General features: G+C 42.0%; 3 protein-coding genes across 4 annotated transcripts in view; 2 read left to right on the top strand and 1 right to left on the bottom strand.

Moving 5' to 3' along the window:
- The first annotated feature begins 26166 nt into the window (after positions 1-26166).
- Positions 26167-40751, top strand: Nepro (nucleolus and neural progenitor protein). 2 transcript variants are annotated; one of them, XM_021209734.2, is made up of 9 exons: positions 26167-26291; positions 28753-28907; positions 30945-31024; positions 31288-31419; positions 31828-31905; positions 33341-33705; positions 34055-34116; positions 36438-36694; positions 37637-40751. In XM_021209734.2, exons 1-9 carry the CDS (start codon positions 26186-26188, stop codon positions 38097-38099), a joined length of 1698 nt encoding a protein of 565 aa, XP_021065393.1. In that variant the 5' UTR covers positions 26167-26185; the 3' UTR covers positions 38100-40751. The 2 variants fall into 2 exon arrangements, with proteins under 2 accessions (XP_021065393.1, XP_029400317.1); XM_029544457.1 differs by lacking the exons at positions 26167-26291; positions 30945-31024; positions 31288-31419; positions 31828-31905 and adding an exon at positions 26837-27017.
- On the bottom strand, positions 40721-50461 carry Gtpbp8 (GTP binding protein 8 (putative)). Its single transcript, XM_021209565.1, has 6 exons — positions 50103-50461; positions 49496-49594; positions 47754-47884; positions 46542-46641; positions 43941-44059; positions 40721-41203 (listed from the first exon to the last, which is right to left on the bottom strand). Exons 1-6 carry the CDS (start codon positions 50439-50441, stop codon positions 41134-41136), a joined length of 858 nt encoding a protein of 285 aa, XP_021065224.1. The 5' UTR covers positions 50442-50461; the 3' UTR covers positions 40721-41133.
- Positions 50462-71057: 20596 nt separating this feature from the next.
- Cd200r1 (CD200 receptor 1) overlaps positions 71058-71611 on the top strand; it is a 25319-nt gene continuing 24765 nt past the window's right edge. The window contains exon 1 of the mRNA XM_021209029.2: positions 71058-71219. Coding sequence (XP_021064688.1) covers positions 71156-71219 — 64 coding nt within the window. The 5' untranslated portion in view covers positions 71058-71155. The remainder of the gene's footprint in view (positions 71220-71611) is intronic.

Genomic DNA, 71611 nt, shown 5'->3' on the forward strand with positions numbered 1-71611 from the left:
GAAATCCATCTGTTAATCCTGAACTTTGAAAGCTGTTTTATTGATTTGTATTTATTTGTAACATTATATGGTGGTTACTTGCAAAATACTAGTTCACTGAGTTGTGCAGATATCTGAATTCCTGACTTCTTTCATCGTTAACAACGATGAATTTCATTCAAGGTTAAAAGTCACATTTGCTAGTATCAGAAATTATTACGATGTCACAGCTTATGATAGTGGATACCTTTTTTCCAAATCTCATTTTCAGTCTGTTTTTCCAGAGGACACAGGTTCAATTTCCAGGACCCACATGGAAGCCCAACCATCTGTCTCTCCAGTTCCAGGGGTTCCTACGCCCTCTTCTGGCCTCTGAGGGGATCGGGCACGCACATGGAGATGGAGAGCTGGGCGGGCTTATACAGGTACAGCATCCAGAGAGTGACTCTGGCATCTCCATCTTCCATCCTGTTCCATCGCCTTCAGGACACATTCTTGTATATTTTCAAAGCTATCTGTTTATAAAAATGGGCACATTTGCGAGATCCTTTTTATAGGCATGCATCAACTCTGTTTGCTAGTCTCTGATCCAACAGCAATCTCAGCCATGTGATGGTTTTAAAATCAACCAAGAAACATTTTTTGAGAATGAAAGTGAACATGCAATTACACAACCGAAGAGCAAGTCATGAAGCAGGACTGGAGAACAAGAATGCATACTTTCCCTATCTGTGACCTCTTCTTTCCAATCCTGAAGGAATGTAGGAAATCTTTCTAACCCACGGGGGTTAGGGCTGTTTCCTCATTAAATGGGCTCTCAATGCAGAATAATACAGAGAAACATCTGCACGCCTGCCAAGGTCACATCTTCCTCTATCAGTCCATAAGATTGCATTATAAATCATCGAGGTGGCTAATCTTCATTATTAGGTGGCTAGATTTAGAATCATCCAGCAAACCTTGTTTGGATATATCTCTTGGGTTGGAGGCGTCTCTGAGTTTAACTGGGGAAGGAAGAGTTCCTTGACTGTGGGTGGTAGAATCCCATGGACTAGGGCTCTCATTGAGTAAAAGGGAAGAGGGAGGAATCCAGCTGAATATGAGTACTTACCTCTGCTTTGATTCTTGGCTATAGATGCACCGTGCTCACCTGCTTCCTGTTCCCCCCGCCATGCCTTGCTACCATAAAGGACTTTATCCCATAAAATCATGAGCCAAAACCAAACCAAAACAAAACAGAAAAAAAAACTGATTTTTTAAAAAGTTGCTTCCACCAGATATTTTGTTGCAGCAACAAGAAAAGTAACTAATGCAGTCACACTAAAAGTAAAACCCTATGCCTGAAGTCAGGCTGGAGGACACATTGAAATTCTGCTATCAAATACATTTTTTTTTTTTTGAGCAATTCCTTAATCTTGTGAGGTTTCAGTTTCTTAAAGTGGGGAAGCAAGAGGGAATTCAGGTTCAGTCAATACTATACTGATTTTAAAACTAAAATTTTGGGCTGTGCATAGTAACATACCCCTTTGATCCCAGCACTCGGGAGGTAGAGGCAGGAGGATCTCTGAGTTCGAGGCCAGCCTGGTCTACGTAGCTGACTCCAGGACAGTCAGGACTGCACAAAGAGAGACCTGGTCTCACAAAACCACCTAGCAGAGCCATGAAGCTTGCATGTCATGAAGAAGGAGCTGCTGTCCAGGAGTGGAGTGAGTGGTTACAGGCTAGTTGTATAGGAAATGTTTTCAGTATTGATTTCTTCTAGGTCTCTATGATTCCTGTCATTTTTTTTCTGAGTATGGGAAAAGTGCCATCTGGACATATCTATTCATGATGAACTGGGCCATGAAATCTGTTTTATCACTAGTAGACACAAAGTAAGATCTTGAGACTTGACCTGGAGTGATACAGCCCTCTCTCCCTCTGACTAGTCCCTCCAAAATGTCCCTTTCAAGGAAATGCCTGCCATTCTGTTGCCAAGGGAAGGCCTTGCTGACCAGGTGGACTTGCGAGTCCCCTGCGACTCCTGTAGCAATCGTAGCTGCAGTCAGACAGGCAATGGGACAACGAACTATACATTCCAGCCTTGCCTCTGGGGACCAGCATGGAGTTGCTCTCTCACCACGGCTTTATTTACTTTGGCTTAATGAGAATCTCTCATCTTAAAACATAATGTGAGTTTAATGTTGATGACAAGGGTTGGGTGGCCGGTATGAAACCGAGTCATCGAGTCCCTGAGAAGACACAGCTGGTGAAGCCTCAGCACAAACTTCTTTTCTCAGCGTGAGAGGTGCAACCCTGTCATGGAGGGAACGGCTCCAGAGGGGCCTGTTTGGTCTCAGGGACTCATTCCAACTCTGACACCTCCGACGAGGCTGCCCCCTCTTATACGAGGACGAATAAAACGACTCTCACAGAGGCCGGGGCTCAGGATGACATCAACATTTTTTCCATCTGGAAGGAATTGAAATCACCAGTTAATTTCTTTGGTAGTCTCCTGGGGAGGAAAGGTTGTGAGTGAAATATCGGAGCTTGGAACTCAATTTAGGACAAATAGCACTTTCCCCTCAACGCATGCTGGATGGGAGAGGGGGATTAATCAGCTTCAATTCTTCCCTGCTTCCTGTCTCTGTAATCACCCTGGAGGAATGGCCAGGATCAAGAAAAACACAGCATGTGCCACAGTGTAGGGGAAATGGGCGAGACACTGGGCGAGTCACACTGGCGGTATAACTTTGGAACCATCTTATGTTTTGGAAGTAAAGGGTGGTGTTGCCTAATCTTCCAGACCTTTCCATCTCCGAAAACCAAACTTCTGTGTCAGGACTTCTCATTTCCTTTGCCTCTTCCGAGAAAGTGAACAGGGAGATGGGGTGGCCCCAGCTAGTGAGAAGGGGCATGACGACCCCAGAGAGCTAGATGAGGCACAAATGGCAGTTTTTCTTCTCTTTCCTCCCGTCCTTATTGCAGCCTTCACATGACACCAAGTGGCTTTGCTTGCTTCCAGAGTCTGGCCTTGAGCCAATGTGTTGTCCCTCTGTCTGTCCTGCCTTCCTCCTCCTCCTCCTCTGCCTCTGTCTCCTCCTTCTCTTCCTCCTCTTCCTCCTTCTCCTCCCCCTTCTTTCTCCTTCCTTCCTTCCTTCCTTCCTTCCTTCCTTCCTTCCTTCCTTCCTTCCTTCCTTCCTTCCTTCTTCCTTCCTTTCCTCCTCCNTCCTCCTCCTCCTCCTCCTCCTCCTCCTCTTTCAAAAACAGGATTTCTCTCTGTAGCCCTGGTTGTCCTGAAATTCGCCCTGTAGACCAGGCTGGCCTCAAACTCACAGAGATCCCTGTTACTGCCTTCAGAGTGTTGGGATTAGACGTGTGCACCACCACCGCAGCCGACCCCTTGTCCTGTCTTACATTACTCATTACATTCCTTCTAATCTAACCATCTCTTCCTTGAGAAGTGTTTCTGAATGCTGGAAGTAAGATGTTGCTGAACTAGGGATCTGAAAAAAAAAAAAAAGTCCCAGTTTGTCATGTTTAGCTACCCTTCATGACTTCCACACCCCTTACACACTGTCGATAGCTGACAACAGTTTACCAGTTTGCTTGAGAATTTCCTGAATATTTATTTAACAGTTTGCTTTTGTGAACCAGTGTGGGCTGATTGTAGCACACTGCTGTCTGGGCATCATTTATAAGTGGGAATTACATCTCCTACTCTTTTCTTGAGACCATGGTGACCATACAATGCAGGGCTACAGTGGCTATCCAAGCCTAAGTGGAGTCCTTTTTTTTTGTTTCTTATTCCTTGACTAGTATAATCTTCTGTGCTTTCATAAGCTTTATTAATTAATGCAATTCTAACAATACATTGTCAACACAATCTGAGTTGTGGAACTTAAAGGTTGGCAAATCTCAAAGGCCACTGACAAACTAACTATTAGATCTTTCGTGGAGCTTTTCCAGAACTTCAGTGACTTACAGAGCCCACCTCTGCCAGGCTCCTTCTTGACCCAGTTCTCAGAGTTTAACTTTTAGCCTTCCATTATTGTATAAGTTTGCTTTGCAGGGCTAGGCCAGTTATGGCTCTGGAACAAAGTACTCCTTTTCCAGGCAGAGAGATGTTTTCATCTGGAGCCAGCCTTAACTTTTCTTCTGGCTTTAATGTAAGCATGAACATAGGAAAATGACCAGCACAAATAAAGTCTTAAGGTTCTCTCCAAGCAACAGAGAGAGCCAGGAAAGGCAATAACAGAATTCAATCATCCCCTCTCCTTTCCTATTAGCTTGATTTTCATTTTGCTTCCAGAATAAATATTTCACAGGTTTCCTTATTCATGTGGAGCTGGAGGAAATATAATAACTTTGGCTCAGGTGGATGAATGTGGCTCTACCTGCCAGGTCTGGTGTGTGGACTTCAGTGTTGGATTTATGATTCTTACCTAGCCATGTGGTAAAGACTAAATAAAGACAGTCATGGGGTTACTAAGTAAGGGTCCAAGAGCAGATTATTGACCAAGGGTGGATTGAGACCAAACTGAATCTGCTGGGTCTGCTAATCCCCAGAATGTGGTTCTTTCTCCCAAATGGAAAAATTACAAGAATACCATCAGATTTGGAGGGACGCCTTCAATAAAGTGGTAAAGTAGTTGTGTTCTTCATAGACTAGGAGCCTAATAAAGCTGGCTGTAGGTTAGGCTGGGGAGCAGGAACTCACATACACACTTCAAAGGGGCACACGGGACTGTTGAAAAGGCACAGCCAGGGCCAGCCTGATGCAAAATTATGCAATTTCTCTGTGTAGTGAGTGTTTGTGTCCTCTTTGAGTTTGTATGCTGAGATTTTAAGCCCTGATTCGATGGTATATGAAGTGAAGTCTTTGGAAAGCAACGAGGTTGTAAGTGTGCGTTCCTATGTCCAAGACTAATACCCTTAGGAGAAAAAAGACTCCAGAACGTTTTTCTCTCTAGTCATGTCCCCTTCCCTCTTCTCCCTCTCTGGTCTCTGTCACACGAGGAAGCAACATGAGGACAATTTCACACATGCTTTGATGGCAAGACACAGGGAGATGGGGTTAGAAGCTTCTACTTGTTTCTACTTGCTCTTATAGTCCTGGAAGACGCCACTCAGCCTTCTGAGAGAGAAATATCTACCTAAGCCATGGTCCCTGTGTGCAACAAAACCACCTGGCCAGGTAAGGTGTGCTCACTGGGACAAATAGTGGCAAGACTATTTGGGGGACCAACTGTTTTCTGATTGGATTTGACACCTGATCCATAGTAAGCAATCTGCTATTGTAAATCTGATTATGTAATAGGCCCAAGTGGGGAAACTACTCCTGTTGTATTGCTAAATGGTCATGATGTTGACTTGTCAAGTTGTCTTCAAAATATTTATATTTATGCTCATATTCTAGTGGTGCTATTAACTTCAGATGGGGAAACTTCCTTTTTCCACTTTAACCCATCAAAGTCCCGAGAATTAGTGACTGTTGAATGCTCAGCCCTGAATGAGGCACCTATCTCATCCTCTCTAAGGCTCAAGAGTCATTGTAGAAAAGGGAGTAGAAAGAATTGGTGGGAGGAATGGAGTGCTGTGGAACACTGTCTTCCACGACAGTGGTTATCTAATTCTGTAGCTGTGACTACTTGTACTACATCTGCACAAAGACTGGGGATTTGTGTGGTCTTGTCTGTTCCTAAGTGTTTATAGGCAGTTGATGGCTGCCGGGGAAGGGAGAGACATCATCAGTGGTGTAGCCCCTGGTACACTGATCATGTTCCTGTAATAACCTCCTACTCAAGTTTCTGTAAACTCTGTAGGTCACGAACATACACATATACACACACACATACACACACATGCATACACATATGCACACACATACACACACATATACACACATATGCACACACATACACACGCATGCATACACATATGCACACACACACATACACACACATACACCCATACACATACATATACACATACATACACACACATTCACACACATACACACACACACATGCACACACACATACACACATGGACATGAAAGTAGAAGGGGAAATACATGTATGAAAATGTCATGATAAAACCCACTATTATGCATAATCAGTATAGAAAATAAAAACTTAATATACAAAAAAAGATGATTTTCTAAAAACCAGGAATCTAGTCCTCAGCAGACACTGGATCCACCAGCACCATGCTCTGGGATTTCCAGTATTCAAAACTGTGAAAACTAAAGGCATGTTCTCTAAACATCCTTAATATACAGTAATTAACCAATACATTTATTTTTTTTTTTCTGAAGAATACGACTCTCTACCATTTCCAGGAGTCTTCCAACCTGAAATAACAACAACAAAAGATGCTTCAAGAGAACATTATATAGTGAGTTCGATGGTTTGGAACTCAGGCTTACCTGTAGATAGCATCTAGTTTAGCCATGTGTAAATTTACCTGCATACATAGAGCTACTTGGGAAAAGTTTCCAACTATAGGTCCTTTCCTTTCCCTCTCGTGCACGGGAGCAAGGCTGTGTGGAGCCTGAAATGCTGCCCTGATGATGGATGAGAGGCAGGAGCATGGGGAAGATACAGGAGTGTAGAGAGAATCTCTTGTGTACTATGTGGAAGCACACCTGCCAGTAAAAGGCTGTTGGCTGTTAGCAAAGGGCAGGAAGTAGAAGGTGGGAGTTCCGGTAGAGACATTGGAACTGTGGGAGATTTGCCACCTGGACTCTCAGGAGATGACAAATGAAACTGAGGAGAGGTAACTAGCCATGTGGCACACATAGAATAAATGGGTGATATAAGTTACTAACTAGTTGGGGAACAAGCCCAAGCTTATGACCTAGACATTTATTCATAAATAATTAAGTCTCAGAGTCACTAGTTGGGAACTTGGGCACAAGTAAGAAAATCCCAAGGTTATACATGGGTATCAAGGCGGAGAAGCAACTAGAGGTTGGGTGTAGAGGAATTTTAATCCACCTCCAAAGCCCTTCTAGGTCAATACGATCCAGTCAGAATGTAGACATGCCCTGGATAACAGTATGATCTGGCTGGCATACAGACACACCCTTAGTACACACTTTAAATTCCTAACAATGAAGGTAAGGTTAGTTTGTAGAAGGAAGCAGCCATGTTTGAAATTGATGTCTAATTGAGGGGCAGACAACGTGAAAAAGAAAGATTAGACAGAATGAGTCAGAGACAGATATGCCCAACTCACACAAGAACAACACTGGGAAAAGAGGCAACTAAAGAGGAGAGGGGGGAGGGGGAGAGGGAGAGGGAGAGGGAGAGGGAGAGGGAGAGGGAGAGGTGATGTGTGGTGTGTGGAATGTGGCATGTGATATGTATATATGGCAGAAGATTAGATTGTAATGAGACTAGAGGCTTCCAGGCCTAGATCTAGTTATAGTTAGAACAGAGAAGGAACTGCGCTGGGCTCAGCCTAAGCACAGAACTCACTATAGATCGATACAACACTAAACATGTTCAGTCCCCAGATGTTAGTTTTTTAATTTGTCCTTCATTAAAGGAGCCGGAGTTCCCTCATTACTCTCTGCAGGGTAAGGGTGGGGAAAGAACAAGCCGAGTCTGAACTATTTTGTGATAGAAAATAAGGAAGACTTCAAAGAATAACAGGTCCACCTTCAAAGAAAATACAACTCAGTCAGAGGAGCTCCCACTGGTCAAATTTAGGGCCAAAAACAATCATCAAAATAATGAAAATACCAGAGGAAAGTTCAGGAGATGCTTATGATAGTCCCACACAAATCACTGATGAAGCGTTTATTGGAATTCCTACAGTTAAGCAATGTATGACTGTACGGAGAGATTTATCTTTGTAAATTAAAAGTTTCAACATTTATTTTGTGTATGTGTTGAGGGCAGTAGAACACGCGCCACAGCACTCCTCCAGGTTCAGGGGACAGCTCCTGAGAGTCGGTTCTCTCCTTCCACCATCTGGCTCCTGGAGGTCAGGCTTAGCAGCAAGCACCTTTAGCCGTTGAACCTTCTCTCAGGCACGGAGATACTTGTTATTAACACAGATGCATTGTTTCCAATCGAAGGGATGCCTGTACTTAAACCAGCCCTTTGAGACAGTGGCATACAGTGCTTTGTGATAAGGAATCTGAAAGACAGCAGTGACAGCCGTCTGGAACTTTGCTTATTGACTGGAGTTTGTTCACTTTCACAGATAATCCCTACACAAAGACTGGTGAGGTGGGTCAACAGGTAAACACACGTGTGGTCAAGCATGGCAGCCATAAGAATCACATGGTAGAAGGGAAAAATGGACCCTTGTGAGTTGTCCTCGGTCTTCCACAGCGCTCTCTCTCTCTCTCTCTCTCTCACACACACACACACACACACACACACATACACACACACACACACACTATTAGATAAATAAAATGATCAGTGGAAGTTTTATCCCCCTTCTGTATAAAGCTGAGAACAGGTGACATAGTTCGCAGGAGCTATTGCTAATTTCTCACTTTTCAGTTAATTTCAGCTATTTTGTTAATGTGCTTCTTTCCAGTCCACTCCTAATGCTGAACCAACAGAGTCTAGAAAGGTGCAGATCATGTCTGCCTTCAGCTGTAATTTCTTCAAACTTCTCTCCCAGAGCCCAAGAAGCTGTTGATTTTAACTTCCCCTCACTTTTCCCAGCGTGGCTTTTATTGTCACAGGTGGTAACACAGTCTGGGTTAGTTATTTAACTCATACCCCACCCCACCCCCAATCTCATTTCTACTTCCTCTATTCACCGAAGTCTTTGCTGTCTACAACTGTCCTGCCTGCCTGCATGCCGCCTTGCTTCCTGCCATGATGATAATGGACTAAACCTTGGAAACTGCAAGCCAGCCCCAATGAAATGTTTCCTTTATAAGAGTTGCTGTGGTCATGGCGTCTCTTCACAGCAATGGAAGCCCTAACTAAGACAGCCAGGGAGGGCTGAAGATGCAGCTTAGTTGGTAAGAGTCCTTGCCTGAAGTCCTCTAACATGGACAAAGCCAGTGCCATCCATGGCAATGTATTAACTTTGAAGTGAACCTGGACTACATGAGACCCTGACTTTAAAACAAAACAAACTCTTGACCCATTTGCAGTCATCTTAGGCCACTCCCTTCTGAACCCCTTGCCTCAGTTTCTTTGTCTGTTGAGCAGGAGTAACTCTCCCCATCCCTAGGGAGTTGAGAAGGAAGAGCAGACATTCAGAGAACAGAGTGTGGGGGGAGGTTATTAAACTGGACCCCTGGTGTTGCTGCTTTTATTTGTTTATGGTAAGTTCACTGAATTTCACCTGAAACAGGACTTCACAGAGCTGTGGTTTTTTTTTTTTTTTTTTGGCAAGACTATGCTAGAAAGACAAATTCAAAACAGACATTCTTTTAAACAAAAGTCATATGGATTCTTTTACAATAAGTGCATTTGCAGGGTGCTGCCTGCTGGACTGCACACTCTCTGGTTTAGGAAATCAGTGCAGACCCAATATAAAATTGTCTTTGGGCCTGTTACTTTTCCCCCTCACCCCTGGCCTCCCACTCTTTCTGTAGCTCAGGACAGTTGCCGGCTCTGGAGGAAGCCATTTGTGTCTCAGGATAGATGCCTGGCTGTCTTGCTCTCATCTGCACTCACCTCTTGGCCTGTGTGTGCTGCTCTTCTGTTTCATGTTGACAGAGGAGAGACCCGGGCTCTCTACCGGACCCTCTGCTCCAGTGAATGGCCCCATAAGCTGAAACCAGCTTCCACCAACAGGGAAATACCATTCACTCATGAGTTTATTCTTTCATTCATTCACTAACCATTTGAGCAGCTAAAAGCATATTAGGCATGGAGCCAGATGCTGGGAATTTGGAGAAACTCAGGAACAGTGGGAGAATCGGCAGTCAGAAAGAATGTCAACCATTTTAAATGTTATAAAGGTGTGTGTGTGTAGGAGGTGATGGGGAATGATTCCTGTGGTTTTTGCTTGGAGAGTCAGAGAAAGGGATATTTGAGTCTGGTGTGGAAAGATGACTGGGTATATTTTGTTTGGTTTTGTTTCTTTGTTTTTGGAGGGTTGGGGGGGGGGGCGGGCAGGAGGGACAAGTCACCTGAAGGGAATCCTGGAGTCTCACTGTTATTCCCAGGTTCTTTAAATCATCCCTGATCAGTTCCCTGAGATATTTGCTTCAGGATCAGCTTGGTGGAGAGACAGATTGACCAACACTGTGGCTTTGGCACACACAGAGAAACAAATCCTAACCTCTTGTTCAAGGGTGTGATCACCTTTAGACGTGAGGCACCCCATCTTCGTTTTGTTATACCGTTCCTCACACCTGTCTCTTTCTCCTCTTTTCTCATAGAGGAAGATGCCTGTACTCCTGCTAAAAGCAGCCCTTCCTCAGGGAGCCCCAGCCCACCTCACCTTCTAGAAGCTTCCCTTATTACGGTTTCTGTCCCATAGCTTCAAGCTCTTCGGCTTTCCAACTCCTTTCCTTGTGTCAACAAACAACTTTCAGTCTTGCACAAATTCAAAACAAACAGAAGCCTCCCATCCCCGCCCTCCCCTGAATCTATGAAGGTGCCCACAGCTTCCTACTCACACACCGAGGAAACCCCTCTGTTGCAGCCTTTGTAGTCTCCTTGATCCTTAACTTCTGATCTCCTAATACATTTGCTTCCAGCATCTCAACTCCCCAAAGAGCCTCCAGATCAACAAGCCCATGGCCCATCTCCAGCTTTCATCCCCATCCATGTCATTGAAATCCTCAAAGGTCACCATTCTTGTTTTCCACAGTGCTGTGGGCCCAGCTCCTCCTGCAGCATCAGCTCCTATTCTGTTCAAGTTGACACTACCCCCAAGATCACCCTGTACTGTCCCTTGACCTAAGCTCTAGACCCTCAACCCTTGGTTCTGAAGCTGAAGAGCTTCTCTGAGCACTGCATCCAACATGCAGCTGTTACTGTGACCTTCCAGGGAGGAAGGGTGAATTCATTCTCAAGTGCAGGACTCAGTACGTTCTGCAGCAGACCTTTACACTTGGAAGAATGATTAAGTTCATTCTGTCTCTCAGACTCAGGATCTAATGACATTTCTTACTCCTTGTTCCTCTTTCTCTCACCTTTGGCCCTTTTCCCAATTGTGTCCCAAATCCTGCTTTGTTGGTGTTATAAAAGTAATGGTTTCTTCTGTCTGATGGCTACTGAGAAATACCTGGTGGTACATGTTCATTCTTCCTAGTTTATATGAATTCACAGAACTTTCCAAAGGCTCTGGGCCTTTCTGTATTTTCGTATTAATTGAGTCTTTTAAGGCAACCTCTGCTCTTTCTACAACTCAGCCAATTCTCACTCAGTGTCTACTACCCTTAAGCCATTCTAAAGAGCTACAGGTCTAAGAGGAAGGAGAAAAGTCGAATCTAAAGTGAAGATTAAAAACAATAGGGATTTGGCAGAGATGAAGGGCGAAAACCAAAATGCTTTCAGAAGAAAGAGATTGTGTGTTCGTGTGTGTGTGTGTGTGTGTGTGTGCGTGCGTGCATGTGTGTGTGTCTGTGGTGCTGTAAAGAATGGAGTTAACATTTGAGGTGAATATGAATAAGGAGAAACTAGTTCTACAATGGGTTGCACTAGACATGCTTGGAAAGATTGGAAGGAAAGATTTGCTGGAGAAAAAAAGAGTATAGTCTAAACTAACTAAAACTGGTTTACTTGATGAATTCTAAAATCCCCATATTCCATAGAAAACACAGTCAGTAGCAGAAAGTAAGGCTTTGGCTTATGCTTCAACAAAAACATTTACTTCAGACGAGTACTGTGTATATTTGTTAGGACAAACACAGGCACACAGACACACATAGACAAACATACTCACATAGACACACACACACACACACACACACACACACACACACACACACACATACACATACACACACACACACGCAGGAGTCCAGCCTTGGCAGAATAGGAATGCACAGGCTCTAGGGGAGGAAGGGTAAATTCATTCTCAGTTGGAAAGTTCTATGTGAGTACAACTAACACAAGTGAAGTCATGAACAGTGCCTGTGGTAACTTGGCGGGGCAGGGGGGAGCAGAGTTGAGTTGGTGTGAATGCAAGGGAAGACGTATAGGGAAATATTTGATCAGGATGTGAGGTGTAAGCATGAGTGTGTCAGTGCAAAGGGGAAAAGCACTGTGTTTCAGGTAAGGGAGCAGAAGGAAGTGCAAATATGTGTGTCAGAAGGGGAGGGCACCTGCAAGTGTGTTCATAGCAGGAGCCCTTGTATAGAGCTGGAAGCAGTTATCAACAGAGGGAGGTTTATACCTCTGTGGCTCTTCATGGGCAGTCAACTTTGTCCCTCAGGGAACTTTTGACAGCATCTCCACATGTTTTTAAATGGGCACAGCTAGGGTAAAAACCTGAAAGATGTTGTATGTCTTTCAGTGTACAGGACATCAAAACAGACTTCCATCAAAATGTGAATGATACCAGGATTTAGAAACTCTAAAAAGAAAGTGAGAAGTCAGTAAGAAAAAGAAAGAAAAAAGACAGACAGGTAGATAGATGGATGGATGGATGGATGGATGGATGGATGGATAGGTGAATAGATAGGTGGATGGATAGATAGATGAATGGAAGAATTGATTGATCAATCGATTGATAGAGGATAGATAGATGCTAAATTGAAGGAAAATAATATAAGGAAGCTTTCTGGAAAGGTAAAAATATTTTAATTAGTCTCATTAATTTACTAAAAATAATAATTCTTGTAAATGGCAAAAGAACACTTCTTTATAAGATTCTTACAGCTTAAGCATTATGGGGGTAGAGAGATGACTCCGTGATTAAGATCACTTTCAGCTCATAGAGAGGACCTGGATTCAGCTCCTGGCACCTGTGTTAGACAGTTCACAACTATAGTTTTAGATGATATGACACCATCTTCTGGTTTCTGTGGGTGTCTGCAAATACATGCTACACACATACACAGATAAAATAAATCTTAACAAGACAATTTAAGCATGGAACAAAACTTGTCTAATAGAAAGGTGCCTTCTATCTGTATCTCTTCCTGGCTCTTAGCTAACCCTCCCTCCATCTCCTCCACCCCCACTCTCCTCCCAAGGCACCAGGGTGTCAGTTCACAAAGGCTCTGGCAAAGCTGACTCTGGGAAAAAGGGCTGAGCTCAAAAAGGGACTGTAATCAGGAGGACTTGTGTTGAGTCCCAGCCCTGGGGCCCAGGAAGGACTGGCCTTGGATACTTGCGGGCAGAAGGCTGTGGGTCATGGTCCCCGAGGCACACTTATGTAGGAGAAGCTGAGTCCTCACCATCTCTTCCATTATGAACCCTGCCTGCCCAGGCCACAGCTGCCCTCCTCCCTCTTGGTGTTAGAGCCACTCTGTGATAGAAGATGTTAGATTAACTAGAAGTTACTTAAGAAACACAAAGTCTCCTAAGCCTATTTTAACTTTTTAAACAATGATATCTACTTAGCAACTATTTCCTAAAGTGTAGGAGAGGGAACATTATGTTCAAACTAAAAACAAACAAATAAAACCCAAAACAACAACAACAAAAAAGAAATTACTATTAAAGGTTGTCACTTGTGGCCACAAAAATGTGAACTTAAGACATGACATCTAACCCAGCAATGGGCAAGAATCAGTCTACCAATGTCCTCCAGAGAATCCAGAGAGGGTGGAAAAGAGAGTGAATTCTTGGCTAGGATTTTCAGGAGCTGGGTCTTGTGGTCCATGCCCCATAGACAGGCATTATACTGGGGTTTCTAAAATTACAACGTTTCTGTGTCCCCAGAAAAGAATCAGGAACTCTCAAATTTTGATGCAGTTACCAGTTCCTTGCCAGCTGGATGGGTCTGGATCCACAGCCCCTCTACCCCCATAGCACCAACAGCACTTTGTACTGACCCTTTGGGGCTTGTCTTCAACAGTTCTACCACCTCAGCTTCTAGGAGGTCAAGTGCTAAAAATGCCATATAGGCAGTCCAGATAGGGCATCCCCAAACAGAAAGCCCACATGGCAGGTGAGCCGGCTAAACTCTAGATTTGGGTAACTACAATGCCATGCAACCTCAGGAACCTGTCTCTAACCCAGTGTTCCTGCACATCCCCCAGGATTCCCCCAGCAAGCATCCTTTTCGTGAATTTCCTAGCCAAAGCCAGGTAATCATATATACGCAAGTGGAGAAAGAGGACCTGGCTTTGAGCATCAATGATGTACACAGTGGGTATCAGGTTCCTCAACACAGATGGTGCCCCTTTAGCCAGGAGCTCTGGAATCAGCCCACGCTGACAGCCTGAGTATCAGGGGGCCATTCAAAATGCCAGGGCTTGCCGTTGGCATCAGTCAAGTTTTTAAAGCAAACATGTCCAGCTGGGTGTGATGGCACCCAGCACGTGGGCTGAGACAGGGTCTTTGTGAGCTGGGGCTAGCCTGGGAGAGATCCTCCTCCATGCACCAAGACAAACGAAGAACATAAACACACCAGTTTTCAATGTTTACTCTTGGAAAAAAAAAAAAAGAAAAAACGAAGCCACAAACTTGGAATGTGGGGAACCTTTTCAGATATTAGAGTTCTTCATGGCATAATTAAAGGGATATAATACAATTCACTACAGTGCCATGGAGGCTCTTAGGTTGAAACAATGCAGCCTCAGAGACACAGAGGAAGATAGACTACTGTTAAAAAGTCAGAAAAGGCCCCCACCCTTCTGCTTAGAAAGTGTATATCGCAGAGTAAGCTGGCCAGTTAAAATACAGGAAGCAGTTCTGAATTTCAGAAACATAATATTTTAATAGTATAAGTTTATTTCAGGCTACTTCCAATTTGAAATTCAAATTTAACTGAATACCCCATAGTTGTTTTTTGTTGTTGTTGAATCTGGCGACCTTATCCCAGCAAGAGTGTAAGGTGAGAGTTGGGGTTTTCAGCCGGTAGTGGTGAGTATATGTTCTCCTAGGGTTAGTCTTGGCCCTTCTGCTATGGTGACTGTGGAGCTGTATACAGCAGTGTGTTTTATATTCATGTTGCTCACTTCAGCTGGTATTCATCTGAAGAAGCCATCATCTAGTGTAATTCTGAGAGAGAGAGAGAGAGAGAGAGAGAGAGAGAGAGAGAGAGAGAGAGAGAGAGAGATTAGATATTAGATAAGTACACTAAGAGTCTGATACATTTTTTTAAAAAGGGTTTGTTTATATTTTATGTGTATGGGTGTTTTGTATGTATACACACCACATGCATGCAGTGCCTCTGGAGGCCAGAAGAGGGCATCAGATCCTCTGAAGCTGAGTTAATAGGTAATTGTGAGCCACTGATGTGGGTACTGGAAAGTCCTCTGCAAGAGCAGCATATGCTCTTAATCACTGAGCCATTTCTTCAGCTCCTGAGGGACAGTTCTTAACTATTTCTTCATTTAGCAGATATTAACTGACCATATGACATGCTCTAGCTATTGGGAGCAGAGCAAGAAATGAAGTATTCCTGTTTTTCCAGTTCTTGCTTGACTAAACTAGATTTTCAATGCTAATTTTAATATTCTTGCTTTTTTGTAATGCTAGAGCTTACTTGAGTTAGGTGTAACTCCATGTGCTGGCTATATCACATGAAAACACCTTGCCATTATTTGAATATGTGTGCCTAATGCCCTTATTACTCCCAAGGCAAAACTTTTGGTTTGTTTGTTTTTTTCCAATAATGGATTTCATGAGAATTATCAGTCATACTGACATAATAAAAGATTTTAGTAACATGATTCTACTGGTGTGTGTGTGTGTGTGTGTGTGTGTGTGTGTGTGCGCGCGCGTGCATGCGCGCGTGTGCATGTAGAGATGGTCTTTTGGGAATGAAAGTACAGAGTCATGTCTCTCTTGACCAACTTAAATCCTCAGACAAGCACTTTTAAAGATTCTAGTCCCAGTTTTTTTAGGCAGAAAAGATGGCTCCTGGGCTCAGTATCAGATATGGAAAACGTGGCTTGGCTTTGTCCCTGCTTGATTCTAGGGTGTTGTGTTCCATTAGAGGCCCTGGTGAGAGGAAGTCTTGGTACCTCTCAGAAACCTGCCAAATCAGGCACAGACTTGCTGGCAGCCTCAGTGGAGGAATCTTACTGATCCATGCCCAGCTCTCAGGAGGAAACTGGCAATGGAGAAGAAAGCAAAACAAGCCACCCAATGCCTCTGCACCTTGGAAATTTGACTTGGAAATTCTGCCTCAAGGCTGTGAAAGAGTGGATATAATGATTCCATTTTCTCCAGGTCTAATTTCTGGGCATTTAGACTTTAACGTTGAGAAAATACATCCAATTATCTGATTATTACTCTTCCCCCACAACCCCCATACACAGTCTAGCGATTGTCAGGTTAGGTGGTTCTGTTCCTTGAAGACACATTTAGATTAAGTAGTCATTCTTATTTGAAACTAGACCTTTGTTCTCAAGACTTCTTCCTCTTCTAGTGCAAGCTTTGAAATCTAGTTTGCCCGGACGTTCCTTTGACTACCTGGCTCTTCTCCAGCAGAGGTAAATGGACTTTTCTTTATCCAGTCTCAGGTCTCCAAGGGAGAATTATAAAGTTCCTTCTTATGGCTTCTGAGGTCACAGTGACCCAATTTAGATAGTAATCCAGTCACAGCCTTCTGCTGCCCTCTAGAGGAAAAGACGGGTCCTGAGCAAGGCAGAATTGAGAGCTGATTTTAAGTAAATTTAAGGCTTATAGGGGATAACCACCCTAAAAGTTATTCTGTTACACTAAGATGAGAATCTAAATGCTATGAAAGAGAGTTATGTTAAATTCATGGAGTTTGACCAGTTGGCTATGCAACAAGAGCCTAATGTCTCAGCACTGCTTCTCATGTCTGTTTCTGCTTGTCTCTTTCACTCTGCTTCTCTGCCTTCCCTCCCTTCTTCCTGTGTGTGTGTTTGGGGGTGGATAATCTGGCTCTCTGGAGCTACGTTCCAGGTGCTATGAGCCACGGGAGTAAGGGGAACCGAGCCATGGTGTTCTCTAAGAGTAGTACTGACTCTTAACTGCTGATCACCACTCCATCCCCTGCCTCCTTTACTTTAGCAATCATCTGATCTATCTTGGGTTAATTTTAAGAGTCTTGTAAGATTGTTTTCCATTACTATCAAAAAGTGAAATTCATTTGATTCAGGGAATAGTCCAGGAGTCCCAGCCAAGGCATGTTTGAAAGCACTCCATCACTGAACTACATCCTTGGCACTATACTTTGAGTCAAATTCTAAACCAAAATTCACTTCCAGCATTCAATGAAACATGTTAAAACTATACAACTAAGAGTCCCTCTAGTCAAGAAAGAAGCGGTCCCCTCAGTGCTGTTGAATTCAGATTACATTTTAAAAGAAATGTTTTTGTAAAAAAAGAATTCTGAAAATGACATTTTCAAAAACTACATTGAGATAGAAGCAAGCATTTTCAATTAATGTCTACTTCACAACCATCTGTAATGGGATCTGATGCCCTCTTCTGGTGTATCTGAAGACAGTATGTTCATATACATAAAATTAATCCAAAACCAAAAACCAAAACCAAAAACCTTGTGTCTTGAAATTACATCTTTATGGTTTGACCATGTTTAATTCAAGGCAGGGCAGAGATGGTAGGCCAGCTTTGTACCCAGGAGTGGGGGAGCAGTAGTCAGTTCTATAAGGAAGACCTTGAGAAGAGAAGCTGAAAAGTAGGAGGCACTGTCAGAAAGGATGCTGTCAGAATTACCAACTCCAGAGTCATTTTTGCTATGAGCTATCAGTGTTTGAGACAGAAGTGCATTCCTGGGGTGACCGATGACACGTGGGACTCCTATGATAGAGAAAATGTACAGCATAATTACCTCTTCCCTATCACCTAGATTACTCTAACATCCCTTTTCTAAATACCCCCTAGAATTCTGGGGAGATCGTGTGAACAGGGACTGTGGGAATTCCTGCCTCTGACTTGGACCCCAGACTTCTCTTCTATCTTCTTCCTCTGAGGCAAATGTCGTTACCTACAAGGTTCACACTTGAGAACCACACAACTGAGTTAAACATAAATAATACAAATAAAATTTACAAAAATGCCTCACAAATGTTTTAAGCAAGTTTATAATTATGTGTTTGGACCACATTCATAGTTATCCCAAAGTGAACACGGCACATGGGCCCCAGGTTAGTGTCTGAAATGAAATATCTCCTACCATGCTACAGTAACTTGTTAAAAATGGCCTCTAATGAATGGATCACAACACCCAGTGCACACGCTGCCTAGTGATACTTCTTTCTCCAAAGAGAGATGGAATCTATTTCCTCATTCCTGGAATTTGCCCATACAACTTGTTTTGTCAGTAGAGTATAATGGAACTTCCGTCTGTGTCTGACCCCCAAGAGGCCTTACAGCACCAGCTTTTGCAGATAATGAATTCCAGCTCCCAGGAAAAACAGTCTGGGCAATCCAATTGGAGAGACTGTGTGGAAAGATCACAGAGAGACTGAACTTCTTGCTTCCACTGCTTTCTCAACTACCATGGTGCAATGTTAAGGGGTGGTGAGGACCAGACACCAACAAAGTTTATACATCTTCAATTTCGTGTTACTACACTGTCCTTTGCTCACTGTTCATCAAAGATTCTATCTTGTTCAACTTAAATATGGAAATTAAGACTATATATATGTTGGTGCTAAAACCAGCTTCCTAGTCCCTATAACAGGCAAAATAATGCTTTAATAGGCTGTGATCTATTTAGTTCTTCCACACACCCTGATCAATCAGCTACCAGTGGTCAAAACAATGCAGCAACTTTGTTTCTTATAGTCAACCATTGTCTACTGACTTTTGTCTCTATGGGACCCTACCATTCCCACTGAAACTTTGGAGCTCAGTTCTGTAGCAGTATCAATTACTACCATTTGACATACTGAAGACAGCCATCACAAAGACACTGTCACCCTCTCATCAATACATTTCACAGTGCCTCAGCACGGGGAGTTGTGTCTGAACTCTCTTGAAGGCTACACCATTGGAGTTGAACACTCAGACCACATTCCAATTCCCTAATTCTTTGGATCTTACCCTCGTCATTATCCCAATTCTGGCAGTTAGCCTGACTGAATATAGGTTCCAGCTGGTTCACTTCAATCAGCAAAGAGCATAGTTAGACAACTTTTGGCTTCCAGATCCTTCCATATCAGCACATTTTATCTAGTTCACTGCCTTATATCCATTTTCTCTGACCTAATAAATCTCAGAGTTACTTGAGTTTCTGTCACTAAAAATGAGCAACACTTTGTAATTACTTTGGAGTATAAGCTATTTCCTTTTGTGCCAGACTTTGTACCTGGTTCCTCAGAACAAATCCAAATCTGCATCTAGAGAGAGTCCTTGAGGTAATGAGAAGCAGCTGGGGTGGGTCTTGAGCTTATTGTAGGGTCTCTTCAGACACAGGCAGATAGGCAGTCCCAAGAGCTTAGCTTTTCATAAGTCCTAGTACTTGGTCCCCATACCAAGGTGCAAAATCTTTCTTGTAACTAATCGTATTTACATATGAGGCTTATGAGCACACACAAAATGCTACTTAAGTTACAATTCTGCAACCCACAATGTTGTGTTTTGAGTCCGTGTCTGTGGGAAATTCGAACAAGCTAGTGAAACATCTGCAGTTACCACAGCAGCTCTGGTTTCGACTTGAGCCAAGAGACCCCAGCTTGCCATTTTCTTAGGCTCTCCAGTTGATCCAGAAGCATCACTGCTACTTATTTTTGGTTCCCAGTGAACTTCAGGAAGTTCTTCATCCCAGTCAACCTTATGTGATTAAGCATGATGATACAGCATGTCGCAGACTTATATATATTCCATTGCCTTAATGAGAAAGATTGGTATTGTGTTACAAGGTAATAATATGATCATATCACTGAATCCAATATTGAGGGAGCTGTTCCCCGGGACCACCTCTGGTTCCGAATATCTTATCTGTTAGAGACCTTTAGTAAAAAGGAACACATTTTAAAAGATTGTAGGTTAAATCAACATTTGAGAGCTGAAGTGCAAAAGTACAGAAGTGCACTAGCACAAGTGACTTTCAGTTACTGTTCTTGGAGCTGGGGGAACAAGACCAGGAACTTGGGCTATGAGAAGGTAGACTTTTAGAGGAAGACATCTGCAGAATTAGGACACAGGTCACCAAGGAGACACTGCTGGTACTACTGTGGGTGCTTCTGGGATCCAGTAAGAAAGAGTTAGGGACCAACTGCCAGTACAATGAAGAACAATGTTGTTAACTAAAAATAAGGGAGCAGAAAGGTAGTCTCTTTTGAAGTTATTCTCCATGTATTGGCCCATAGTGATAGTGGTATAGCATGCACCATGGTTAGAGGCATGGGGTTAGAGCTGAAAGGCCTTAATGAAGAGTCCTGAAGTATGTGCCTCAGAATATACTGCCTCATAAGAACAGAGTGTCTGTCTGTCTGTCATACACATACACAGTCATCAGTGGTTTGGATTTTTTTTTTTTAGTATTAAAGCATTTTTCCCTCAACATTGTAATAATTTCTGTTTTTAAATAGAAAATAAAAAGTCAATGAAAAAAAAAGTTTGTCTTACTGATGAAAACTAATCACTTTACTACCTTTTTAGGATTTTCCAGAACATTCCACATGTATAAATGTATAATCTCAACAGATTACAGTTTTCTAAACTCCTTCTGAAAATATCTTAGGGGCAGGCAGTGGTGAGCATACCTTTAATCCCAGCACTTGGGAGGCAGAGGCAGTCAGGTTTTTGAGTTCGAGGCCAGCCTGGTCTACAGAGTGAGTTCCAAGACAGGCAGGGCTACAGAGAGAAACCCTGTTCGAAAAACAAAAAACAAACAAAACCCAACCCAACCCAACCCAAAACCAAACAAAACAAAAAACAAAGCGGGTGGGTGGGTGGGTGGTGATGGCTCAGTGGCAAAGAGTACCTACTGCTCTTCTGAAGGTCCTCAGTTGAAATCTCAGCAACCACATGGTGGCTCGCAATCATCTGTAACGAGATCTGATGCCCTCTTCTGGAGTGTCTGAAGACAGCTACAGTGTACATAGAATAAATAAAATCTTAAAAAGAAAAAATGTCTTAGGGTGTGGGGAGCCACAGCCTCTGGGGCTGCACCCCAACATGGCGCCTACAGGAAGAGAGTTCTTATAATAAACAAGTCCTTATTTGGCTGCTGCTGTTATCCCTGCTGATCATTGGCTGAGCTCGCTCACCTGGCAAAGCTACGTTGCCTGGTGTGATTGGTTGGCGTGAATGCATACATATTGGGCTTTTCCCGGGGTTCGTGGGAGATGAAGAGGGAGATGATGAGGGAGAAGATTGTTCAAGGTTCCCGAATAAACTGCTGTTAGAAGAACTAGTGGTTGTGTCTTCCTTGCTGGCCAAGAGAGCAGATACAACAAATGGTGGCCCGTACGGGGACCCAACTCCCCCACCGAAGAGTTCAGAACTTTCAGCAGTCAGTGTCTGCCGGCAGGGTAAGTTCTCGGTAAGTGAGATTTACAACCCCAGGAGTTTGGGGAAAGACCTCGGGGAAAGTAAGGCCTTTAAGGATCCCGGAGCAGGGACGATTTAACAAGGTTCTCGGTAAGGAGATGTAACAGAAAGCTCCCAGTTTTTGGGACAAGTAAAGTTCCTGGTATAAGGACAAGTTAAGTGCCCAGTGCAGGGACGAAGTTAAAGTGAAGGGAGCAGGAGGAGATTGCAGCAGAAAAAATGAAAGTAAGAACATTGGTGCAGCTGCTAGCAATTTGGACTTTAATTAAATCTTGCCTGGCAGACAGGAGTGGAGGGTATGCTGCCAAGTTAGAAAAGTTTTCCTGTGGCCAGGCTGGGTCTTAATCTTAAAAAGATTGCTTTCCCAATCACCCAAGGCCAACTACTGCAGCTCCTGTGAGACGTCTAAAATTATGTCCACGGTATCGTAAAGGCTCATGCAGCAGAAGCAGAAAAATGCAAATGAGAAGTCAGCAGAGGAGCAAAGAGACTAAAGCACAAGAGAGTGAGGAGGGAAGTTTAAGACAGTGGAGACCCAGACCCATGTTTGGGCCAGCTGCCCTCATTACTACTTAAATCAAAGCAGATGGCTCAACTCCCTTGTTAACTCTCAGCTGAAAACTGGATTCNTACTGTAGATATTCTGGAGCAATTAGTCTTTGTGTCAGGTGTAAATGGTGCTTCCAAAATACTGCCTTCCATATATTCAAATCATAATGCTAAGTGTAACCTCTGTGCAGTTTCAGAATTTTTCTCGTGCAACTAATTTGTCCCGCAAAACAGGAACACCCGTGTGGAGATTGCCATCGCTCAGCAGTGGTTGAAGATGATCCAGAGGACCTTCAGCTTCCTCAAGGATTGGGGAGGGATGGTCTTCTGGGGAATTTTTGCTGTGTGCTGTGTGCATGTTTTGTCTGTGGTGTATGTGTCGGTTACAGCGTAGCCAGGCTCGTACTACTGCCATGGTTGCTCAAGCCTTTGCAGTGGTGGAGGCAGGACAGTCTTCCCAAATTTGGCTTGCTGCCATAAAGAAATAGCCTTGCCATTTTTTCATCTTGCCATGGATGCAAGGCTAAGCACTGCACAGGGGACAGCTAGTGACCTGTTTGGTGTCCTCTGGAAGGCATGTCTAATTGCTTGAGGGTTAAGTGTCCAAGTGTCCCTCCCCCAGAAAAATGACACGGGAGCTGGCCAAGGCCTCCCTGGGTGGTAAGCCCGGAGGAAGGCTTTGTGTAAGGCCTCTATGTTTGCATATGGGGAATTAGACCTCTACCTTCACCCATGTAGCTTGCTTGCAGCCATAAAAAGTTAAATTTCTTCTGATCATCACACTCGGGATTCGAGGCTGAGCACTGCACGAGGGTTAGCTTGAATGCTGTGAAGCAGCCCTTGGAAGACATGTCTGAGTGCATGAAGGTTGTACCCAAGATCCTTCCCCTGGGAAAATTGGTATGGGATGGGTCTGGGTCACTACAGGTGATGAGTTTGTGGGTGATGCCAGTACAATGTCCCATGTCTTGCACACCAGGGACCAGACCTCTATCTTTGCCCATTGTGTTGCTTGCGCCTTTTAATATAAAACAGGGGGAACTGTGGGGAGCCACAGCCCCTGGGACCACACCCCAACACGGTGCCTACAGGAAGAGAGTTCTTATAATAAACTAATCCTTATTTGGCTGCTGCTGTTATCCCTGCTGATCATTGGCTGAGCTCACTCACCTGGCAAAGCTACGTTGCCTGGTGTGATTGGTTGGCGTGAATGCATACATATTGGGCTTTTCCCGGGGTTCGTGGGAGATGAAGAGGGAGATGAAGAGGGAGATGAAGAGGGAGAAGATTGTTCAAGGTTCCTGAATAAACTGCTGTTAGAAGAACTAGTGGTTGCGTCTTCCTTGCTGATCGAGGGGGCGCACAACATTAGGGGACTGGTGAGAGGAGCCTATAGTTGGACACTTGTTGCTCTTGCAGAGAGACTGGGTACAGTTGTCAACACCCACATGGTGGCTCACAGGCATCTGCTACTCCAGTTCCACAGGACCCAAGGCTCTCTTTTCACTGCCATGGGCATCAGGTAGCATGTAATGCTTCTCTCTCTCTCTCTCTCTCCCCACCCCCCCAGGCAAAACACTAGTAGACATTGGATAGAATAAAATAAAATCTTTAAAAAACCCACCATAATGTAAAATATGACATTACTTATTATCTATTTTTAATATCATTTATATTATTTATATTATATATAAATATTGCTCATATTTATTTACACTTAGAATTTCAAACTATTCCCAAGTATGGGCTTTGGAACCATTCATGGGACCTAGAGCAGCAGGCCTTAATGGCAGGGCCTATCATCACCCTTAGCCAATACAATTCTGTTTTTAATATTTGCTTTAAACATTTGACATCAGCATAAAATTCTTAGGGGGAGAAAATTCTACTAACAAACTATTAGAAAACAATTCTTACAAGCTTATAGTGCAATCACTATAATTTCCCATTTTCTGCTTTCTTGCTATGTAGTCCAGATTGTAACCCAAACTCAAGGAAATCCACTTAACCCAGTCTCTGAGTGCTAAGATTACATGTGTGAAACAAAGCCAGGCTTATTTCCTATTTTAAGGACTATAAAAGATGAGTGTGTGTGTGTGTCTATATGTGAACACGCACATGCATGCGGTAACAAAGGACATCATTTTTTCTATTTAATAGTACCTCACAGTTATTCTAATATGCATTTCTTGGATTACTAAGGTATGTAAGGTTTTACATATTTGATGGCTATCTGTGTCAGTGAGTCTTTCTCTACAGTCTACACGTTTTCCAAGCATGACTTAAAAACTATCCTGTATTTCCGTGTGCCCAGTTCCCAGAAACTTTGATTTCAGTATGTATTGCTCATAGAACACAGAACACCATTCCCTTGTCTCTATTCTTCATTATGACCTTGAATCTTCCTTTAGGAAAACACAGACCTCTCATTCTTGGGTTCCATATCTCTATCACTGCATCACAAATATATCTCTGTCTACAGCTGTCTTATCTTTTCTTTCTGGCTCATAATACAGCTTTTTAATGTTCAAGTGGATTATTTCACTTAAACAGTTGAGTCTATCTCTCCTTGTCTCTGAACAGGGAAAGATATTGCAGGATGCTATGATAGTGACTTTGAACATGGAAGATGTGGACATGTGCCAAAGAATGTGGCAACCAATAAAAGTCAGGAAAAGACAAGGAAATTCTTCTTTAAAGCCCTTAGAAGGAAATAGCCCATTAAACAGCTGATTTTAGCTTACTAAGACTGAACTGGGGCTGGGAAGGTGTTTCAGAGGGTAAAGTACTTGCTGTGCAAATGTAAGGACTGAGTTCAGATCCTCATTCCCCTACTGCTTGGGATGGAGAAGGGATGCCCCTGGGGACTGATCACCAGACACTGAGTTCCAGGATCAGTGGGAGAGCCTGACTCACAAGCAAAGGTGGGCAGTAGTGGGGGAAGGCCCTGACCACTACCCTTAGCCTCAAACGTGCACGCACCATACATCTCCAATTAAAAGATCTTCTGTCTTCCACAAGTCCAGAAACATTATGCTGATTCTGTTAAGCTTGTGGTAATATGTTACAGCCCAATTAGGAAACAAATGTACAGGTCATTTGGTAGTGCATTAGAGGGGTATTTAAGTAGTTATCGAGCGAGGATAGTTTACGAAGTATTAACAAAGATTGTGGTTCCATTTAGTTTCAAAATAGTTCAAATGAAAGAGCAATTAAGCGGGGCAGTGGTGGAACATGCCTTTAATCCTACGACTTGGTAGGCAGAGGCAGGCGGATTTCTGAGTTCCAGGACAGCTAGGGCTATACAGAGAAACCCTGTTTCGAAAAATCAAAAAACAGAAGAAAAAAAAAAGAGCAATTATCTGCAAGGAACACACAGGACAGAAAGCATCTCACTAGGGCAAGATTACTTGTGTTAAATATAGGTCTAGTAGGAGTAACAATTTGTACAGCAGGCACAGTTCTAAGAAGTCTTTACTCCCAAGTACACTGAGGTCTGGAGAAATTACCTTTTGGGGATAACATATGGTAATCCGCAGACATAATGAAGTAACTTAGCAGTCTCACTTAATGCCCACCGACTGCTCCTCTCCACACTGTGAAAGAAACCTTATGGAAGCAAGAAGGCCCCAACGACTTAAAATGAACAATCACCTGTTATCAGTGATCAGAACCAACAGAGCCTGGAATCTTTTGTCCGAGAAAATGACGGTGATAATGGGTGGTCAAGACAACCTCTGGGTTTTTTGTAATTATTGAAGTTGAGCTATATCCAAGCTATGTACTTTTCCTTGTCTACTCCAAATAAATCGTGACTACGTGACGAATGCCATATTTGCTGATATGATCCGAGTTCTTCTTTTCAAAAGATCCGAGTAAGAGTTAAAGGCTGGGCCTCACTCGGATCCATGTGTAAAATACAGTTTCGAAGTTGCTCCTAACGTGTAGGTACCTCACAATACTCTAATGCATTTCTCTTTTCCCGGTTGGCCGTGACCCCGCCCCGGGGCGGGCCGCACACCTCCGCCCCGCCCCTCGTCCCCTCCCTCCCTCCCTCTCCGGCCTAGAGCGCCCAACTCGCTGTCTCCCGGCTCGGCCTCCCCGGCCCTCGCGCGCCGCTCGAGATGGCCGCTGCGGTGCGGCCGGGCGCGGAGCCGTGGAACCGCGTGAGGATCCCCCAGGCCGGGAACTGCAGCACGCTGACGGTGCGGGACCCCAGCGCCACCCTGGGTGAGTGAGGCCGGCGAGGAGGTCCTAGCGCGTCTGCCGGAGCCGGCCGGCGGGCTCACGTGTGGGACGGGGTGGGACTTCCTGAGCGCAGGGCACGCCGGGACGGGGCGCGCCGGGCGGAAGGTCCGGCCTGGGCTGTGTGGCGTGGGGATTGCTGGCAAGCGCCTGGGCTCCGCTGTGACCATGCTGGAACGGGAGAGCACGGCTAGTCCCGGCCCGGCATGTGTAGCCCCTAAATGCTGCGTGGATCCTGTACTGTCCCCAAGGATCGGGGCTGTCACCCAAGTACCGTGCACCGCGGCTTCGGACCTCCGGCTTGTCTCTAAAATATACATGGAGCTCGTTTTCCCCTGAACTGGGCGAGGAAGTTACTCTGGTCTCTCGGTTCTTCTCAAAGAAAAGAGAAATCCGAGATAGTTTGAGCAGTTTGTTTAGAAAGCAGGGACTCGCAAAGAGACGTGGGGGTAGGGTCTGTGTTGTGAGTTTTAATTTAGTTTATATTAGGATATATGATGTGGAGGTGTTGCCATATTCGTGGGATCCGGCGATTTGATTTACCCGCTCCCAAGTCACGGCCGGCTCTCGTTTGGAAAGTTCTTCCCATGATCCTTTAGAAAAGCCTGTTGGGTGGGCGGGACGAAAAGGTAGACCCATGTGTATGGCCAAACTGAAATGAGGTCGATTCTCAGGATTCACTTGGTAGAAGGCGAGAACCAACTTCTGCAAGTAATATGTTCTACAACTCCCCCTGGACTTAATGCTTTGCTACAACCCTGACCCCCCCCCCCAACGTAATAAAGTATTAAAACCTAAATATTATAACGAGGTGGGGGGGGTCTTTTGAATTGTGAGTTAATACCTGGGTGCCTTAGTTTTTAATAGAGCAAGAACAGCCTACCTGCAGCTTGAAGGATGTTTAATCACAAAGGGACGTTCAGACCGGGAGACACAGCTACCAAATGCGCTGTAGTTTTCATGGTTACATCCAACTTGTTGTTGTTTTTGTTTTTGAAGCTTTTGGTCCTATGACTGTCAGCTAGGACTTTTGTTATTTCTAAAACAGGTTTTATCCCACTCAAAAATGGGAATAAAAAATAGTACCAACTTCTTGGCCGTATTGGGGAAATGAAATGGTTGATACCACGAAGAATTTGTAACAGTGCCTGGTTTGACAGTCAAATGACAGTAGCTGTCATTACAGACAAATTTGGTAATTGTTAAGTACAACCTATCGAGTATTCTCACCCCTCTTCCCATCTATTTTTCCTACGCAGTTTTAAGTTCTTTCTAATTCCTCTCTAGTCACAATTTTAAAAACAGATTACTATGGGAAATTCACCAACTCTTCCTCATCACCCAGGTAGCTGATTTTATTTCTCCAGATAGGAGGACAGAGCTTTTCACTTAGAATGCTGTGTTTCCTCTCTGAGCCACCAGATGGCACCTGACACCTGCTTCCCAGCTGCTCATGTTTCCATTAGGAAACATTTGTATACCCACTCAGTTACATAATACAATTTCCAGTGGCCCTGGTGGTTTCTCTTTTTTGGATGTAGTTTCCCATTGATATCCATGGAGGATCGGCTCTAGGAATCCTTCCATATAAAGAAATGTGTACATGCTCGCGTCTGTATAACATGGTAGATAGTATTTGCAGTAGGACCTACACATACCTTTTTGTATACATTAACACTATATTGCTTATGAAATCCTATACAATGCGACTGCTATTGAAGTACATTACAGATGGAATTTTGGGGGACTATATTCAATGTGAGATTGGTTAAATACACAGATGGCACTCACAGGTAGGGGCTGAATGTATTATATATTCTTATCAAAATGTGGTATTCATGGGGCAGGAGAGATGGCTCAGTGGTTAAGAGCAGACTGCTCTTTCAGAGGTCCTGAGTTCAGTTCCCAGCAACCACAGGGTTGCTCGTAACCATCTGAAATGGGACCGGGTGCCCTCTTCTGGTGTGTTTTAAGACAGCTACAGTGTACTCATAAAATAAGTAAATCTTAAAAGAAAAAAAAAAAAAGTTGTATCCAAATACAGTTTGTTTGCCTTTGAAGGCTGTAATTGTATGCATGCTGTCTTGCTCACCTGTAGAACAAAGTGAGGGGTTTAGAGATAGATGGAACATGGCCAAGCTTTTTTATATTTGGGGTGTAAGTGTACACCAAATGATAGCGGTAAAAGTAGTATATTACTCATAGTCACGGTAAAAGGTGATGCAAAGACAGACACATGTTGATGTTTAACACATGTTCCCTTATTGATCACATGCCCTCATTTTTCCAATGTCTTTCTTAGAATCCATTTTTATAGTTGAGGCCAGTTTGTGTTTAGAGTTCTTTAAAGCAAATGAGGCAGAGTGTTTTAGCGTGTTTCTCATCCGGTGGGTGCAGTAAATGTAGGATTGCATACCGAGTCTTGTTTTAACTGTCTCTGCTTTAGATGTCTGTACTGCTGCTGTCATTAAAGGGTGCCACTTCGTCACACAGTCACTCAAGAGCCAGACCTTGGACGCGGAAGTCGATGTGTTATGCTCAGTTCTCTACAGCAATCACAACAGGCTGGGCCACCACAAGCCCCATTTGGCCCTCAGACAGGTGAGGGGGGGCTCCGTGCTCCACACATAGCCCGGTGCTGAGGGACATGAGGCTCACACTGCCACTTACTAGTTTGTTATTCATGCAAAGTTCATATATTATTTTGATTCTTCAGCCTCTAAGATACAATTACATTTTAGCTTTTTTGGTCTTTGATTTTTTTTCCAAAATCATTTCAAAAAGTAACTTATAATTGAGCATATTTCAAAGCTGGGTGTGGCGGTTCACGCCTTTAATCCCAGCACTTGGAGACAGAGGCAGGTGGTTTGAGACCAGCCTGATCTATGTAGTGAGTTCCAGCACAGCCAGGGCTATGTAGCCAGACCTTGTCTCAAATGAAACAGGCAAGCAAGCAAACAAAAAGGTGTATTTTGTTTCTTTCCAGTTTAATTTTCTCTATGTAACAGTGCTTTTGCCTAGTTCAAAAGTAAACTAATTTAAACCCTAAAATCTTAAAAAAGAAAACAGTTGTGGTTTAGGGTTGTGGCTTACTCCTTTGGAGTCAGAATCTTCAGCAGTGTGCTGTGTAAGTGGGTTTATGGTAAGCTGTGGTGCAGAATGGTTTCATGTACATTTTAGAGATTAAGGAAACACTGGGACTTTGAGCTCCAGGACTGTAACATGGCAGAGAGCTGCTGAAGCTGGCTTCTGCATGTACCGTTCGTTCATGTGGCCACTTAGGTAACAATACTGGTACCTAAGCTCATGGCGCTGGGCGCTGTGTGACACAGCCATCTTTCCAGTATTTACTTATGTTTCACAAAGTTCTCTGTTGACAGTGTGTTGGATCTACAGCTATGAAAAAGACAGAGTTTCTCACTGTACAGACGTACTCTTTCTGGTTAGCTATACTCCTACTGCTTAAGGCCCAAGAGATAAAGAGTCCCTTGTCAAAGAGGATCATGGTCTTTCCCTAAATTTTCTTCTAGGGCAGCTTTCACCCAGGTTTTTGAATCCAGGATCAAACTTGTTTACTAGCTTCCTTGCTGATGTTCCTTCTCTCCCTCCCTTCCCCGCCCCCAAATCATATTTCACTCAGTATTTTCTAAGTGTTACTGTCTTGGACTGTCAATAACTATCTCAAAAGATGGTGTCCAGACTTAAAAATTAAAAAGCCAGCCCCAGTGAATTTAAGGATCGAGCTATGCTGAAGTAGAACCCGTAAGTGTGATTTGGTTTATAGCAGTATATGTGTAGCTCTGAAAAGATAACGGCACTGACCAGTATCAATTCCCATCATCCTTTGACATGTTGGTGTAGTCCAGGGAGCGCCCATGGTGGGTGTTCCTGACAACTAGAGAATTCATAGTTTTTTTGTATTCTACATGGATTCCCACCCCCCTCTCCACGAGAACCTACTAACCCCTGTTCTAATATCTGGATTACACTTGTGAACAAAATGGACAAGTTTTCTTCTCCATGGGGAGTTTATATTATAGTTTGGAGAAAAGGACAGTCAATCATCCAGTCAGTCAATAACTGGTATACCAACTGGTAAGAAGTGCTATAAGGAAAAGCAGAGAAGGGGGATTGCAGTGTTAAATAAAGCATATCCATTTTAGCATTTAGTTAAGTACTTGATATATCTATCTTTATTACTAGAAATTGGAGTGTTTCATATAACATGTTATTGCCTAGCATATCTTGCACATAGTAGGTGTTCAGTGTAATTACTCTAAGTCACTTTCTTCATTTCTTGTGCTTATAGACTGTTGAAACTGAGTTAAGAATTTGCTTTCTTGTTTTACTAGGCTCACAGCTGTAAATATGCTCCCTCAACAGATTATAATGTTGAGACTTACATTCATTTTGGTTACTTTACAGCATCGAGTACATTTGGCATGTAGTAATTTTCTTAAATTGAGAAATTTGTTGGGTTGGTGAAATTGTTTTGGGATTTGGGTTTCCTTGGCCTTAAATGGGAAGGCCTTCTGTGGCTATTTCCATACCATGAAATGCTTTGCTTTTTGCATTCTTGGTCGTATCTGACACTGTTGTATATACACATACTAATTTGAGTTGCTCTTCCTCCTTCAGGTAGAACAGTGCTTAAAGCGTTTGAAACATATGAATTTGGAGGGCTCAATTGAAGACCTGTCCCAGTTGTTGTCTGCCAAGTAGGTGGTCCATTGCTCTGTCTGGAGCACCCTTTGGTGTTCTCTGCTTGGTGGTGAGATATAATCAACTATGCCAAGATGTACATGTTGCGTGTTAATGAGGGGAGCCTGTTGACTGATGGGAGGGTCACTGAAATGGGACTCACAGGTTGCAGTGAAAGAACAGTTGAGTGCTACTGGGCATAACCACCTCAGACTGAATACTGCTGCAGAAATGCTGTGTTTGGAAAATGACAGTCATGTCCTTTTCTGTGTATGTCAAGTGCAACTCAGCCTGGAGCTACGGAAAACCGCGTCATCCCCAGCCAGCCGGTGGTGGAGGTGGTGCTGATGAAGGTTTTGGGAGGCTGCAAGTTGTTACTGCGCTTGCTGGACTGCTGCTGCAAGGCATTTCTGTATCCTCGACTACGGGAACGCCTTCTCTTGAATGGAAGCTGTTTGGGTCTAGTTGGCTTCTGTTCAAATGCTGTGTTCTTAAGGCACTGTAACCTATGGGGATTCTCAAAGCTTTGCCTTTTGGCTCCTCTTCCAGCAATTGCTGTTGTGGCTGGAGCCAGGGACTCCGTGTCTCTACCAACAATGTATTCTAAGAGCTTGATCTTCAGAAATTCCTCCTCTCAGACACTAACTGTAACAATAGGAGCTCTAGTAGAATAGAGAGTTTTGCTTTTAGTGTAATGTGACTTTATTGCCATGTTAGGGCTTTAATATCTTCAAAGCTTTCTTATAAATTCTTTCATAATTGTAACTTACAAATCTTAAATTCCCTTGGTTTTATTTTTTCACCTTAACATATTCCTCAGGTTGACCGTGAAGCACTTAGGGCTAAAGGAATTCATTATTTTGAACCTTGTCATGGTTGGGCTGGTGAGCAGGTTATGGTATGTTCACATTCTGTATTCTGTTTCATCTTTATCCGACCCAAGTTTCTTGTTAGAGTTCACACAGTTTCGTTTCACACTGTTGCCCTGGGATCTGAAGGTGCAGCCTTCCCTTTCTTCCCATGACAGTTGATTTGCACATTGTTAGCTGCATAGTTATGCCAGGGGGCTTTTCTTCTGAAACCTCACCTTGACACTGAGTAGCTCAGAAAGTGATTTTCTAGGACGTAGGAACTATAATAATAGTAAATGATGATGGTGATGGTGGTGGTGATGTTGGCAGTAGTAATATTACTACTTTGAAAAAGCTGCTGTTCCTGGGCTGGCCCTATCTCGGTTCTTTCTGACAACTGGTTGTTAATTTTAATAGAAATAATACAATTTGACCTTCCTTGCATGCTTTAGACTTCTTTTCTGCCTGACACACTGCTGCTTTTGAGCCATATTTGGTTGCTAGGATTAACACTTATAATATTTATAAACTAAAAAAATCCAGTCGTTTCCTTGTGTGTGTTTGTGCATAAAGTGGTTTGATGGATAACTAGGCACAGAATTGGATCATTTTCTGATTTGAGTGTAGCAAAACAGTCAAAACAACAGAGACACACCCAGAAGATTCTTCCTACCTTCAAATATAAACCTTGCTTTGGTGTCTTAACCTAGATATCTTATTTGTATTGTTGATATCTTTTTGATCTGCTTATTTTTTATAATAATTTTTTTTTTAACATCTGGACTGAAGTTTGCCCTCTCTCCTCTTTCCCACTCCTAGTCCCCTATCCACTCCTCAAAAAAGGGCAGGCCTCCATGGCTAACAGCCAGCCATGGCATATCCAGTTACAGTAAGACTAGGCACCTCCTCCCTGTTATGGCCAGACCAGGCAACCCAGTAGGAGGAAAAGGTCCCAGTAAGGCAACAGTCAAAGACAGTCCCAGCTTCCACTGTTAAGAGTCTCCAGCTGTAGCATATGTGCAGAGGGCCTAGGTCAGTCCCAGGTAGGCTCCTGGTTGGCAGTTCAGTCTCTGAGTTGCTTCTCACAGAGTTTTCATGTGATGTCCTTGACCCCTCTGGCTCCTACAGGTCTTCCTCTACATCTGTTTCCATTAGTTTATTCTTTTTTTTGTTTTGTTTTGTTTTGTTTTTTAAGATTTATTTATTTATTTATTTATTTATTTATTTATTTATTTATTATATGTAAGTACACTGTAGCTGTCTTCAGACACTCCAGAAGAGGGTGTTACGGATGGTTGTGAGCCACCATGTGGTTGCTGGGATTTAAACTCAGGACCTTCAGAAGAGCAGTCAGGTGCTCTTACCCGCTGAGCCATCTCACCAGCCCCCATTAGTTTATTCTTATTCTTAATCAGAAGTAATAGTATTTGAATATCTATATCTATCTATCTAAAAACATAAAGAGCTTCTGTTTCTTTCTAGGGTTCTCCATAAAGGACTTTTGAGAAGGCTGATTTCCTTATATGAGCCATTGCTCAGATTGCATCAGGAGATCTCCAGCATTCATCCCATGCCTTACTTCAAAGATTTTGCCTTTCCTTCAGACATCACTGACTTTCTAGGCCCCTCTTACCTTGAAGTCTTTAAGGGAAAAACACCTGCAGCTTTTGCTACTAAAGGCGTAACAAAGTTGCTAAATAAACTGTTTTTAATGAGAGAGCAACTACCAAAGATGAATGAAGACACCTTAGATAGACTTTCCAAACCATCTGAACAAACGACAAGCAATCCACAGAGCAGTGTGGACCTGGGACAGCCAGTGAAAGCCTGTAAGAGGACCAAAAAAGGTGAGCACACACCTTTTTCTTATTTCCTTTAAATTGTGTTTATCTATTTCTGTCCGTCCTGTCTTAAATACATACTTATAAAATAAGCCTTTGAAAGCATGATACAGTCATGCATTGTGTAGAAAGAAACTCAGNACCTCACACTGGTTATGTTTAGGGAGGTGCGCGTGTTACCTGTTCTCACAGCTGTGCTTCCGGTTCCTTCCTGGGGCTTTGCTTCATTCTCTTCATTTCTTCTGTAGTAACTTGGCAGGAAGTGTCATAGTTAAGAATTTGTTGGAGGTTTGAAAGTAATGTGATTTTTTTCTGTCTTTTTGTTGTTGTTTTGTTTTGTTTTTTAATTCCACAGAAAAGCCATTGGGATTTGACGTGCAGGCTTTTTGCACAAGACTTGGAAACAGAGCGACTCAGGTCTGTCTGGTTTAACCTCATCGCTTTTTACTTCTGCCAAGTTTAGAGGAAGCTCCTCACTAAGGAGGGAGGTGGAGTTTGCTTGATGGTACTCTTAGTTCTTGGTGTGTGCTGCAGAGTGAAGGAGGTGGCTTTTTAATGGTCCTAGTTAGCCAGTTAGTGGAGTGTATTCAGAAGTGTATTTAATAGGCATTTCTCTGGAATCTCCAAGTAGCTATGGCCTACCGTAAGTATGGATGGTGAGCAGTTTAAGAGCATGGGCTTTGTACTTGCTGGAATGTTGGCACCGCTTCGTATTAGCTGTGTGTTCCCTCTCCTCTCTCTACCTCCCTTCTCTACACCGTGCACCTCTGAGTTTGGCTTGTACATGTAGTAGGTGGAGACTCATGTGTGGTAAGCATTTAACTGACAGCAGATGTCAGTAACAGTCATCAGTTTTGTTTTCTGTCTCATTTGTCATCAGGCATCAGTCCTTTAGGGGTTCAAGCTTTAACATGATACATTTTATTAGTGTCAGAAAACGGTTCCTGACTTATGACTTTATGCCTTTGCAGTACATCAGTGTCACCCATCCATCATCCAGGAGCCCCTTACCTTTTATTACCATTGTCTGGTTTCCAACCTTCATGGCTTATTTCTTCCATTTTATTTACTAACTCTTTATTCTAAGAACCCACACTTCTTTATTGACCTTTTTAACACAGATGGCAGTTTGCATTTTTATCTTGACTAATTCATGAGTCGAGGAGGAAAAATCATAGCAGATCTTTCAAGCACCTGGCAATCTTAAATGCTTTATGCACATTAACCACATAATCCTTAGAAAAGCTCTGTGAGAGAAACTCTTGCATTACTGCTTTCATATCTCAAGGAGGAAATCCGAGGCAGTCTCCAGAGGTACCCAGGCTCCATAGTGAAGTGATAGGCTTCAGGTTTGAATGCAAGGCTTCAGATCTGAATGCAGGCCGGGTGATTCCTTATTACAGCAGTCCCAGGACTGTGGTGTCTGTGGACCTCCCCACCTCTGTAGAGTTGGTCTGTAGGGGAGCTGGGCTGAATCCTCCTTATTCAAGAGTAATTGCTCCCATATTGTTAGTAATTGGCATTTACATACTCACCTATTTAGAGCAACTTAATCAATAAGTTAAATAAAATAAAATAAAATAATACTTAGTCTTTAATTTTGTAATTATTTCTTTAGGTTTCTGTTGGGTTTGAGAATATTTATTTATTTGGCAGGGTCTCACTATGCAGCCCTGGCTAGCCTGGAACTCACCATGCTAGACCAGCAGGCTGACATCATAAGAGACCAGTTTGCTTCTGCTTCCTGAGTGTTGGGGATAAAAGTGTGTGCCACCAAAATTTGGAAAGAAAGTTAACTTTCAATGGAGGATAGGTAGACTTGGTAGGTGGTATAGTTTCATAAAGTAGAAAAAACTAGTAAAATCCAAACTTGACTTGCTGTAGAAAAGACTAAGTAAACATGCTTTCTTAAAAGTGGAGCAAGGTAGGAGTGTTGCACACTTAATCATTTCACTGACGGGCTGCCAGGCCTGTCATGCTGGGCACTTCCAGGGTTCCGTCTTCATGGTTACAGTAACATTTATGACCCATCTTGAGGATTGTTCCTGGGGGAGATGGAAATAAGTGAAAAACAAATGTAGTCCAAGTCAGGCCTACTGGCATAGCCTTGTTATGTCTGCTACTCAGTAGGCTGAGGCAGGAGGATGGATGGCAAGTTCAAAGACTTTCTGAGCTAGACTGAGTTTAAATCAGCCTGGATAACTTGTTGAGGCCCAGTCTCAGAATTGAAAAACAAAACAAGATAAAACCCTTGAAAGGGCTGGGGATATAGGCTACTTGCCAAGTATTTACAAGGTCCTAAGTTCAGTCTTTAGTAAAGAAAATGAAGTGAAAAATAAAAATTACCTCCCTGAGAAGCAAACAAGGAAACAAGGTAGTTGTGTGATGTCATTGTGAAAGACTTGGGATCCCCACCCCATCATTTGACCCTGACTACTATTTAATCAGTTTGTGTGTGTGTGGGGTATGCTACATATGTGTGTTATAGTATTTATCTTGGGTTTCCTGTGTACACGTCATTAAAAGGCAGATAGGACTTGCCTCCATAGAAGTATAAAAAGAGGTAGTGTTAAGAGGTAGTGTTAGGAGAACGGATAAAAAGGAAAGGTTGATGGGTTAAAAGTGTCCTTAAAAAATTATTTTAATTTTTTTAATGGATCAGTTTTTCAAAACTCTTTTCCTTTATTTAGAAGTCACTACTATTTTCAATTTTTTTTTCTCACCTTTTTACACTTCAGGAGACCAACCGAGAGTTTAAGTATTCTCAATCCAAACTGAAGACAACCAAACTTCCCTCTCAGAGACTGAGAACTCACTGGGCTAACAATACTGTGCAAAGAATCCGAAAGACCAAGACGTTCACCCAACTTTCTGAAGAAATTGAAATGGCAATTGTGTGGTCCCGGAGGAAAAAGCTCAAGACTCAGGCCACCTATCTGGGCAACAAACTTCTTAAGAGTAATAGGCTTAGACATGTGGAATCTCAAGGCTATAGGTAATTACATTAGAAACTTACTTGCCCTTTTCAGTAAGAAAGCATATGCATTACGTCCTTTGTTTAAAATCTAACAGCCCTTGGGCTGCTAGAACAAGTCAAAGTACAGTTTCATGTGTTGCTAACAGTTATCTGGGCGGTTGTGTCAGGAGAAGAAAGTGAACTGACAGTTGTCTGGACTCCCTTCCACCATGTCATTCCCACTGGTTCATTTCAGAAAGCACTAAGATTGCCTGTGGTGTTCAAAGCCTGGGCAACAGCGTGGGGCAGCCTTAGTCCTCAGGGGCTCCTGGTGACCTTGTGGGAGGTGGCCTTCTGTAGACAGCAGCAGCACAACTGGCTGAGGGTGAGAGAGAAATGAGGTAGTGAGGCAAATGCCTAGATGGCTCGGGTGAGTTGTGACTGCAGGCTTGAGGGGGATGCGGAACAACTCACAGAGCACCTCACAGGGGTCAGCTGTCTTTGCTAGGTGACCCCGCTTCCTTTTAGTCCTTCCCTCTGTTCATTTCTTGCTATTACACGAGCTTAGCCAGAAGCAGATTCTGACACACCACAGAGCTTTTCCTTTGTGATGTTTTGCCATTTCCACTCTTGTTTACCTAGGAACAGATAGATGATCAGCATGAGGGGAAGGCTACGGTTCTGTGAGCAAGGTCACATCATTTGTGACCTTGTTAGACAGTTAATGGGAGTTACTTTGGGGCAAAATGGAAGCACATCTGCCTGCATCCTGAATCAGAGAGGGAATCAGGCTCTGGAAAAAATACTCTTAGGTTGAAACTCTCATTTCCTTATTTTTGTATGTTTGGGGTTATACGTATATACAGGCCTAGGACTTGTAATAAATTGTTTACTTTTGTGTTGGAAATTGGTGGAGACAGTTAAACGTGCTTGAGAACTTTTTAGTATCATAAGTTGAAAATTTTCTGTTTCGTCCTTTAGTTTGCCAAAGAAGCTACAGCGCATGAAAACATCTCTCTGCAACTGCCTTCTCCGAGGTTCTCGTACCAGCACTTCAAAGCATCCTCCCAGACAAAGAAGATCAAAGAATAAAGTTTTATCAAGACAAAGGAAACCACAGAGAAAGTTACAGTCAACTCTTTTAAAGGAAACCCAGCAGGTCCCTGAAGGGACTCTGAAGAACACTAGGGACAGCAGTGCTAAGAGGAGATGCTCTGGGACAGTTCAGGGGTCAGATGGAAATGCAAATGGAAAGCAGGTCTTGAGAAAACTTGCAAAGCCTGACCTAAAAACAAAGAAGATGGGGGTCCATGGGAATCTTACAGGGGGCAGTAGAAATGAATCTGGCTTTCTGGCAAAGAGACAGATGCACACACACAATGTGCCAGACACTGCTAAAGAGACAGATGACATTGATGATATTTTTGCTTTGATGGGAGTTTAGATGTACTGATGTGAAACTTCTGAGCAGATAGCAAGCTGGTCCAGTGTTCTGCTCCTTTAAGGGGTGTTGTTAAGATCTGGAAACACTGTTTAGGCTGAGAGCTGCTTCTGTGCAGTTTCCCACAGGAGTGCATTCAGGTCAATAAACATTCACAGCAGCCTTGTGTAAGCTAACCAGATGGTGAGTGTTTGGCTTAGACTGCAAGGTGTTAACTATGATGATCAGTCTGAGGAACACATCCTTCATAACTAAAACAAGTCAATTTCTCAATTAGATGATTCTAATGATCTACTGTGGAGTTAAAATCTGAGTAATTTCATAAAATCTTACATATCTGAAGGTAAACAGAACAAGGCTGGAGTAGCAGAGAAGCACCATAAAGGGTCACTTGGCCTCACTGACTGCACTCCCTTTTAAGGTTTTATATTCTGTGCGAGGGTGTTAGGCATGGTGCAGGAGGAGCTGAGAGTTATACATCTTGTTCCAAAGGCAAACAGGAAAAGACTGGCTTCCAGGCACCTAGGAGAAAGGGCTTAAAGCTCACACCCACAGTGACACACCTACTCCAACAAGGCAACATTTCCTAATGGTGCCAATTCCTTGGCCAAGCATATTCAAGCCACCACAGGTGGATTTCAGATTGTCAGGCATAGCATCATGTGTTTACCCATGGACTGAGCCATCCTGCTCAGGTCTTTCTTTTGAATAACAAATGTGAGTGTATGCTATGTTATTAAAAATGGATTATCAAAAGATTTTCCATTACTCAAATGCTTAAAACCATTATTTAATCTTCATTTTTGCCATTGTAACTCCTAAGGGGGTATATGAAAAGGCTTTTGGTGTTTTCCTATTTTTGTTTTTATGAAACATTGCAAAAAAGTAGCTAAGTGTATGCCAGGAATGTGGCCAATCATGAATTTGAAACCTGGCATCAATGCCATCACCTGATTCTTTGTACATACCTGTAAGCTGACTACTCCTGGAAATGACAGTCTAAGTTACAAAATGAACTGCTCTACCCATGAAAAAAGGTAATGTAGTCATGGAAGTCTGCTCAGCTCTGCAGGCCAGGAAGGGGCAGGAGGGGTAAGCTTAGGAGAAAACAGTGAGTCCTCCCCTTGCCCTCTCTAGTGACCAGCTGCCCAGTGACAGCACAGCCTAAGGCCGGCAAGCCTGAAACCTTAGGCACAGCTGGACACTTGCTTCAAAGGCCCGAGGGTGGGAGTGGCAGGATATGAATCTGGACTTTGCACACTCACTTCAACTAGAACACGGCTGCTTTCTGCTATGAAACTGACCATACTCATGAGGCTCAAAAAAAGCTACAAGTCTGAATATTTCTGATTTTGGGAGTCTTAGACTTGAGGCATTCTACAATTAAAGACTGCAGACAGTCCCAACTCTACCAAATTCTGTAATCTGAACCACTTCCAGTTCTTAGCTTTGCAGATAGGGACTGAAAGGAGCATTAGGTGTTCCAGTTTTAAATGCAGTGTATGAGAATTTGTGACCTTTCAAATCCTCTTGACACTGCTGTGTCGACCCCCTGGTGAGTAGGGCTGGACCTTGCCTTCTGCTCTTGCGACCTGTTTTGACATTTTAGAATGTGTGATCTGTGTGTATAGTGTATGTATACATGTATGAGCGTCTGAATCTCTGGGTGCTTGGGTATGTACAACTGGGAAGAGGTGTGTACCTGCCTCATCCTCTGGTCTCTGGGAATGGAACCCAGTGCCTCATATATGCCAGGCATTGCTTTACTACTGAACTACATTCCCATGCACTGGAAGCCCATGTCTTGAGAATGCTCAGAAAGCCCCTCAAGACCAAGCCCCAGTGCCTGTCTATGTGGTGGCCCAGCATGTTGGGCAAGCAGTTCCACTTCACTGCTCCTTTTTCTCATCACCTCAGCTGTCTGCTGCTGTGGGAAGCATAGACAGTTCTACTTTTGGCAGAAGGATGGCTTTGAATGTAACTATTTTGACATTTATGTTTTTCTTTGTGAAAAAAACAACTTTCTGCTAGTTAGGGTAAAATAATTCTATCAACTGTAGAACAATGGAAACGCTTACAACTGGGTTTTTAAAAAGCCACAGAGTTGTGGAGCCTTGCCACAGCTATAACCTCTAACAGCAGTCTCACTGTGAGATGCTAAGATATTTCATGAAGTCTTTATCAAATCTGCTTGTGTGAGCTGCAAGTCAAAGCTAATCTTCCCCTTCAGAATCTCTAGCACAAGGATTCTAAACCACTGCACTGACTTGTGAATTTCTTCACTTAAATCTAATTCCTGTTTATTTTTGCTGCTACTTTCAAGGTGGAGTGCCTTCTATGATAAAAGCCTGTAACTTCTGCTGTATTGTGTGGTTGTTTTGGGTTTGTAAACATGCAGCTGTCCTCAGTATAACTTGTGAGCTTTCATAGCTAAGGTGCTGATAGTCACCACGGAGGTGAGGAAGCATAAAGTGGTTTTCCCAAGGACACTCGATGTAGAACCTGAACCCTGGACTCTGATGATCAAGCCTGTGTTTTACTCTCATGACTGGTGCTTCCTTGGTCTGGCAAGTTTTGACAATTTTTTTTTTCATATTCAAATAAATACTAGAAGAAGAGTTATAAGCATATAATCATTTCCTTTCTTCTTACAATGCATGCTTTACAGAAGGCACTCCCCTCCTTTACCTAGTTAACATTTACAGAATTAAAGACAGTAGACATTTATAAGAGAAAAACCTAATTTATCCAACCTCTCTATAGAAGCAGGGTCTCACTTCATGGCTTTGTATATGCTCTGGGACTTGTCAGTTAAAATAGAAAAGCCAGCTAGCATCTGTCCTAATGAACAATATGATTTAATTATTCGTAACCCTTACCCCCAACACATTTGTTCTTGCGTCAGGGTAATGCAGGTCTTAATGCCGAATCTCCTTCAAGTTGAGATGCACAATATTTAAAACAATATTGGCATTCTTCTAGGTGTTTAACTCCAGTTGTCATGAAGAACTCTGAACATCATCTACTCTGGGAGCATTTACTTAAGACTTCCTGTTATATCTGCTATAAAGCATTTCAACAGATGGACTCCAGAGTAGGTTACTGCACTGTGAAAAGAAAAGAAAACTTGATTTTCTTCTTTACCTCAGAGGTTGCAACAGATCTCAATTCAAGTAATAGAAAGCACAAAGTTTTTTTCTTCATATAAACTCCTATGATTTCATGTAGGAGGGCAATGCTTTAGTTTGTTATCTGGCTTCTCTTTTGTCAGTGTCATGCATATTCTAAACTGTGATGATCAGCACTATGTGACCCATTTCTTTAGGGATACTAAGTGTTGTATCACATCTTCCCTTTCATCTGTTCTCCAGAGTAGGCCTTGAGATGATTAGTGTGGTCTTTGTGATAAAAGTTCAACCACCTTGAAATATTTCTAAGTTAAAAAATCATCACACACTGTGACTTACATGTATCTGTTTCCATCCATACGGAAGTCAGTGGACCACCTATTTCTCAGGTGTGAATCCACCCTGGCTTATAAGGACAACGTCTGCCCTGGAGGGCACCAGTTCTGATAGCAAGTGCAGCCCTGTAGATTTTCTGGCCAAAACTACCTTGCTGAAAACAGCCTTATGATGCCTTTTACAACTGAACTAAGCAGATACGACTTAGAGGAAAGATCCAAGTTTGATGGTTCATATACTAACTGGCACTCTGTACTCACGTGCTATGGTTCTGTTAACCCACAGTTCTGTCCTGAGAGTCAGTTCTCATCTGTTTGCGAATTTATTCTAAAAAAATACAGAAGCAACTGGACTACCTACTTACATATTTTCCCCATATCTATAAAACATACCAATCATAATATTAATCTGTACGGAGACTTCAGTTACACTTTTCTATCGTGTTGGGCCAGAGTTTGTGCATGGAAATCATCACTTAGTTATTATCTATAAGTTCAAAGTCAAACCTTTCTAGACTAAATGTCTCTATGAGTATATTCTTATAAATGACTGCTGTGGAGACCCTCTGCGGGTCCTGGCCACATGTGGTAAATATGCATGACAGCAGTAATTCCAGGAACATGTGTAAAAAGGCAAATGTCCTTAAAAAAATACCAGAAATTCAATAAAGTGGATCTTAAGCCTAAGCTTGCCACTTCGGACTTACAGGATATTCTGTATTTAAAGTGTATATCAACCACAATACATAATCCTTCTAGTGACATTTCCCAGTGAGAAAATGAAACAAGCTGCTTTAAAACATGTAGTCTCTAACAGAAGTCTATAGATGTTACACAAAGACAAGGCTAAGGCCCACGCTCTTGCCACGTCACACACCTCTCTGTAACTCCGTCTCTCACTTGTAACCGTCCATGAGAAACAGGCATGTTTACTGTGAAGGTCAATGAAGCATGCTGTATGTAGTAACCACTCCCCCATGTCTGCTCACACAGATACAGCTCTGGCTGTTAGGTTCGCTCTGACACGTGTATGCCTTTGGTGGATGGTTTGTGTGCAAAGCACAGCAGTGTGAAGCTAAGAGTCATCAGTCCCTTGGGAACTCTGTAATTCCACCGTTGTCACTCACACACCTACTAACTTTCCCGGGGCACATACATCATGCTGTCAGTTCAAACAAGGCTTATAGAACTAAAATTTACATTGTTTCAGCATAGCTATATATTAACTGTGATTTGCTAGTTTAACTTTGTGTACTTTTTAAACCCGTTTTATTTCATACTGTACAGTTAAATGGCTGTCTTCTCTGACAAAGCTGAGGGTCCTGGGAGGAGTTAGGACTTTATGTCCACCTCCAGACTTCCATTGCTCTTGTAGGATAAAGGCAAAGGAACAGGACAGACCTCAATGGAGGGGACCAGAGAAGAGTGTTGTGTAGGATTAAGGAGGGGATGCTGAAAGGCACATTCGTAATCTCAATTTCAACAGAGCTAGACTGATTTGACTAAAATGGGTGCTCAGGGGACAGTTTCACCTACAACAGTGACTTGGTTTCTTCTTTTCTCACAAATTACCACAGTGCCTTCCACAAATAAGTCAAAGCAAGGAAACCAGAGATTGATTCTCCAGCTGTCTCAGCACACAGTACTACTTACTGTACCCAAGATTCATAACAGAAGGAAAAACCCATTTGTCATGAAACCACATCAGAGTCCCCAAATTTACCAGCTCAGAAAATACCCTCTGACTAGCTTAATTCAAAGTTGAAACATTTTTTCTTCTTTATAAAAGCCAATATTACATTTTAAAATAAATAATGATTTATTATTATCATCATCATTTATTAAAGGAGAGGGTCCTACTCTGTAGTCAAGGTTGGTCTTGAACTCAGCTCTACAGTCTTCAAAGAAAACTTTTCTAGTAAGTTTACAGGTAAACTTTGATTTGTTATGGCCTGAATGAGCTTTTTACCATAAAGATAAGTAGTTTTCTTCCAAATTGAGGAGATGGGCTTGTTTCCCAGCCTGCTGGCCTGAGCTGTCTCAGATCCCACAGGTGATGGGAGAGAACTGACTCCAAAGGTGCTCTGTCCTCCTAGCACCGTACCTTATGCGTGTGCCTGAGACACAGTAGGGACGTAAGGAAAGACTGGTTTGAAAAGTACAGTTTCTATCTCTGCCATGGGCTAGGGTTGAGCTAGGTTGAAGCAGAAAGAGAGGGAAGGACCTATAAGGAAGAGCCAGCTTGAAAAAAGACTAAAGTACTAGCAGATGACTGAAAACTCATAGCGGAACAGGTGTCCACGTGGCACCTCCTCCAGGAGCGCTCACTCCATAACGAAGCCTTTTAGTAGGCAATGTTATTAGAGCAATCTGATTCTCACCTTATAGGAAACAACTGAGGAAAACAGCCTTGTGTCTGCGTGTTAACAAACTTCTGAATCTGGAGCACTTGTTTTAAAAGATACCCCTTGGAAGATTTGTCGATTTTTGTTAATATCATCTAAAGGAAAATAATTTAAGTATTAGAAATAAAATTTAACAGTATAGCCTTACACATTTTAACTAGTCTTTCAGTTAGGTTGAGTTGGTTCACATAAAACTTTCAATTTCTACTTACTCTTTCATCTATAAAGTAAAAACAAGCCATAAATAATTTGCTTTGATGAAATGAGCTAATCTATATCACATATAAAGTGTACAGCGTGTGTCCGCTACTTAACAATGCATTTACTACATTTGACATATCTTGGACTTTATCTAAAGATCAGTGAGGATCACTGAGCAACATTTATTACTGATAACAGCTCTTTCATGTGATTACAATATATCTTATAGTCTATGATATTTAAATTAATTTATCTTGGTTGAGTCAAATAAAGCTGCCATTATGAAACAATTTTGGAACCAAAAAGTTCAATTTTACATGTAATACCCTAAAGGAAAAATTAGAAATTGGGTTATTTGCTGGGCACATCTGCTATAGTTGTATTTTCTGTAAATCCAGAATGTTATTTATCCAACTACAAAGTAGTAGCAGAAGGTCAAAACATGAGTAATTACAAATTAAAGAAAGAGTGAAATTTCAATCTGTCAGGTTTTCCTGGGGAATATCAAACACACACACACACTGACTTGAGGGTAGTAGTGATGCCCGGTACCATGCTGAGTAACTCAACTATAACTCCACTAGGCTAAAATACAAAGTTATCCTTTGGACTGTTTTTCCCCCGTCTTGGGTACTTTTCCAAAGAAGAAAATAATATTTCCTTCAGTTTAACTTCAGCTAAACTGAAGGGAATATATGATTTCACAAAATGATGTGTACGATACTAAGCCAGAAATACTATTAATGCACAGCCAGCTTTATAATGTTCAGTCATTTTTATACCAATCTCTTGATGCATTATAACAGTGTCCCTAATACTTCATAGGGCTCCTGCAAATCCCAAGAATTTCATAATTTCGAGACATTGACAGATGTGGCTGATGAGGCACATGGGTTTGTTCATGTGAAACTTCTCTGCTTCAGTTTAGTGGTTTCTGACATTTTTTGAAAAATCAATGATAGTAATTGGGTTCCTCACTTTTTACAGAAAGGAACTGTAAGTCTTAGTTTATCTGGAAGTATTACAAAGCAAAATTAATGTGGATATTAACCTACCAATCTGCATTTTAGTGTGGCATTATTTTATGCTAGCAGGGAAAAAAAAAACCTAGTGAGATATTCCTGAAATAATTTTTTTCTTCAAGACAGGGTTTCTCTGTGTAGCCCTGGCTGTCCTGGAACTCACTCTGTGGACCAGGCTGGCCTCGAACTCAGAAATCTGCCTGCCTCTGCCTCCCAAGTGCTGCGATTAAAGGCATGCGCCACTTCGCCCGGCTCTGAAATAAAATTTTAAAGATAATTTTAAAATTTTATTTTTATTTCATGTTCATTGGTATTTTGCCTGCATGAATGTCTGTGTGAGAGTGTCGGAACGCCTGGAGCTGGAGGTATAAGCTGTCATATGGTGCTGGAATTGAACCAGGGTTCCCCGGAACAACAGCTCCTGCACTTAACTACTAAGCCATCACTCCAGCCCAGAATTTTATTTTTCTAAGAATATAAAAATTCTACTTGTGTGTATTGTGCTTGGATCTTCTACATTCTTTGAACATTTTTGTTTTGTAAAAGTTCTGCTATAGAAATTTTGGTTGCATAGGCTGCTGTTCAGAGTTAACAGAACAAATGTTTGTGTTGCCATGAAAACATCATGGATGTTAGGGCATCTAAGAACACTAAATGAACAGCTTAAAAACTGTGACTGTCACTTTAAAAGCTTGGGGTGGAGGGATGGCTCCTTCAGAGGCCCTGAGTAGTTCAGTTTCCATCACCCAGTGGGTGGCTCACAATCTCCTGTAACTCTAGCTTTAGAGAAATCTGTTCCCTCTTCTGGCCTTCACAGGTTTCCCCGTACATGTGGCATATGCAGATGCACATGTAGATACACACTCCATACATTCAAAAGCTTAAAACTGAAAGAAAGAAAATATGAAAGTGTCACAGAACTTTTATGTGTGAGATGTATGCTTGTGTGTATAAGTGTGCTTGTGTGTACATGTGTACGTGTCAGCCTGTGGAGGCCAGAGAAGGACATGTGTCTATTCTATCACTTGGCTTTTTCCTTTGAGCCTGGGCCCCTCACTGAATCTGGAGCTAAGTTGGTAGCCAGCAAGCTGAGTGGTCTTCTTGTCTCCAACCTCTTTAGCACCGGGGTTACAGGCGTATATACACTGTCACACAGCTCTTTATGTGGGTGCTAAAGATTAGAACTTATGGCCTCATGCTGTGTAGCAAGCGTTCTTACCCATGGACCCATCGCCCCAGCCACTCCGTTAGCTTCTGAGGAAATACCTGCTCATTACTAACAAGTATATTTGTATATTCAAATGTATATCAAACTGACTTTTAACTGCCACCAGGAGTCTAAGGAAGCACTTACCACATAAGGCAATGCAAATTCTTCACACATTTCTATGGCAATAGTGTCTAACTTTGTAATTCCAACAGCACTATCCACTAATAAAAATGTTCTCTTCAAACTGTAAGAATAGAAAGAAAGTTAATGGCAATGTAGGATATACTCATTCATCTGTCTCTCTCATAATAGGAACTTCATCCTGTAGTCTACTAGGACTTAATGTAGTTATCGTACTTCAATAACTAAATCTGTCAAATACCAGTTTATTTCAATAAGAACATATTAAACTGAGACTTGACACAAATATAAATGAGACCCCCTCCTGTAAGACCTTACAATGTCTAATGGAAAAAGGAGACAAAAATCAAATTATTACAATTTTTTTAAAGATTTATTTTATTTATATGAGTACTCTGTGGCTGTCTTCAGACACACCAAAAGAGGGCATCAGATCGCATACACATATTTGTGAGCCATATTTGCTGGTAATTGAACTCAGAACCTCTAGAAGAGCAGTCAGCACTCTTAACTGCTGAGTCATCTCTCTGACCCAAATTATTATAATTTTTAATATTAGTTTTATTTTGCATCATTTATATGTAAAGCTGTAAATAAAATGTTTATATACACATATATTTTTATATATACATATATATTTTTTCAAATTTGTGATGCTGAGCTCAAATCCAGAGCTTTTTAACAAGTTAGGCAAGTACTTTATTACTGAGCTACATCCCTAGTCCTTTTTTAATGATTACTTTTTTACACTTCAGAAGCCTAACATTATTTTCCTCTAGATTGTGTGTTCTTGAAACATATTATTGCTTGATTATGTATGGAGACCAAAGAATATATATAACATTTTCAGAGTCTATGATGATTGAATAGATAAGAGTTTACTGAATTTTACTTAAATCAATTAGCTAACAATTTTCATTTTCAAAATCAGCCAGCTAAGAGCTTGTTTAGTGGACGAACTAGCTGTAGAATACTCTTTACAGTTTCAGCTTGGTAAAATAATTGAAGTTAAGACTTCCCTGAGCTAGGCAGAAGCTAAACAGGCAGTATATACCCTGGTTCTCAGTATTGTAGATTTGTACAAGGATGAAGTGTACCTATAAGTAAGGCGTTTAATAAATCTGAAGTGTCTGGCATTTGTAATATCCCCTTGATTTTAAAAGGTGTTTTGGGACTAAATGTATAACAATGGTAAGAAAAAAAAAATTTCCTTACTTATTTCGTTCTTTTAGATAAGTCTCTACCATGTCAACAAAGTCTTCAGGTGCTCTATAGCCATACCCTGGCATGTCCACCAATGTAAAATGTTTTCCAACTTTGAAAAAATTCATTTTCTTTGTGTGCCCCTGATAAAATAAATGAAAAAAAAAAAAAGCTGGCTTAAAATAGATTCTTTATTTCATGCCTAGAAATGTTCATGAACCTAAGTATTCAATCAACAAAAACTTATTAAAAGTTGAAGTATATATTCTGAACTACTATGAATACAAGGGGAAAAAAAAGGTGGAGAGAAGTGGCCACCAATGATTAAATCATAATTAAATCTCAATTTTCAAAAAAATATGCTTAGCTTAAAAACTTTATATTTCATAGTAGAAATACACAGACAAAATATTTTAGGATCTTTCCTATTTTGCTGCCTATGAAAACTACCCAAATTAAGGCTATGTTTGCCATCAGCCAATTCCCTGATGATCAATGTATACAGAGGAATGACTTAGAGTGCTGATCAAGCATTTATCCTATCACATAGATTCTTATAACACCCAGATCCAATGTCTGACATTCATCCTCTGCAGACTAGTGTTTAGGTAAACCAAGATGTTTTGCATGTGCAGTTTAGTGTCCTCATAAATAATTTTTAAAGATTTATGTACAACCTCACAATTACAACAGTGAAGTTAAAATTGATGCAAAGATAACACAACATGGCTACTTGCGCTTTTGCATTCATGAAACACTAAAGAATCAGAAAAGGAAAGACAGACAAAACTAAAGTCAACTGTTTTATATAAAATTATATCAAAGGTGAAAACTTTTTATAAATGATGATTAAGTTCTTGGTTAATGTCTTCGTCTATCTGTTAGAAAGTGATTTTAGAATTGTGTATTTGAGAATGAAAAAAATACACCTTCTCTATCATTCTCTTTTGTTTTTTGTTTTGTTTTGGAGACAGGGTTTCTCTGTATAGCCCTGGCTGTCTCTAATACAAGAGTGAGATTCATTCTATCTAGAATTCACCGTTTAGCTGGCTTATGTGGTGGGTAAGAAGAGGGGTGAAGAACGGAATCTCTGTGATGAAACCAGAGACTCTACTCCATGAAGTGGGAAGGAGAAAGCTAGCTTTGTGAAAGGGCTTAAACTTTCATGGGTGAAACAGTGAGGGCCACAGCTGGTGGAAGTGTTTTGTCAGACAGACACTAAGGTAAGTGGGGCCAGCGGTGAGATTTCAGCAAGGGTTCTTTTAGGTACCACTGGACTGCATCATTGAAAAGGCAGTATAAGGAGGAGGGGATAGCAGAAGGTCAGAGGAGCAGTTATCTGTGAAGAAAGGCACAGAGTGCTCTTGGGTAAAAGAATACACACATCTGGAATATACATAAGAATATAGAGGACAAAGCAACTTCAACCCTTTTTTTTTCCTACAACCAATGTAGAACTAGACACTCATTATTAGAAGAAAACAGAAAACGGCAATAAAGTACTTATCTTGTCAACTAAGGAAAAATTTAGACAAAGAACGCTTTCCTTTAGACATTGGCAAGACTACTAAAATCAATTCAGCTATACTCTTTCTTTCTTTTTTTCAGAAAATACACAGGCACTAATGATGTCTTACCTTATTAAACGGTTTTTTTTTTTTTTTATCTCTTCTCTAGGAATTTAGCAATTATGATCTCTTGCATCTGCCAATACTTAGGTCTCATTTTATAAATTCAGGATATACCCAGCATACCGGTTTTTTTGAGATCCTGACTTCTACATCGGGCGCCAGGGAAAATAAGGCCTTTATCAAAGAGGATTTTCCAACATTGCTTCGGCCTATGAAACACACCTAGTATGAGAGGGAGGAGGGGAGAATGGAGTACTTAGTATTCTCAGAACTGAACAGTGGTTTATTTATTACATGTTGTATCTTCGGGATTGGAGAGAGATGGCTCTGTGGTTAGGTCCGCTTGCTGCCTGAGGACTGTAGTTCAAGTCCCAGCCAGCATGTATGGCTGCTCCCAACTGCCTGAAACTCCCGTTCCAACGGGCTCTGATGTCCTTCTCTGGCCTCTGAAGGCAACAGGCACGTGGTGCACAGACATGCATGCAGGCAAAACACATATAAACTAAAATAAATATTAAAAAAGCACGGGCTGCTCTTCCGGAACACCAGAGTTGGATTCCCAGCACCCACACTGCGGCTCACTGCGGTCCTCCACGGGCACCGCATGCAGCGATGCATCCACACGGAGTGTTTTCTTTTGCTGTTACAAGCTCTCTCGCTGGTGACAGGAAATGAGCACAGGCGGACTCAGGCTCTCGCACCTACAGTAGAACCGGGCGGTCAACCTCACCTCCGGCTGCCGCAGACTCGGGGCGTGGTCGAGGCGGACGGCGGAGCTGAGGTACTCGATGCGGTTCCGGGCGGTGGCCTCGAAGATGCTCTCCGCCCTCCCGATGTCCTCCAGGCTCGGGTCGAAGAGTCTCTGTTCGATAAGGCCAGGCCCCGAGTCCGCGACGAGGTGCTGCCCCAGTTCCCGCAGCGGGTACACCACCTTCGTTAGCTGTTTCTGTGGCAGCCTTAGCACTTCTGCGAAGGCAGGGGACGTGCTGTAAATCCGGGGCCAAGGCCCCAGTGCTGGCGCTATCTCAAGGAGCTTTTCCATCCTATGACTCAACCTAGCCGCTGCCATTTTCCTCTCCCAGAATCCTCGCGACTGGATTTTATCATAGGGTCTGGACAGCGCAAGAGAGAACGCTCGCTGCCGCGGCGCCTGCTGGGAATTGTAGTTTTCTAGGGCCTCCTCGCCTGCTCAAGCGCCTAACCACCTCCAGACAGAAAGGGGGAAACCCCAGGACTTTCTTTAACACCTTGGCTTTATCAACTATGTATCAGATTTGTGTGTTCGGGTCTTCAGCGGTTTCCAGATGTGAAAAACCTACCTTGTTCTGTGATCTTTGAGTCTCAAGGGAAGAAGCCATAGTGACAAACTCTAGTGGATTCCAAGCCCGCTTTGCCTTCTGTTTCCGGTCGTTTTATCGTTGATTGACATTTATCATAAGTTCACGTCACCGAGAAAAACACGTTTTCAAAATTAAATAAGTTGGTGAGAAATGTGGTTGGAACTGTAACTCGTTTTCAGAGAAGGGACTGTATGTATCTCTTTGACCGGCACTGCGTTGGAGCTGCAGTTGAGAACAGACAAAGATCCATAAACCATAAACAGAGAATTGGGAACAACAGGAGTCCTTTGAAGTCCCAAAATAGACACCCCCACCTCCAACACAGCCATACCTTCTAATCCTACAAGGCCCCACCTTCTAACCCTTTCCAAACAGTTCCCCAAACTCGGGAGCAAGTATTCAAACATATTAGCTCATGGGAGCCATTCTCATTTAAACCACCACAAGCATTTAATCACTCTGTGCCCTGTTACTCCATTATTATTATTTTTTAAAGCATCTGCATATACCAGGCACATAAAATTTAGAGTCAACATACACTGTGTTTTCCATGGACACTTGTGATCAAACTCTTCCCTAATCTCTAGTGTAGGCAGAAGATCAAAGAGCCAGAGCTAGGCTGACTTCATGACAGGCTATAAACTGGCAGCTTGGGAGACTAGGCCTATTTCTGTTTCCAAGAATTGAGGACCCAGAATCAGGAACCCGTGGTCATCCAACCACAGCTGCAGATAGCCAAACCAAGGATGCCTTACCACCTGGGAAAGTCCCCAGAGCGCTAACCAATCATAAAAGACTCATATCTCTGGAGATAGATCAAGGAAAAAAGAAAAGAAAAGAAAAGAAAAGAAAAGAAAAGAAAAGAAAAGACACCTACTTCCACCCTAACAGGCTTTAAATTGACCCTGCAGAGCACACACTGGGGGCTCCATTCCTAAATGGAGCGACCCTTGCATGCTGAGTTCTGCTGAAAGATGCTTTTTGCTATTGCATATTATTGGAGTCTGGGTATCATTCTTTGGTGATTCTCAGACCCTAACATTAGCATTTGTGTTTCCAGTTCCCATTGTGTCTCACCTAGATAATTGTCAGAGCTTCCAACATCTAGCTAAATATCATCGCTTGTTTCTCCCTTAGGTATATTCCCAATAGAATGGCAAACATGATCCTGTTAAAATGCAAGTGAAAATCTCCAGCATCTTCAAGTCTCAAATGTAATGCAATCCACTAATGTAAGAGGCATATATGCCCCTGTGTTGCTGCATATGCCTGTCTGGGATGCTTCCTTCCAGATATTACATGCCTTGCTTCTTTACTAGTTGGACCGTTTCTGGTCATCGTTCAGAAGAAGTGGCTTTGATTTTGAGAACTGAAGTAGTTCATCACAGAGTTAACACATAAAAAAATTTAGCATGATTTAGACAGGTATTACACACTTTGCATATAATCCTTATAGGCACTTGTGTTTGTTTGTTTGTTTGTTTGGGTTGGTTTGCTTTTGAGACAGAGTCTATTACGTAGGTCAGACTAGCCTCAAATTCGTGATCATTCTGTCTGAGCCTTCTGAGTGATGTACCACCACACCCAGATTTAGAGCTAAGATTTTTCACTAAAATTCAAGTGACTGAAGTGCTGTGACTATACTCTGCCAGGCTTAGCTGCTAATCACAGGAAGAAGGTTGGTAGATCAGTGAAGAGATTTTGCCATTCTTACAGATCATCACAGTTATTTTTCCATTGTTGTCTGTCTCTGAAACGAATGGCTGTTTGGTTCCAAATGATCCTGAACTATGTAAATCCAGTAGGTATGAAGTTTAGGGATTCCATCTAATCCAAGAAGAAGGTAAGCATTGTAAGGCTGAGGCAGGTAGGCAGAATCATGGATATCAGAGAGTCAGTAAGTTCAGAACTCACAGAGATTAACTGTTTTTTTTAGAGTTTATTCAGGCCATGGGGAATGGGGAGGGGAGTTGAGAGAGTGGTAGAGACTGAGAAAGGCAGAGAGAGAGAGAGAGAGAGAGAGAGAGAGAGAGAGAGAGAGAGAGAAAGTAAAAAAGTAGAGGCTGGCCATGAGCATGTGGAGAGAGGGGAGAAGGGATGAGAGGACAGAGCAGGAGAACAAGAGAGCACAGAGAGCAACTCTTATCTAGTTTAGACACACCATACTTTGAATGCCTAGATAGAAGTAAGATTAGAGACAATGGGAAAACTTGCTTTTGGATATTGGGAAAGGTAACGGACTAGTATTCAATGTTTGTTCGTTTGTTTGTTTTACAAAAGATCCTTTCTTAGCTCCACTTTTCCCTTCTTTACAACAGTAATTACAATGTACTTGTGACAACACTAAGCATACTGCTGGTGTCTGGAATGGCAGCATTTGAGAGGCAGAGGGAGGATCAGAACTTAAAGGCCATTTTTAGCTACCTACAAAATTTGAGGCCAGCCTGGTCTGAAAACCATTATTGAATGCTTCTTAGAAAAGGAGTTGATTTGAGTACCAAGGATCACTTATGAAAAAGGCCACCAGGCGTGGTGGCGCACGCCTTTAATCCCAGCACTTGGGAGGTAGAGGCAGGTGGATTTCTGAGTTCGAGGCCAGCCTGGTCTACAGAGCGAGTTCCAGGACAGCCAAGACAGAGAAACCCTGTCTCGAAAAACCAAAAAAAAAAAAAAAAAAAAGAAAAAGGCCTGGTCATATCAAAATGAAGATGGCTTGCATTGGGAAGGTAATAGTAGGATTGAAGAGGGTATTATATGGGGACTGACATGGAAAAACTCCCGTACATAAATTGCCTGAATTGTAATAACAATTGTCAGGATAAATTATTTAAGTTTAAAATTTATTTTTATCGTGTGTGTGTGTGTGTGTGTGTGTGTGTGTGTGTGTGTGCCTTGTATGTATTGATTTCAGCAGAGATCAGAAGAGAGTGTTGGGTCTCCTGGAATTGGAGTTACAGGAAGTTGTGAATGTCCCAACATGGGTGCTAGCAGCCAAATCCAGGTCCTTTGGATGACCAGCAGATGTTCTTTAACCACTAGGATACCTCTCCAGGGCAATTAACATTTTTCTTTAATTATATTTTAAATTCTTTGTGCCATTTTTCTATTAAACAATTATATAAGCTATTACATTGACACAGGTTTGTGACTCCAATGCATGCAACATGTTGCATCACTTTCTACCTAACTTATTCTGTGGTACAGGTTATTGTATGTGAGAGTCACTATATTTTCATCTCGAAGAAATAACAGACATATTTCTCCTGACCATTTTGGGTAGTTTATCAAATCACTGAATTTTATTTATATATCTATCTATATTTATCTATTAATTTCATATATCTCAGTAATGTTCCTTTAGAGAATGTCTCCAAAGAACTGTGTGTGTTGTTTTTGTTGTTCTTTTTTTTCTCTCTACGAAGTCTTTTTGAGCTTCCTTTAAGATTGTATCTGCCATGCTGACAAATTTCTCTAAAGAGATCTGGAGATTAAATATCAAATACTAGGCGTGTAGGAGGTGAGTTCTTAGAATGATTTGGGTTCTGGAAAAAAAATAAAAATTTGTTTCCATCAAGATGTTTTTTAATCAATAGAGGACAAGTTGCTTTAGATAATATTCTCCCATTATTAATTTGTGTATATTCATTCTATTCACTAGTTTGGAACTCTTAGCCATATATAGTCTTTGCTTTTTGTATCAGTAAAAGGAGTGTGTGTGTGTGTGTGTGTGTGTGTGTGTGTGTGTGTGTGTTCACTGAAGTGGTTGAAAAAAATCATGAGTTTTCCTATATCAAGTGATGACTTCATTATCATTCTAATTACTTATTAGGCAGAGGTTTTTTTGGAGGGCAATACTTGGCAGTAGACTTTTGTAGAGGTTTGAGAATGGCCCCCACAGGCTCAGATATTTGAGTACTTGGTCCCCAGTTGGTGGAACTCTTTGGGAGGGATTAGGAGGTACAGCATTTTTGGAGGTGTGTCACAGTTGGTGGGCTATGACCTTTCAAAAGCCAATGTAATTCCCTGTTAGCTCTCTCTATGTCATGGTATATTGCTCCAGTGTCAAATCTGTCTGTCTGCTGCCATGCTCTCTGCCATGATGATTATAGACTCCAACTTCTGAAACTGTAAGTCTGAAGTAAGGTTTTTCTTCTATAAGCTGCTTTGGCCATGGTGTCTTAGCACAGTAAACAGAAGGGTAAGTAAGAGAATCTCTAAACCACATCTCATTGCTTTACTGATATGAGCAGCACACTCTCTGACACACTGGAGAAACGGAGCAACGTACCACAGGCAGATATGCATGTTCCAGTTTTAAATTCATTCGCAGAGTATCGTCAGGGATCTCTAAGCCTAGCCTCCACATTTGCTGATATAATGGGAAGATTCACGAAAGCCAGTCTATAGTTGTCTCTGTGGCTAGGATACGTCACAGCCAAAGGATGCAAATGGAAGGAACAGATGCAGGCTCAAGTCTTGAAGGGGTCGGCTGAAGCCTCTCAGCCTTCTTTCCCAGAGCCCAGGCTGCATTCACATCTGCCTGCAATGAGTTGTAACATGTGAATGCTGCTCACACGGAGAGCTCGCAGCAGCCCAGCACTCTAGGTCAATATCAACGGCTGGCCATGTAACCACCTTGTACGTGTGCAATGTACCATACTTTCTGAAGTTGTCGATCCTCAGAAGGTTATCAGGCACTCAGTATTACTATTGTTGTCATCTTGTTTTTGAAACCGGGCATCACTATGTAGCCCCGGTTATCCTGGAGTTCACTAGGTAGACTATGTTGGCCTCAAACAGAGATCTACCTGTCTTTGCCTTCCAATGTTAGGATTTAAGGCATACACCACCATACCCTACTCAGTGTTGCTATAGTTTTTATCTTAATGGCTCTCAAAAGGCCAAGGTGTTAAAGGCTTGGCCAGTCTCTAGAGGTCATGCTATTGCTATTAACAGGTACTGAAAACTTTAAGAGGTAGGGTGTTGTAGGAAGTCTCTCAGAGGTTCTCATCCTGTGCATCACAACCCCTTTGAGATTCAAATGACCCTTTCACAGGTTTATATCATAATTCATAACTAGCAAAATTACAGTTATGAAGTAGCAATGAAATAATTGTATGGTTGGAAATCAACACAACATGAGAAACTGTATTGAAGGACTGTAACGAATGGAAGGCTGAGAGCCACTGGTTTAGATCATTGGGTATATATACCCTCAGTTGGGGTGCTGGAACTCTGATCTCATCCCCCCTCTCTCTTTAGTTTCCCATGAGTTAATCCCTCCTGCCAGAGACATGCTGCCTCACCACAGGCCCAAACACAATCGGACTGACTGAAGGCTCCAAAACTATTATTCTCAGCTGACATTTGGTGTAAGTTGATCATTGCTAGTATTTGCATGATTACAAAAAGCTTTCTATAGTCAACCATAAGCAACATTGTTCAAACAGAGCAAGTACGGAAAGCCACTTAAAGTGAGGGATGTGTTCTCCAGTCCGGCAATCAGAAGCAGTTCTTGGCCAGTCTTACAGTAAGCTGGCCTTTGGCCTCTGCCACACTTGGCTGACTCAGTTGGCCTTCTGGCATCCCTGTGGCCAGCTCTAGGGACTTGGCTACAGTGGGACCAATAGACACCTCCGTAGTCAGCCTCAAGGGATTGGTGACAACAGGACATGTCATCACTAGCTGACCAGGGGCATCAAACACATTGGTATTGTCACCTGTCTCATGTTCTCCTGTGCATGTGCCACGGCCTTGATTCTACCCCTCCCTTTTACCCCTTCTCTCACCCAGAGGAAGCCTCTGTACCCACTTAACCCCTCCCTCTTAATAAACATCTCACAGAAGACCTGTTGCGTGGTGTGATTTTGTTGGATACCACCACTTAGTTCCATCACACTTCTTTCTACACTCAGACCTAAAAGAAAAACATTGAAGAGTGAAAAGAGGGAATTGGTTTCATTTGTATTTATTGCAATATATATTTACATATTATATGCTTATAAGTTCTACTTTAAATACAAATAATTTTTTTGAAAATGTTTGAGAAAAAAATGGGGCAGGCTTGTCCTTTCATTTTAATAACATATGCGAAATCCACACATCTAGAAATCTAGGAATTCTAACTACAGTCACTGTCTCAGGCTCAGAAGTGACACAGTGGCAGTGCTTGCCTAACAATTCAGATGACCTGGGTTCTGTTCTCCCTCCCACTCTATTCTTCACTCCCCCACACACTGCAGCTCCTATACAGCAGAACGTTGGCTGACAAAATGAGGCTGACATCTTGAGCTGGAATCAGATGCTACGAGGCTATGGAGTATTTCTGTTTCCTTCGACTTTCTTACTCTCTTCCGTGAGCTGGACCATCAGTTACTAAAGGGAGAGAGGTAGGGAGGCAGAGAGAGATGGAGTGAGTGAGTGAGTGAGTGAGGAGCAAATATGCTTACTCTCTGGCAGGCATAATGCGAATGCAACCACAACGGTATGGGTTTGTTCATTCACTATACCAACTCTTATACTAACCACTTCCAGAAACATTCTTACGTGCACACCAGTAACTAATATTTTTACTGTCATCTGGGCATCCCCAGCCCAGTCAAACTGTTACTCAAAAATCAGCCAACACATACACAAAAATCAGAGACAAGCTAAGGAAAAACCAGTAGTCAAGGTAACCGAAGTATACAGAATCCACACTTCGTAGCATAATCATGATGGAGAGGCTCATGAATCACATGCTTTGGGATGCTTCCAAATATAGAGGCGCCATCAAGACAACACCCAGACATTTAATAGCAACATCTTTGATATTTTTTCCTAATACTTAGCCTTATAACAGATTTGCTTTAAAAAATGGAAATTATAAATGATAAGGAGGGTGGGACATATTTAAAGCTTTTGAAGTTTATGGTGTGTGTTCGGCACGTACATGTGCATGTATGCATGTACCTTGGCCCACATGTGGAGGTTTGAGGAAACCTTTCAGGAATCAATTCTTCCACCACAAGGGTTAAGAGGGTTGAATTTGGTTTGTAAGCATTAGCTAACGACGAGTACCTTCAATCTCTGAGACACCTTGCAGTCCAGAACAAATTTTAAGTAACAAATTATTATTCTTTTTCATAACTTTAAAACACTTAGATATGTTATATGTGGGAATCCGTCTACAGTCTCACTAGAGTCTTAGGGGTATAAAGCCTGGACCAGGTAAGGACAGAGATAATGAAAAGAATAGTAGTAGAAGCATAGACACATTAGTACGTAAATGCTATCGCATACTAATTAGTGAGAGCTAATTACAGTGACTCTTGGAAAAAATTAACAGGTCACAGAAATAAGTTAGGTTCTGGGGTACTAGACTGGTTACCACAGAATGAGCTGTGATAAAGAAAGTTCAGCTTTTTAAACCTGACCTCTCTTACCCCCTTTCGAGCCACAAGAACTGACTCTCTTGTATGCTACTGGCTCTAAGGCTCTCCATATAAGCTAATCCCGTTGCTGTGTATCAGTGCTTGAGAACTGTAAGCTAAATCCATATTTCTTCTTCCTAAAGTATTTACCAAGGCATTCTATGCTCAGGAGATACTTGTATTAAGAAAGTGACAATCTATAGAAACATAGAGGTTAGGTATAGAGAAAGGGACTAGGAGGGGACCTACAGCTCTCCCTAGGAAATGAAAATAGAATAGATAGTTATGGATGGATGAAGGGGCAGAAACAGGAGGACTGAATGAGGAGGAGGGGGATGGAAGAGAAGGATGAGGAGGGAGATAGTGGGAGAGACAGTATAGAAACTTAATACAGTAGAAGCTTCCTAAAATATATACATATATGAAAATGAACCAAATGAAATTGCCAAATAACAGGGGAGACAGTCCCAGATGGACAACTCTTGTCACCAATGAAGTTTCAGTACCAAGATCGAGTTACATTTAATTAAATTGTTGGCTAAAGGGGCCTCATGGGAGCTCCAAAAAACAAAGCTGTTGCCAAGACTATAGTCTGCTCTCCACAAACTGTCAGCAAGGGCCCATGGCTGAAGACAACACCCACACAAGAGGAGTTGAGCTAGTGCCTACACAAAACCTGCACCAGTACGTGCTAGCATCTTTTGCATTCTACCAAAAGAGAAATGTGCACACCAATCCAGCCACAAAATCTTTGATCTATAATCTATCCCTCTTGCAAGATATTCTGGTGCAAAGCTGTGGGAACAACTGACCAATATCAGATTTGACATGAGGCCCACTCCATGAGATCAAACATATATTTGACACTGCTTGAATGACCAAGAACCCAAGACTAGATAGATAGCCCAGGGTCCAAGGATAAAACCAAATACTAAGTTTCTAAGAAAACCAAACCAAAACCAAAACCCAAAAGAAAACGTAGCGATAAAATGACTCCTATACATTCTGCCATACTCATAGATCAGCACCGTGCTCAGCTATCATAAATAAATACAAAGACCCACAGCCAGACAGTCTGTAGAGAGTGATAGATCTTGGATCTTCCATCTACACTTGCTTGTAGATGGAATGGCTGCTCCAGCAGGACTCAGGGCACCCTGCAAAGGAGGTGGTAGAAAGGATGCCAGGTATGATAGAGGACACCAAGAAAATAAGGCTCTCTAAATCTACATCAGCATGATTGATGCACATATGAATTCGAAGACACCAAGAAGCAGGCACAGGGACTATTTGGGGCCCTAGACATGAAAAGAGAATGGATACCCAACCCTACTCCTAATCAAGAATATGTCTCCAATTGATATTCCCTTGCAAATGAAAATTTAGTTTTCTCCAAGGGATTTTCAATGGGGAAGCAAACTGCCCTTAAGGGTAGGGTAGGCTACATGCCCAGCAGTAGATGGCCAATGGCCAATGAACTCAATGGCATTTTTAGGAGGTTCTTTGTCTCATAATGTCATCTCAAGGCTCTCCTTTCCTTTCTTTCCTTTGAAAAAAAATTATTGTGGAAAGACTTTGGAACTTTGGACTAGAAGAGCCATTGAGTGTTAAAGGATCTGTGGGATGTTCTGTAGAAGCTTGGAAGATAAGAACATTGAGAGCAGTGCAGAAGATGAAGGCCTGGCTTGTGAAGTTTCAGAAGGAAGATGAAAGAGTCTTTTAGGGGCCATAGCTATTTTGATGTAAGGTTCAGTTGTTCTTGTTTGCTGGGGCTGAACAATTAGCTGTGATTAACAAGATGCCAGAACTATTAAAATGAAACTTTTAGATTACTGGAACAATTGATGGCAGCCGGAGCTAAGAAATTATGGTGATTAAGAAAAGTTGAGGATCACTTAAGTGAAATCTTCTAGAAAGTATTTTCTAAAAGCACAGAGGAGCCATATTCCAGAGACAGTCAAGGTGGTACCTCGTGTTGGCATTTGGACTTGGCACTGCTTAAGAGTCACCCAGATGGCACTGGTTTTGAGGACATGAAGGGGTCGTGGAGAGCAGCTGAGGCTCTGACATTCTGAGAGTCCAGGAGAGACCATGGGTGGAGGTGCAGCCTCAGTGGCAGTTGAAGGTTCAGGACTCAAGGGGTCATGCAGAGAAGTTGAGTCTTTTAGGGACATTGCTACTTTGGTTTAAGATTCTGTGCTTCTCGTTTGCTGGAGCCGAAAGCAGCTGTGATTAACAAGATACCAGAATTACTAAAGTGAGATTTTTAGATTACTGGAACAGTTGATGCTGGCTAGCTAGAGCTAAGAGATTGCGGTGATTAAGAAAAGACCAGCACCCCTTAGGTGAAATCTTCTAGGAAATATTTTCTGAGAGCACAGAGAAGCTATATCAAGAGATTGTATAAAGAGATCCTATGAGAAGCTATTTGTGAAGGTGCCGCTTGGTTGCAGCAGAAAACCCCATTATTTTGGAGATGCCAGTACCATTGGATGCCCACCAAGTACAGCAGAAGCAGTGGAGTGGAGGCAGCTAGAGCTTAGAGGACAAGCTGTGTGCTACAGAGGGCAGAGCTGGAGAAATGACCAAAGCCCTTTGGAGGAGTTCAGAAGACGGTGAATGGATTCCAAAAATTGGGTAGTTGGAGTTTGATTTTACTTTGATTTAATTGTGACAGTGCTTTGATTTTTCCCTCTTGAAGTAAGAAAGTCTTTTACTGGAACCCACAGTTAAGAGACTTTGAATTGCAAAAGACTTTGGATTTTAAAGGAGTTTGAGTATTTTAAAAGGCCTGAAATTTTAATGTGTTTGAATATGTAAAGACCGTGGGACTTTAAAAGTTATTTAGAACCTGGGGATGAATAAGAAAGTAAGGGTTGTGACTTTGTTGTGCTTTTTTTGGTGTGTGTGTGTGTGTGTGTGTGTGTGTGTGTGTGTGTCTGTCTGTCTGTCTGTCTGTCTGTCTGTCTGTCTGTCAAATTGACAAGGGTTCAGTTGTACTGGCTGATTTTGTGCGTCAACTTGACACAAACTAGAGTCTCACAGAGAAAGGAGCTTCCCTTGAGGAAATGCTTCCATGAGATTCAACCATACAGCATTTTCTCAATTCCTGATCAGTGAGGAAGGGCCCTTTTGGTGGTGCCATCCCTGGGATGGTTGTCCTTGGTTCTGTAAGAAGTCAGGCTGAGCAAGCCTGGGAAAGGAAGCCGGTAAGCAGCACTCCTCCCTGGCTCTGCGTCTGCTCCTGCCTCTGGGTTCTAGCCCTGCTTGGGCTCCTGTTCTGACTTCCTCCAATGATAGATTACAAAGTATAAGCTAAATAAGCACTTTCCTCCCTTCCTTGCTTTTTGATCATGGTGTTTCGTCACAGCAATAGAAGCCCTAACTAAGGCAAGGCCCTTTGTGTACACATGTGATTTCCAGTTTAGTGTTTTTTTTTTTTTGGATTCCTTAACATGTGTTTGACTTGGTCTCTGTTTTCTCTATCTGTTTCTTGTACTTTGTCTTTGACTCTTTTATTGGCTTACTTTGTCCTATTCCGATATGCTAGTTTGGGTTTTGTCTTATTATATTATACTTCATTATTGTCTTTTAGAAGCCTGCTTGTGTTCTAATGAGAGATAGAAATGGGATGATCTGAATGGGAGGGGAGGTGAGGAGCAACTGGGAGGAGTAGAGAGCGAGAAACCATAATTACAATTATATTATGTGAGGAAAATGTATTTTCAATAAAAGGGGAAGAAAAGCAAAAGGGAAAGTGACTTCTCTGCCTCAATACAGCCTGAACAAGAGGTGGGGAAAGGGTAGGCGTCCTCAACCATAGACAGAGAACTCCAGGCCTCTAAAGAATTCTGGGAGTGGGAGTAATAGTCTTCCCAAGGAAGAGTGCACCAACTGGTTATCCAGTACCAAATGGTCAGCCCTGAGAATATACATACAAGGAACATTATACAGACTGAGAGGGCTGTACTTATGTATTTAGGAGTGTGTGTGTGTGTGTGTACATATATACATGTATTATGTATATAAAATATTTGTTAGGTGTGTACATGTGCAACAACGAAGGGCAACAGGCTATGGATTTGAAAGAGTGAGGGAATATATAGGAGGGGTTGGAGCACCAGTTCTCAACCTGTAGGTCATGACTCTTTCACAAAGGTCCCCTAAGACCATTGATAACCATGGATATTTACATCACAATTAATAACTGCAGCAAAATTACAGTTATGAAATAGCAAGAAAAAATAATTCATGATTGGCAGTTACCCCAACTTGAGGAACTGTATTAAAGGGTTGCAACATTAGGATGATTGAGAATCACTGGGTTAGAGGGCAGAAGGGAAGGGGAGGGAATGATATAATTATATTATACTCTCAAAAACATAAAAGCAACATATAATAAAAGAGTGACTTCCATTTGAAGATGAGGCATGGCTGCTTGTGGGCCCTCTGCCATTGCTTCTGGTGTTCTGAATTTGCATGATCAAGGTTTCTAAGTAAACCATGGTTCTACCTCATTCCAGGTCCATTTTCACCAAAGTTGCTACCTCACAATCCGGAGATCAGTTACAGCTGCTCTGTTTACTCTCAGGGAAAGATTGTTAGAAGCAAGGAATTCTTTCTCATGGGTTTAGTTGTATTATATTCAGCCAAGTAAAATATAGTAACACTAAGTTTGAGAGAGATCTTATCTACTTCCTTTTCTTGATAGGGAACATTTAAAATGCAACATTTTCAACAGTGCCAAGGTCCTTACTTCTTCTTTCCCCGAAGCTGAGATAATCATAACAGTATTTTTAATTAAAACTCCCCTAGATACACTTTTGAATCATGTTAAATCAGCCCAAAATTATTATCAATACTGTCTATTAAATTAAAAGTGAATTGAAACACGCAATGAAGACCATTAGTAGAAAAAGTCACAGAAATGAAACTTAGATGTTAATGTACCAAACTATTTTAAGGAAAAACATCTTCATGTAGAACTTCGGGCTTGTAAAATTCTAATATTTCATGTATAGTTTGTTAATATTAATACCCGCTACAAACGATCAAACTAGGTGAGTATTGGTAACAGACCACACTGACAAAGCTTGTGTTGAAACAGTTCAGCTGTGCCTGGCAAACACAGAAGTGGATGCTCACAGTCAGCTATTGGATGGAACACAGGGTCCCCAATAGAGGAGCTAGAGAAAGTACCCAAGGAACTGAAGGGGTCTGCAACTCTATAGGTGGAACAACAATATGAACTAACCAGCACCCCCAGAGCTTGTGTCTCTAGCTGCATATGTAGCAGAAGATGGTCTACTCAGCCATCATTGGGAAGAGAGGCCCCTTGGTCTTACAAACTTTATATGACCCAGCACAAGGGAACACCAGGGCCAAGAAGGGGGAATGGGTGGGTAGGGGAGCAGGGGGGTATAGGGGACTTTGGGGATAGCATTTGAGATGTAAATGAAGTAAATACCTAATAAAAATTGAAAAAAGAAAAAAGAAAATAAAAAATATGATAAAAAAATAAAGTTGCTTGCTTTTAAAGCAAAAAAAAAAAAAAAAAGAAATGCAAGGGATTCTTGAAGGTGTGCTGTCTATTCTTTTTGTTTTATTTATTTATTTATTGTTTTATTTATGAAGTCTACAAGTTAAGGGAGAGAGAGAGAGAGGGAGGGAGGGAGGGAGAGAGAGGGAGAGAGAGAGAGAGAGAGAGAGAGAGAGAGAGAGAGAGAGAGAGAGAGAGAGAGAGAGAGAGAGAGAGAGAGAGAGAGAGAGAGAGAGAGAGCAGGCAGGCTTGAATGCTGGACTCGGTAACATTTTACCGGGTGATATTTGCTTAGTGAACTATAAGAGCTGATTGAAAAACTAACCATGTAACCATGTTTCCATCAGCCCCTTGAATTGGAGTAGGGTGAGGTAGGGCTGAGTGGACAATAGAATTCCCCTCCCCCGACTTGATCTTGCTTTGAGTCATAGGATGTCACCTTCTACTCTTAGCTTTATCCCAGGATGAAGATTCTTGGAAGAAGTATATGAAAATAATTTCCAGAGGAAAATAAAAATCACGTAGGGGCTCAAATTACCTCTAAAATTTCTACAAGAATATCTACAAAACTGAGATAGTACATTGCCAGATACTTGAGACAAGACTTCACTGAAGGAATCATAAAGATTTATCTATCTATCTACCTGTCTGTCTGTCTGTCTGTCTGTCTNTCTGTCTATCTATCTATCCATCCATCCACCTATCTATCTATCTATCTATCTATCTATCTATCTATCTATCTATCTATCTATCTATCTATCTATCTATCTATCTATCTATATGTAGCTCTGGCTATCTTGGAACCTTCTCAGTAGACCAGGCTGGCCTTGAACTCACAGAAATCCACCTGTCTCCTCCTACTGAGTGTTAAGATTAAAGGCATATGCTGCCATTGCTTAGCATGACAAGATTTTTTTTTTTAAAGAATCCAATAGACATCCTAGGCCAGAAAAAACCTTAAGTGATAGAACTGATGGTTGAACTAAGGAGTGTTGATGTTAGCAATGTTAACAGGAAAATTTTAACAACTACTTCAAAAAAAGGGGGGGAGCTCATGATTTTCTCAAATTCTACATTTACTACATTGGATTCTAACCATTTAAAACTATCACCTATTCACTAAAAGCATTATATTATTACAAAATACAGCATGCTTAGCTATGTATAGCTTGAAGGCAACATTCTTAACCTACCGGGAGACTAAAACCACAGCAGTTCCCTAGAACATCTATCATTCCCTTGAGAAATCTTGAGCCAATGAAATTCAAATGAATTGTGGGAAATACCAGTTTTTGTGACTGCTATGGTTTTCATGTTTTATATTATTTCATTAGAAGGCCACATGGAATTTATTTATTTATTAATTGAATACTCTCTGAGACATTTAAGGTAATCTCCCGTGGACTATTCTGTTTCAACTTTTCTGCCTTAGTAATTTTTGGAGGTCAGATGATCATAATCTGTGTGACTTTGGAATGTTTTGCTATGTTGTTAGATTTTAGCTAAGATATGTGACAGCAATTTTCATCTTTTTTTTTCCCGTTTGACTTCTGTATTTTTCTGAACTTCCCAATTGCCACCCATAAGTAGAAACTGCTTTAATTAGGAAATAATGCAGAGTAATACTTCAAGATTGTGTTTTCTTTCTTTTTAAAAAAATTATTTATTTATTCACTTTACATCCCAACGTCAGTACCCCCAGTACCTACCTCCCCTCCTTCCCAGACAGGAAACAGGGTAAGGAACAGTCCCCACTCCAGTTATTGGGGGACCCACACGAAGACCAAGCTGCACACCTGCTACTTTTGGGGTGGGGTCCTAGGTCCATCCCAAGCTTACTCTTTGATTGGTGGTTAGTCCTTTTGGAGCCCCAAAGGGTCTAAGTTAGTTGACATGGTTGGTCTTCCTGTGGAGTCCTCTTTGGGCCCCTTAATCCTTTTCTCAGCTCTTCCATATGGCTCCCCTAGCTCCATCTACTGTCTGGCTGTTTCCATTGGCTGTTGGTTGGAGCCTTTCAGAGGACAGCTATGCTAGTATAACAGAATATCACTAGTAGTGTCAGGGACTGGTTCTTGCCCATGCAAGTTGGGCCAGGCATTGGTTAGTCATTCCCTCTGTCTCTGCTCCATCATTCCCTGTGTTTCTGCACAATCAATATTGTATTTTCAACAAGATTACTCATTTATTTGGCTTCTGGGAGCATAAAAAGCCTGGTAGCACTGAAAGCCCGGTTCCTGAGCCCAGAATTGGATCTGATTATTTCCAGTATTTATCAACATGGCCGACACTGCGACCATGTTATCCCTTTCAGTAAATGGCTTTGCTATTTCAGTTTTGATGGCATTGCCCACAGTTCAGGCCTTTTTTCAAACTGTCTCACCCACATCTTCCTGTGACTTCCTTGTGACTGATGGGTGTGCAGATTTAAACCTGGTCATTTGGGGCCAATAGAAGATATTCTAAAGGATGACTTATGTCCTGGAATTCTGTATGGGATTAGCTGAGTCTTGTGAAGTGATGCTAGTCCATTTGTTCCACTGTTTTCCTTTATCCTTTCATTACTACAAATGAAGGCCTACAGTTTCTCCTCACATTGAACTCCATCTCCGAGTTTCCTTTGCTCAGTACTCAACAATGGCAATCTTCAGCTTTCTTGAACAGAGGCAAGGGGTCTCTTACGTATCAATTTCTTTATACTGTTTGTACTAAATCTGCACAGCAATTCAGAAGATTCATTATTGTTCTTTTAAATGACACATCTGGCCATGACAAACACACTATGCATTAAGTAATCATTTACAATTTTTTTTTTGTTGTTGCTGCTTTTTTAATTTTTTTATTTTTTTTTGGTTTTTCGAGAAAGGGTTTCTCTGTATAGTCCTGGATGTCCTGGAACTCACTCTGTAGACCAGGCAGGCTTCGAACTCAGAAATCCGCCTGCCTCTGCCTCCCGAGTGCTGGGATTAAAGGCGTGCGCCACCACGCCCTGCTGTTGTTGTTTTTAAGATAAGTGGCAAGGTCTCTCTATATAGTCCTGGCTGTCCTGAGCTTGCTATGTAGATCAGGCTGGCCTCAGACTCATAGAGATCTACCTACTTCTGCCTCCCAAATTCTGGGGGTTAAAAGCATGCACCATTATGCCTGGCCCCTTAATTTAAAATAAATTCACAGAAGATATTAGTTAAGTGTGCAAGTGCTTAGTACATGAGCATACATTGTCCTCAAAATCACAGTGAAACTGTTAACTGAATTTACCAAATACAAGTTTGAAAGCATTTATAAACTGGGCGGTGGTGGCGCACACCTTTAATCCCAGCACTTGGGAGGCAGAGGCAGGCGGATTTCTGAGTTCAAGGTCAGTCTGGTCTACAAAGTGAGTTCCAGGACAGCCAGGGCTACAGAGAGAAACCCTGTCTCGGAAAAAAAAAAAAAAAAAAAAAAAAAAAGAAGAAGAAGAAAGCATTTATACTGATTTCACAAAATTGTCTGCAATGGGCAGCAGAGAGCAATATTATTGTAAACTAGGCACATGGCTCATTTACTAAAGAGCCATACACAATAGAGCAACAAAGACAACACAACTCAACGAAATGATAAGTGTGTGAAATTGAAAGAGAAACATAATTAGCAGATGACTACTCAGTGGAAGATGTCTTGAAGACAAGATGGAGCATCAGAAAGGGGAAAGAAAAGGACAGTCTAACTGGCCAAGGTCTAATGACAAATTCATTTCTTGGGTCTCATTCCTGCTTCTGTCATGTGTCACATGTGTGACTTTGGAAATTTCACCTAGGTTTTTTTGTTTTTTTGTTTTTTTGGTTTTTTTTTTGTCTAAGAAAGGGAACATATAAAATGGGAATATTAAAGATATTATTCTACACAAGGCTGTGGAGAGAATGAAATAGGGTAATGCTTGGGAAGTGTTTAGGAGTCAACTTTGAATGTTAAACATAAGGGCTTAGCAAGTGTTACTGTGAACATGATCTGTAAGATCTAGAGCTGACTCTTAACAACAAATAAAGCATCACTGAAGTTTCTTTATGTATGCAAAGTATGCTACCACACTAACTAGGGCACATGCTACTTGCTGAATATTATTCAAATTTTGTTTTGATGCATTCATGTCTACTTTGTGGATAATTTGTAAAATTATAACAAAATGGTTAGCTCTGATATAATATATACATGTAAATGTATAACATATAAATGTATGCATATATGCATACCCGTAATATATGTAAAATGAAAATAATTTTGATGCTGATGATATAGTGTCAGTAGAAGTAAAATTTGTCAAGATAAATATCAGCGTAACGATAGGATATGAAGGTAAACATATATAGTGCATCAGCTGCATCCTTCTGTTCAGGGCTGGGCAGACACTTGACACTGAATTGCATCCTGGGCCCTTCCAGACTGAGGAATACTCCTGAGCAGAAGTTGTTCACTCGAATAGCATTTGAAGACAAATATGTAATTTTTTGAGTTAAACCAAAGGTACAAGTTTGTGGCTGTCATGGCTTAAAGGGGCTCTAGCTAACTTGCTAAGCCTTTAGCTTTTGGCTACCACACCATTGACGGCAATCTACACTATTCCATTCTGTTTCATGTTTTCAAATCTACATCACACCGTTCTGGATTTTATTTTCTTTCACCCACAAATTCCCCTATTCTTAATAGATAACAGTGAAAGAAAGTTGAAGGGTTTGTGTTTCTGCTTGAGCAATTTTTTTCTCTTGGTCTCTCTTCATTCTTCTGTCCTGTTTTCTGGGATCAGGTACCAAAAAGTAGACATAGGGAGAAACTAGGGCCTTGAGATTTTTCAGAGAGAAGCATTTACAAGATGCACACATACCTCTCTTGTAGTGGTATTGTGCATTGTACGTCTTCAGAGAGAATTGAAGTGGTGATAAGCTTCTGGTGCCTTAATGTAAATGCCTGTTCTCCTTAAGAAGAGAAGGCGGGGCTTGGGAAAGTTGGGGTGTGGCACTTGAGGGCAGAAGATGTGAAGAAGTAGAGAAAAAAGTAAACTCTTTGCAAGCCTACTTTGTGAACTCCATGGTGTGGAAGTTACTGAGTCAACCAGCTGGTTACACAGCTGGTTAAAGTCTGTGATTTGTTCTCGGATGAGCACCAAGGAAGAGTGCCTGAAAGATCACTGTCTGAAATCTCAGACTGGGGGCAGGGCTGTGGGGCGGGGCTGTGGGGGTGGGAGATGAGCCTGTAGAACTCAGCCAGGCCACTGGCAAGCATGAAATCCTTTGCTTGGCTCAACCACCAGGTCTCCTCGACACTTTAGAAGGTCTCTGGAGCTTAGTTTCAATTTTATCATCAAGCAAGCATTAAAACAAACGAAAGCAACTTAAAACAAATAAAAGTAATAAAAAACATTTCGAGGCTGTGAATGTGGCTCAGTTTATAGTGTCTTGCCTAGCATGCATGAAACCATGGGTTCATCCCCAGGACCACATAAACCAACTGTGGTAGCACATGGCATGGTATAATCTCAGTATTGGGGAGGTGAAGACAGGAGAATCAGGAGTTCCCAGTTATCCGTGGATACACAGAAAGTTTGAGTCTATCCAATCTCAAAAATAAATAATGAAGAGAATTAACAAAAAAAAGGAAAAACAAAATTAAAGAATTTGTTCTCTCCTCTCTCTCTGCTGTGTGTGTGTGTGTGTGTGTGTGTGTGTGTGTGTGTACATGTACGTGCCATGGTACAAATGTGAAGGCTGGCTATGTCATCTCACTTTACTTTGATGTAGTTGCTGGGGACTGCAATCAGGTCTTCAGGCTTGTGTGGCAAACACCTTTACCTACTAAGCCATTTTGCTCCCATGATCATAAAGAATGTTTGATGACATGGACAGAACCTCATGTCATTCATTATAATATCAAATAGAAAAAAAAATACAGACACAACTCAGGAAATGAACCGGTATCATTGAGGTTGCTTGGCAGAGAATTAAGCACAGCGCAGATTGTCAGATTGTCGTCAGAACCTATAGTGTCAACAGCTTCTTGTGATGGAAAAACAGTATTTAAATTTAAATGACATGTCTTCAAGTTTTTCTTTCTCTTAAGGATCTTATCTCCTTGTTTGAATCAGATTGATGCATTGAGAAAGCTTGAGAGGTGGAGGAGGGTAATATATAAATAGAGTTTCATGTTTGGCAAGAGGGAAGATGGAATTGCTAACTTTGAAAGAAAATTCGTGCTGTTTTGTCTTTTTTCCTGTTGACAATGTTTTCTTCCTCTTCCTGGAGCATTTTGCTCTGGGGTAGGAAATTCTTACCACAGAGGTTTTTTTTTTTTTCTTCTTGTTCTTCCTCTCAACTGTAATCTAAGTGTATACTAACTAGTAACATTACACAGAAATTTTCTGGGAAGTTAGACTCTCAGATCTGTGACAACTCAAAGGCAGTTATCGGTTATCTGTGATTACAACAACCTAACTCTTCGAAAGTCAGAGAGAATGGAAATTTAGTACTCCCACGGAGATACTCGACTGAACGTTCACTGATGTGGCAAAAGGGACTATGTGAATGCAATTAAATTAAGGATCTTCAGATGGACAGACAATGCTGATTACCTGGGCAGGACAAATTAATCACAAAGGACCTGGAAGGCAGAAGGGTCATCATCAGGCGATCAGCTATGGCAATGGTACACAGGCCAGGATGATGTCTGCAGGCTAGAATGCAGAGACATCTGGGTGCTGGAAAAGGTCGTGTCTCCAGAAGAAGCAAAGCCCGGGCCACGCCTCAAATTTAATCCCATACAATGCAGTTCAGACTTCAGACTCCCCGGCATAGTGCTTTTGTGTTGCGTTAAGCCGCTCATTTTGGGATTGTTAGGGTAGTAACAGAAAAAGGGGTACCCATTTGATGCTTCCGGCATTATGTGTGGGGTTCCAGACTAGATAGTAATTTTACCATAGCATTTTCAAGTAGAAATATTTATTCTGCATTTAAAGAATGAGGAAGGGTATACACACTCTTTTTTTTAAATTGGAGAACTTTCCAGAAGTTCTTTGTGGTTAGGAAATTTACAAGCATGCGGCAAAAATCAATCAATAACCCTCTTCAGTTTTGAATGGAGGTTTAGACACATCCATCTGTCTTGGGCATGTTCAGAGCCTTACTGTACAGTTTATCTGTGAGCAGCAGGAGAAGAGAAAGAGCCAATGGGCTGAAAGTAACCCACTCAGTCAGCTTCCTCTGTCTTTGCTTCACAGCTCTGCACAGGAAATCCATTGCTGTGTCAAGTCCCAGAGAAGTTTCTCCTCTTCCAAGTCAGACTAAAGCACACGAGTGGAAGGAGTTGGCAGGCAGGACAGGGCTGCTCCCTGCCGATGGGTTAAGAGGTGCGCTACCACGCAGAAGCCAACCAGAAGCCACGCAGAGGGATCCTGGTCATGGTCACGGCTGCTCCCTTACCTGTGAGGAGAAAAAGTACCGAGTGAGCGGTGGAAAACCAGAAAACCGAAATGTTCTGCCTTTGGAGAACTTCTGACCTAGCAGTGCTCTTAATATGGGGGGTCTTTGTGGCTGGTGAGTCTGAATTTTCTTTTGGGGGGCGAGGGGGAGAGAATGACTATGGGAGTATGAGAGGAGAGACCTGTTCCCTTTCCGCTGGGCAACGCAAGCCAATTTCTGTTGTAGAGATGAGGGTTGCTCCAGATGTGGGTTATCTCGTCACCCCTACTTTCTGCTTTGTCTGATTTATTTTTGCTTCGCGTTCTATAATGTCCTCCACTGTCGCTTCCTCGTCTCCCCTCCCCCTTTAGGACAAGGCAGAATAAATTAAACACATATTCATAGCAATCAAAATGACATGGGTTCTCTGTATCTTCTTGGAAAAAAACCCAACAACAACCAACTATCATCTCTGGTCTCCCTTGCCAGCAGTGTAAGTTGGGAACGTACCTTTTTTTTTTTTTTTA

The sequence above is a fragment of the Mus pahari genome, chromosome 12 (assembly GCF_900095145.1).
Source record: "Mus pahari chromosome 12, PAHARI_EIJ_v1.1, whole genome shotgun sequence".
NCBI lineage: Eukaryota > Metazoa > Chordata > Mammalia > Rodentia > Muridae > Mus > Mus pahari.

Excerpts from the sequence above, each read along its gene's own strand:
- Nepro (XM_021209734.2), top strand. The coding sequence starts at position 26,186 with ATGGCCGCTGCGGTGCGGCCGGGCGCGGAGCCGTGGAACCGCGTGAGG. Across the intron at positions 31,420-31,827 it reads TGCTGCTGCAAGGCATTTCT|GTTGACCGTGAAGCACTTAG; the intron begins GTATCCTCGACT and ends CATATTCCTCAG. Across the intron at positions 31,906-33,340 it reads GGGCTGGTGAGCAGGTTATG|GGTTCTCCATAAAGGACTTT; the intron begins GTATGTTCACAT and ends GTTTCTTTCTAG.
- Gtpbp8 (XM_021209565.1), bottom strand. The coding sequence starts at position 50,441 with ATGGCAGCGGCTAGGTTGAGTCATAGGATGGAAAAGCTCCTTGAGATA. Across the intron at positions 49,595-50,102 it reads CGAGTCTGCGGCAGCCGGAG|GTGTGTTTCATAGGCCGAAG; the intron begins GTGAGGTTGACC and ends CTCTCATACTAG. Across the intron at positions 41,204-43,940 it reads CCTCAGTTGTTTCCTATAAG|TGCAGTAACCTACTCTGGAG; the intron begins GTGAGAATCAGA and ends TTCTTTTCACAG.